Source organism: Alosa alosa, chromosome 18 (genome assembly GCF_017589495.1).
Source record: "Alosa alosa isolate M-15738 ecotype Scorff River chromosome 18, AALO_Geno_1.1, whole genome shotgun sequence".
NCBI lineage: Eukaryota > Metazoa > Chordata > Actinopteri > Clupeiformes > Clupeidae > Alosa > Alosa alosa.
Window position 1 is genome coordinate 8,104,750 of NC_063206.1, and position 54,579 is coordinate 8,159,328.

Here is a 54,579-nt window from a genome sequence, read left to right on the forward strand (position 1 = left end):
CATAGAATACACATTCTTGACAAATGATGGCATTGCTGGAAATGAGAAGAGCTAGCAGGAGAACATGGCTCTAAAGGGTATTAACTGATCTGACAGCTTAGTCATGGACATCGGCTCCCTTGAATCCTACATGTCAGATTAATCTGATGGGCTTCGATTGGACAGTGTGATATTTATCCCCCTGCGAGGGCATTTTCTGCCCTTCTCTTTTGTGTAATTTCTACCGTATCCATCCTCCACATCATCCCCCATCCTCATATCTTCTCATTGCCTCCCCAAAATAGGATGAGACCGGGGAGGGCTCTGCTCTCCAAAGCTATCTGCAGAGACAGCTCATAGCATATCCCCTGACACTGTGCTGGATGCACACAATTCTATATGGATTTGGACAAGGTGGATGGATTCTTTACAAATAGGTTAGGTAGCACCATAATGAGAACATGCACCTTCACATTACTGAAACCACTGGATCTGCTGACTGATGGTGGCAGAGTAATGCATAAATCATTTACATTTTTATCATATAGATATGTGCCTATGACTATCACTTGTGTATGCATTTCTACGCTGTCTGCCCCTACATCCACTAGGGGCACGTTTACAGTAAAGGCTCATCAGCTGCCTGCTATCTCCAGCGGTGACACCACACTTCCCCATTATCAGTCTTTCTGTCAGGGAGGAAACAACACTTTCCTCTCTTCCAGTTCCAAGAGGACGTTTGTCCTGACAGCAAGTAATTACTTTTCTCCATTCAAGAGAAACTGTGTGCAAGCACAAGGCCGAACTCCATGAGTTAGGAATGCAAATGAATAGAACTCTGTAAATAAATGATCACCAATTTCTTGCTGTTTGCCGAGATGGAGCTTGTTTTATGAGAAGAGGTTACATTAATATTTAATGATGCAAGTGTATAAATATTTTTAGACATTGTTTGAAATGCCTTTAAAGTCACTGAAAGAAAAACACTTTTCACAGACATTTGGTATGATGATGATGTTTCATTGTATTTGAAATGACTATTTTTAAAAACATTTGTGATAACGGTAATATGATTGTGGTCATCAGAGTTGCAAATGACGATTTAGTTGGAGAACAGAATACCACAACTCTTTAGGACATATTTCTAATAGAAAGACCAGATATACTGCTACATGAATGCCTAACCTTGAAGGCAGCTAGAGCTGTATCTGTCAGTGGCTTATTCCCATGATGTGCCCATTGTCACACTTCTTGATGTGCATTTGTAATGACTTTTTTTCTTTTTCTATCTTTTTCCTTGGTTACCAGTTCATTCTTCATTGTAAACTCAGACAGTTTACACTACTGTGATAACATGTAAATGTTTCAGACTTAAAATGACATCCGCTTATTAAATAGTTGTGAAAGATTTAAACAGAACAACCTTTTGACCTAATTGAAAATTCTCAGGTGTACATAAACATTTCCTGCCCTTCAAAGGATTGCTTTGCCTGGATGATCTCTTTGATGTCCTTATCTGGTCTTAAGAATATCTCAAGAATATTGAAATGCATGGCAGAAGACAAAAAAATATTTTCATTTCGAGGACTTTCTTGGTTCATGTCATGCATTGCTTCTGGTAGATCCATCACTACAAAATGATGTAGGCTACCTGCTAAGAGATCACAGTAATTTGCTTTCCAACATTATAAAATGATCAAGGACAATGGCAATATCTCTCTCTTACATTTATCCTTGAAAGTATTTTCACTGGTACTTAGACTGCAGAGAGCACATAAAAATATATTAGTTTTCTATTGTACCTGGGGGTTGCTGCTGACACAGCAGGTAGGTGCTTCTGTCTAGAGAACATGTTTTTATTATACATAGACATGAATGTCGAGTCATATCCGGCCCTGTACAATGAAGATGAGACCTGACACTTTTGGAAGTGATATTTTCCATCACACTGCAACATCAGCAAAATGTACAGTATAAACCAGTCAAATTTGGCTCTCCACCCATGCCTTTGGAGTGCTCTCTCTCTCTCTCTCTCACTCTCATTATATGGCTTGACTGCTGGAGAGATGGAGAGAGGTATCTGTCATTGATCAAACATGGCACACACACAGCCAGTGACGTTACAGATCTGAATACATTTGTATTCTCTTCTCCATCACAGAAACATGTGAGATATTCTACAAAAATACAATTCTAGATAAGCATATGTAGATGTCCCTTTCTGCAGATCGTTGTGTACAGTACAGTATATATTCTCAATGAACAGAAGTGTGTGGGAGCTGCTGTTGTGTAAGGCCGTGAGTAGGTCTTATCAGACTAAATATAGTCTTGCGACAGCCTGAGATAGAGAGAATGTACCAGTGATACGATAGCTGAAGGCCCAATCACTTGAAAGTGTGATTGCTAGATATGGCCAAGGTCGCAGTTTAGGCTACAGTTTCTGAGATGGTTTTAGTGAAATCACACAGAAAGGTTTCATGTTTGTCAACTGTACTGCATTTCAAGGAACTGTTTTTTTGGCTTTTTGTGGTATTGTGACTTGATCTCTTCTGCTCTAACTAGAAGAGCAAAATGTTTATTATACAAATATTTAGATTGAACTTAACAGTGAGCAATTTGTTAAAGAATGAATCATTTCATTAACATAGACATTTAATTTAAAAGATTTTGTGCACCCTCTCCACTCTGATAGAGAGGCATCTGTTTCACTAAGTTGCCTGTCGCACATGTAAAACATATCTCATCATCATCAATAATTAAAAGTGACAGAGAACATTTCAAATTCAGCTTTTCATCATCTTGATTTACATACTATTTTTTAAGAGGCAAAAATACTTTAATATCTTTAATAAAATCTACCATTTTTTTCTTTTCAGGTCAGATATTTCAAAGAGCATGTCCACTTTCATGTTTTTCCATCTCAGAAAGCCCCACTTATCCGACCACCATCAGATCTTTCCTTTTTCTCTCTTCTCTTGTCACAGCTAATCACTTCAAAACCCCCTCTGTCTCTACATGATTCAAATCCATTTCGTCAGCCCAGGCTTGCATGGAAGATCAATCAGTATTTAGAGAATGACACAGACGAGGATGCGTCGACCAGAAACGTCTCATCACACGAAAGGTGGACAGATCAGACACCTATAAATCATTGAAACCATCGGTAGGAAATATCAAGCTGACCCATCTGGTTGTTGACACATAACTGATCTACACAGCAATTGCTTTAAATTACCATTACATTATTATCTAAGCATTCAGACGTCAGCTTCTGTTATGTTTGATGGTGTTGAAACTGATAATGAATGCAAAGTGCAGTGAAAGGATTACAGACTCACCATTCATAAAACTTTAGAAGCTTTTCTAGATGTAGATCACATTTGAGAACAATAACCCACTCTGAACAACAACGTGTCCTTGTTCGATGCTATGCGGTAGGTCTACAGTAAACCTTATGAGCAAGCCCAAATATTGTGACTGTGAAAAGCTGTGGTGATTGATTGGACCTTAATGAACAGTGCAGGGCACCTTATAGTGCTCAGGCACAAGGGTGGGCCTGCTTTGTGACTGGCAGCCTTGTTTGGTCATTTCATTCTGTTGGTGTGTGGGCACAAAAGAGTGTCATTGCACTTCGGCTTTCTTTTTTCTTTTTTTCACTTTTTACTTTTATTTTTCACAAGTTTTCTGAACAACTGTACATAGCGCCACAGTGCAGCCATGTACATAAATATACAAATACACAGCACAATATACATACACAAATATCCTCTACCCACCCCCCACCCTCCCCAGTCCCCATGCATCCTCATAACCTATCCGTACAAGTTTATATTTGGAGTAAAGTGAACCTACATCTTGCCGCCCTCAATCAAAAAGAAAAAAATAGGGTATACCCCACATACATAAAAAAAAGAATGTACATAAAAAGAGGCATAAATACAAATAAATAAATAAAAAGTAACACAAATAATAATAATTAAATACAGGTAAGTCATTTAGTTGTACTCAAGGTAGCCCTACTCCTCTTCCCAGTCTACTGCAGAAACCTCATCAAAATAATCCATGAAAGACCCCCAGGTGGAATAGAATTCTCCCACGTTTCCTCTGAGAGAGTATTTTATCTTTTCTAACTTTAAATGATACATGATGTCTTTAAGCCATCTGGTGTGGGATGGAGATTTTGGGCCTTTCCAGTTCAACAGGACAAGGCGTCGGGCTAATAAGGTTGCAAATGTCACCACTGTTTGAGATCTTCCTGACCACAGGAAGTGGGAGTCATCAGGTTTGGTCCCAAATATGGCCGTGACTGGATGGATTTCAATAGCAATGCCTAAAGCGTCCCTAAGTGATGTAAATACCGCCTCCCAGAATGTTCGCAAGCAAGGGCAGGCCCAGTACATGTGTATCAAGCTAGCTGGAGCACTTTGACACTTTTGGCATAAAAGGCCTATAGAGGGGAAGAGTCTTGCCAGTTTCACCTTGGAGAAATGCAATCTGTGAACAATTTTAAATTGTAGCAAGCTGTGTCTGGAGCATGATGAAGATACATGCACCAGTCTCAAAATTTTGCTCCATTCATCCTCTGAAAAGCTGAAATCCAGGTCTTCTTCCCAAGATGTTCTTATGTTAGCTACTGTCAGTGGGTTTATGTTGCTTATGAAGGTGTAAATGAGGGGAGATGGCGCCTCTATGTGGCATTGTTATGGCTAGTAGTTCATCCAGCGGTGTTGGGGGGGCCAAATGGGGAAAAGCTTGATAATTATGTTGAACAAAATGTCTTATCTGAAGATAACGGAAATAATCAGAGTTGTTGAGGTTAAAGCAGTGGTGCCATGAATGAGATGCCATGTAAATTAAAATGTTTTCTAAACTGTACCCAAATCCTGAGAGTGTGAGTGACAACTGGATTGTTAATCTTAATCTTTGTAGACTTCAATTGAGCGGAGGCAAGGGAGAAGGCTGAAGGGAAATTGGTTTCCATCCCGACCCAACTTGGAGCCCCATCTCCCTGACTGGATGCCCTCCATCCTAACCCAACTTGGAGCCCCATCTCCCTGACTGGTGCCCTCCATCCTAACCCAACTTGGTGCCCCATCTCCCTGACTGGATGCCCTCCATCCTAACCCAACTTGGAGCCCCATCTCCCTGACTGGATGCCCTCCATCCTAACCCAACTTGGAGCCCCATCTCCCTGACTGGATGCCCTCCATCCCAACCCAACTTGGAGCCCCATCTCCCTGACTGGATGCCCTCCATCCTAACCCAACTTGGAGCCCCATCTCCCTGACTGGATGCCCTCCATCCTAACCCAACTTGGAGCCCCATCTCCATGACTGAATGCCCTCCATCCTAACCCAACTTGGAGCCCCATCTCCATGACTGAATGCCCTCCATCCTAACCCAACTTGGAGCCCCATCTCCCTGACTGAATGCCCTCCATCCTAGAACTTTCTGTATATTGCATGCCCAATAGTAATGTAGAAGGTTTGGCAAGGCCATCCACCCTCCCTTTTTGTTCAAGGGGATAAAAATTGGAATATTTTGCACTTCAGCTTTCTTTACATCGGCACCTGCTCAGACTTGCTGCCAGGCTTAGGTGCACATAGCTGCACTGCAGTTGTCCATCACAAGTGGGGACTGGTACAATACGTACCCTTTCTCCATGTAACACACCTCCTGTTTTTGTTGGACTTAATTCTTGACACAATGTTGTTGATCATGTAGTCAGTTAGATAATCAATTAGCAAGATAGACAGCTTTTAGCTCATTAGTTAATCACTGACATTTTAATTCAGTCTACCATGGCATGTTCATGACAGGTTGTGTTGTCTTGGTTAATATCACATTCTCATAGCAAAAACTTGCCAATTAATTAATTAATCAATTAACGTTGCATCAAAAATTACATTGTGACAGTGTAATGCCTTATGCACAGCCCTTCAAATAAATTGTGAGGTTGATTGAGGTGTCTTTGCAAAAAAAAGTTTTGTGTGTATTGAAAGAATATGTCATTTTACCAAAGTGTGTGCTCATTTTACAAAATTGTGTGCTCGTTTTACTAAATAGTGAGCTTATTTTAGTACATTTTGGGCTCATTCGCTAAATTGTGCACTAATTTGACTAAATTGTGCTCTTCTTTACATTTTTGTCAAATGAGCGCAGTTTACTAAAACGAGCACACCTTCTGTCAATACACTCAGTACCTGGGGCACAAAAAAAATAAATAAAAGAAAAAACAAGACATGTTTCACTTTCACTAAAAACTTGAAGGATGTTTTTAAGGAGCAGGCACTGCCAGAGTCATTGACCCATCTGCCAGGGAAGCATCAAAATCTCTGACTCTTCTCTGGATCATCTAATATTTACTAGGCAATATATTAATAATGAAATATTCTGATGACTGTAATATTTTCCAGTTACTCATGGCTTATTTTTTATTTAGCGAGCTCGAACAGCTTCGGGAAAGAAAAAAAATAAAATGAAAGAGAAAACTTAAAATGCGCAATCTAAGCCTCTGTTCTAACTGAGATCAATAGAGAAATGTTTGTCTTGTTGCTTATAGCCTGAGGATTGTACTGTGTTACTGAAACATCAGCATGCCCAGGTGGCCAATCTACACTTGATCAATGGAGACCCCATATCATTCATTTCACAAAGCTCCCGCTCATTTCAAGGGCTCGTGACTAGTTCTGATGCAGGCTGTGCACTCAGACCTGCAGCTAGGAGCGGTTTGGGACCTGCAGGAGGAAGCGATCCACGATGCCCCCAAAGCAGCGTAGATGGCACTGGCAGGGGACAGGGATGCTAAAGAACAAATACACCTCACTGTCACTCACTCTTTGAGCCTTGCTCACGGTACTCCTCCCCCCTGAAGGATGGCACCAATTGAAGGATACTTGTCTCTGTCCCTGAAGAAGTGAAGAAGAGGAACATGACTTAGATAAGAGTCTGCACTCGTTTGGCTCTGTAGGTTTCCCATTTATCAGTTTTCCTCTACCCCTCCCAGAATGCCACTGACCCTATACTAGTGCTGGCCCTCAGCTTGCATTGAGTCAGCTGATATCTTGCTCATGTTCTATTTCAGTTTTATCTCAACCCTTTGAAAAAAAAATGTGAAAAAAAGTAAAAACAGTGTAATTTTTAGCACACTGCTGCATTGACATACTTCACAGAGATGCCTAAGACCTTTTTGAGGATATGACCAAATTGATCCGTTATAGGAGTCTTACAGCTCCAGATGAGTTTATGGCAGCACAGGGTCTCCCCCCTCCCACCACAGACTATGGGAAGATTGTAGCATCTAATCAAACCTATCAGTCTCTGCCCAGACCTTAATAAAGAGTAATGGATAGGTCATCGTCACAGCAACAGCCTGCATTCACTCTAACCGTCAGGCTTCAGGGGACAGAGCTCCACACACAATGAATGATAGACGTCAACGTCGACCTTTCACTGCCATTCTCTCTGTTTCATTCTTTCAGTTAGACACAACTGATCTCTCTGTTTCACTCTCACTCACTCACTCACTCACTCACTCACTCACTCACTCAGACAACATGCACATGTACTGTATATTCAAACTCATAAATCCATATTAGGTTTGTTTGCGCTCTTACGTCAATAACAAACCCAAAAAGAAGACTCAAAAAAGGAAAAGGCACAAATGCATTATTGTTGTTATAGAGGTGAATCCTTAGAATGAATCGATTGATGGAGAAATTTCAAGTGGCACAGTATTTACATAGAATACCAACAACCACAATCTCACCACTACCATAAATCAGAGTCAGACACATGTATTGATGTTCTCGTATACCCTCTTCTCTCCTCTCTAATGATGGAATGCCACACTGATAATAAATGACATGTAATATACTGATTAACCAACTCTTATAAAGTATTTCAAACACAGAAACAAAACATAATCTATGGAACTCACAGACTATTAAAACAGGGCCTATTATAAAAAGTAAGTTAATACTCCAGAACTGATGGGATTGTCATGGTAATGGCAATGTTTTAGCAGTGTGTTAACAACATTTTGTATTTATGTAGTCAAAAGAGACAGAGGTAAAAAATTCTGTCATGTGAAGCGAAAAGTTGATTTATATTCTTGCAAGAATACAGCGAACCACCGAGTCAAACTAGGCATCACATTTTGAACACAGTGCATTAATCATAAGGGAGTTCACACATCAGTCATGAAGGATCAAATACACATGTTCTGGACATATTCAGAATACATAAATGCATGTTAATTTCCTTCTGTTCTTAAAGTAAGAATGCAATTAACCTTATTATGATAAAATGCCTGTGGAGTAGTCTTCACATACTATGCATGCACATAATTGAGCCTCCAAGTATAACCACTCTCAACCCAAAGAAAAGATGAAACTCTGTACCGTACATCATGTTTATTGGAAACTTCCCACATTTAAGTGCAGCTTGATGCTTAACGACACAACACACACCTTTACTGTGAACACAGAATAACACATTAGGTTGCTTTCCAGACCCAAATCCCAAGGAACATTTATCATGATTTGTGAGGAATAAGGTCACAGGTCATGTACATATCTATTTGAATTCATAAACCATTTTTACAATCTTGGGCAAGCCATTAGGAGTTTATTTTTTATGTTAGTGGAGCATCAAGAGTCACATCAGAATGTGAAATATATTCCCACGAGTTTTCATAGGTTGAAACTTTCTCATCTTCTAGCAGCTTCAACATATCAGTAGTGCAAATGTCCTTTTCATGATACAACATACGTCCACTTAACCACCCATTATTTTCATTGATAGACTATGCTCATGCGTTTAAACATCATCGTACTTTCTACATAGACAGTATAAACAACAAAACATGATTCAAAATACTCTCAAGGCCAGACATGCTAGTCCATACAAAAAAAGGTTTCTTTTCACAAATGGAAACTGGCATGCCATGTTTGATGATGCTGAGCTAATGCTATCATAATTCTGATCCAAGGAGAGCCGTCGCATTTATTTGGTAGCTTTTGTTATGAAAGTCATTTACTATGACAGTTGGAGAGATAACACGGTCCCCATGTGTGCAGTTTGAAATAAACCAATAAAGCATCAATATCATACATTGTCACACTGATCAATCAACAATCAACAGAAACAAACCACATCCAGCACATTAATGTATTTATTTTATAGTTACTCTTGAATATATAAATAGCATATATCTAATGAAAATCGGGATAATGAAAATGCATCTTAATGGGAAATGGAAAGCACTTTGAGAACAATGCTGGAGGAGGAACCAAACCTTAGGGAAAGGAAAGCTGGTAGAGGGAATAGACCAGAATCAGGCTGTAAAACCAACTACAGAATCTTTCACGTCTTTAGATCTTTTAGACTACAGTTACAGTTGTACTGCAGGTTCCTAAAGTGGGGCTGCTGAGAGCTCGGAAAAAAGGTGTGCAATATAAGGGTCTGAATCGGAACATCTCTGCAGGAGGCTGTGCTGCTTCCAGGCACACTGCTTAGCAACCAAACCATGACACTCACATCCATCACAGAGGAAGAGTCTGAACAGCTGAAGTTTCCTCCATTTCATGTTTAAAACAGAATGCTCGCTCAAATACAACCCCCACTTCTCTCTCCCCCCCTCTAGTGTACACACTTTTTTTATCGCTTTCCACTCTCTGTAGGAGAAGATGCTCCCTGCTACTCATCTATACATATCGTAAGTGCTATAAGCCATATCTAAAAATACTCTCAAATGTTACACAACTGTATGGAACATAGGTGCAGGGCACACTTGACAGTACAGAATATCTGCTCAAGCACCATGGCTCTCACTCGATGCTATCTGTTTTAAAGAAATGATCTGACCGTCGAGGGATTTCCACACCATGGGGACTCAATGGAGCTCTCAGGATCTCCTCTCCCCCATCTGTCAGATAGAAAGAGGCAATTCCAGCCTACCCATTTTACTCTGTCCTTATACTATTAGAATATCTGTGTCACTTTAATGGTCTCCATATCTCTCCATATAGAAAATAATGGATTATACCTTAGCATTTACACATTTGTCAGACAGTTATAACAGTAAAACAAAATATAAGTGAAGGCCATCAGTTATAGGCCACCAGGACTGAGAGTAGATAATCAGTGCACTTTAATAAAGGCACGCCAATCCTTCACTATAAACCCCCATTACTTCGCTTATTCTTCAAATACATGATGGGCTTTCTTTCTTAACTGGGGGTGCGAGTAGAGTTTGTGGATGTTCAGTACTTTCTCAAATCCAAAGGATTTCTCCTGGGCTTAATTGCTACTTTTGGCTGGAGAAAAAAGGCAAGGATTTCTGTATTAAGTCGGAGAGACACCCCTCCTACAACATCTTATTGTACTTTCCTGTGAACAGGTCTGTAATTACAGGTGGTTACAGAGTAATACCAAGGATATTTCTACGAGAGTTTTGTATACAGAACAATAATGGACTTCAGCAGATAAAAACCTACAGCATATGCCTCGTAAATCAGCCATATGAATAAGCTTGCCCTGGATGGTAATTCTTTCAATACAACCTACATGTACCAATGTCTCTTCAAGTGCTCCTTGTGAAGGCTCTGACCTTCCTTGAGGGACACAACCCATTTGCCTGTCGGTGGTGAAATATCAAATTCTCCTCATCCCCTATGCTCAAATGGTCTTTGGACTGCAACATTTTTTATAGACCTCCAAGGCCATACTGGCCCTCTTCAGATTTATGAGGATTAATTGCAGATCTGATTGGGGTTTGTGCCCCCCTCTGCCCAAGCCCTCTACGCTGGCTGCACCAGCTTATTATTGATTGGCCCCATTTAACTTTAATCTGCATTTAAATTTGAGAGCTAAAATGTTCCAGTGAGTGTCCAACGTAAAACATTTGGAGCACATTGGTGGAGAGCTACAGTAAGAACGATGGCGAGAAGTGCATAAAAGAGAAGGTAAATGATAAATGACCTTATTAGGTAGGAGGAAGTCTACATAACAATAGAAATGGCGCAGAGGGTCCACTGATGAGGGGTGGTCAGGGAAGAAAGTGGGAGAAAGCAGAAGCAAGTGCATCCAATAGAAACAGAGGTGGGAAACAAAAGAGGCAATCTCCAGGACATGGTCCAACGTGTTGCAGACAAAATGCATCAGATCTATATTTATCATTATGTTGCTACAGACAACAAGTGGCTCCACCAAGAGAATGTGGGAATGCGCTGGCTGTCCCCAGTGGCTGAGATGGTTATCAGAAAAAGAGCTTTTCAAAAAATTCAGATGACTTAGACCAGACATCGCACACTATTACTGCAGAGACACCAAAATCTATTATGTCTAAAATGAAAAAGAAATGTCTTTTTGGGCTTTAACTTGATTTGAATACACTAAATCAATACCAGAATTATTGAGAGAATCCATAACGACGATATTGTACAAGTTACTCAAATTTCCCCAGTCAAGCATGTCATTAGGTGTAAATGAAAATGGCTACAGCACCAATGAAAAATAATGGATATTCAAAATTAATGAGTGCAGTGAAATGTCATTTCCCAAACATGTCTTAAGTGACTTCTTAATCATGTTTTGTCTTAATTTGTTTTCTGCCTTGCCTCTCTGGAAAGTTGTCCCACATTCTCCACCAATACACAAAAACATCTAAATATAGCTCAAAGAGACAGCTGATTTAGACACCAACAGAAGAAAAGAGGAAATAAAAGATGAAGGCGAAGGATAAGGAACACAGAAAAAGAAAAAGGGAGTACTATTCATTGGAATGTTGAAGAGCAAGTCAGTTTGTCTGCATGGTCGTCACACTGCAGTGCTGGACGCTACAGGTTGATATTGGCCTTGGCTGGAGTGGAGGCTACTGGTGGTCATACGGGCCCCTCGGTGAGGCCTTCCAGAGGCAGACTGGTGGCGTTGTCGGTGGGCTGCGCGTCCTCCTGGGCAGCGGGCACCGGGTGGGCAGCGGCCAGACTGGCATAAGGCAGGTGGCAGTCTATGTGGAGGAACGGCGGGTAGTGCTGCCGGTAGCAGATGTAGGCAAAGATCAGGCCAATCACTCCTCCCACAAAGGCATCTGTGGACATTAGGACACATGCTATCATCTGTTCATTATGGAAATAGAACCAACCATCACCTCATAGACATATTTCATTTGCAAAGGTTATTGCTTAACATATTTTATTTCCACATGAAGGAATTTATGTATCTGAATGTTTTATAATTGCTTATTACACGGCTCTTCAGAGTGCTGCAGAAAGTTCCATTCACATGAATGGGCCTTCCCAACGTTCGAGCCTATGTTAAATCTACATAAATCACTGGCAAAGCATTTAATCACCGCTGTCAATGGCAACGGGTTTTGTGCTTCTGATTTATGTCTTTCATATCACTACGCAAGGACTGGAACTTCATTCAAACGTGAAAGCAGACGGTTGATCAGCTGTGTTCTAAAGAATGTTTGATTCAAGTTCAGCAGCGTGTGTTGTTGCGAACTATTTGTTTTCCAGCAAATGCCATGATGAACGGTAACAAATAGGCTAGGTTATGTAGGCTAAAGACTTATTTTCCCAGTAATGACCGGCGTTCTATACATTATCCCTTACATATACATTCTCATTCTGAAATATAAATGAACTATTGAACTATTGTTTCAAGGTGGATTGGCCACTCCATCTCATGCTGTGGTATATGGCATACTTGCCATTTATTATTATCATCTATCCAGACATTGTGTAGCCCATTACAATAATGCCACGGACATGCCTGTTCATACAAAATCCATTTATCTTTAGATTGATAGACGGGACTTTGTATTTTCTTTACAGATTAACAGAGCAATGCTGATGATGACAGCCGCATCTACAGCAAGATTCAGTCTTCCTCCAAGAGAAAATCTCCATCCACAGCTCTGACACTGGCATCCAGAGACGAAAGACACTGATTGCTAGTGCATCGACAGGTAGAAGTTGGGGCAGGCCAGTGAACTGAAGGTCTGTTCTTATTCTATTAACCATGGTTCGCTGAGCAGGCTAATGGAGGCCGCCCGCCTCTATTTATGTAGCTACAGCCAAGACTGCACCCATCACACAATTCAGTCATAATATTCAGAGATCTTCTCTGTAGCTGTATGTTTGACTCATCCACTAAGCACCTTAATTCCATCTGATAGAATTTCATTTATCACTTGCAGTCAGTATCAGATTAGACGGAGACCAATAAAACAGGCAAAGACCACATTTAAATACGGCCTTTCCCGGTTACGTTTATAATTGTTGTCATTTTCACAGTTTTCCCACAAAACTTTCACCAACTGATGCAATATTTTCACATGCACACACAATTTTGTACTTTTTGTTTGGGAGCTTAGCAATGGGCCACATAAAACAACTCAATGCCACCAGGCATCCCCGGCTGTGAGGTAATCACTTCACCTCTGCCATACGGACAGAGAGATCACTTGCCCGTATAGCCCGATGATAAGCTGCATCTTTTGCCTGCCACTTAGGGTAAGAGCAGCCCACAATGAGTTCTACTAATAATTATTTTGCTCTTCAGCCCCATTCAGAGAACATTTGTTTATCTGGCATTTGTCTATGTTTTTCTGGATGAAAACAAACATTCACATCATACACAGATCAGTCCCATCTAACCCTGTTGATGAATGTGATAATTGGCAGCCAAACAGCATTGTGCAGACAGCTGTCTGTGAGAGCTCAGCTCTGGCTGACTGCTGCCCATTGATATCCTGGGCACATGTCTCTGACATGCGCTAATTTTACACCTGACTGATACCCCTGAGTGGTCTCTTTCTCCTCCTCCTCCTCCTCTATTAGAAGAGTGCTACAGGTATAAATATTTACCAATGAACTAATGATTTCCAAGGAGGCTGTGGAGGGAGAACAGGTTCCGTTATGAAAAGCTTTCAGTGTTCTGTGGTGGGTTAGAACAGATAACAATGAGCAGGGCAATTCCACAAATGGACTTTTTGTCACATCCAAAACGCCAGTGAAATGCCTTGGCATTTGTATGATGTGAATGATAACATTCATTTTTTGTGCATTTTTCCCATGTACATTCTTCAGACAAAAATAGCAAATGCTCAAATTTCATGTAATTATTCACATACCCTACCATCACATTTTATTGGCGTTATGGATGTTACAAAAAAAGTAATTCTCCATGGAATTGCCCAGCAAAAAATTAGTTCACTGAGGACACAGAGAGACATTTGACGAGATTTTACCGTAATTTTAGACATAGATAAAATGTGCCTTATCCTTGTGACAGCATCTTAACACCTCAACCCAATTGCATCATCACCAATGAAAGACATGACTATGAGTTCAGGCATATGGTAGCTATCTAGAGAAAAAAACAGCACATATTCTGTTAAGTGTAAGGCAAACAGTCTGCATGAAATGTGTGCAGCTGTGTGGGGCATTTACCTTGCCAGTGGTGTTTGTAGTCGCAGGTGCGTGACAGTGCGATCATCATGGCACTGTAGAGGGGCAGCACCATGGCACAGAGACGCCAGCTGCGCCCGCGACCCACATCCGTGAAGCACTGCAGCTTTCCCGCCAGGTAGAAGGAGGTGAAGCCCAGGCCAGAGAACGCAACTGGACACGCACAAACACACACACATGCAGAGACGAGACAGAACGACCTAAAGCAAGGGCATCAAGGGTGGACAATACATTTCTGATTTTCAATGTATTGAAATAGTGGTAAAAATTGTGCCATTTTCGCAGTTTGCACAAGCAAGGAAAAAAAATATGCACAAGTGGCGCATATTAATTCACAAAATGTTTCTTTAAAGGAGAAGAGCAAATAGTGTGTAAATATTTCTAAGCAGGTGCTCTACAACATGAATAACTGTTTCAGAGCATTACACTAAAGCAGACATACAGGGGGAATAAAGGGAATGGGTGAGGCAGGACTTAGCTTCTGCTTCATAGCACTGCATAAAATCACCCTGCGCTCTCCTGAACGAGCCATAAGCCGTCTGCACAGATGAGAGCGCAGATATCCAGAGGTTGAAACTGCCTCCTACCGGCACATAACCTGTTGCCCTGGCAACTTGATGGTGAAACCCTAATCCAAGATAAGACTTCTAGTTCACAGTCAATCACGCCCAAACTGTAATAACACTGCAATTTAATTGGGTTCTTTTAATTGGGAACCTGACATAATGATGTTTTTCCGCTTAAATTGATTAAACAATGGAAAGTAATTGGACATTTGTCAACAAATAGGCTTCATCACATAAATACCCAACCCCTGCATGGCAATTTGAGATAGACCTCATTTATACAATTGTAGCATGTCTGTAATAGTCTGTAATTGAAACACTACATCAGATTAAAATGACAGTGTGTGGACTTTCTTTATTCTTTTATATAGCCCTATTTTCATCAAACTCCGGAATTATGCAGTACATGGAGCTGCCTCACATGAGAAGGTTGTCCTCGCATCATTTACCAGAATTGCCCATTAAAAATAAATCGCTTACTGCCATCCATTAGATTTGTACAAGATACAACAGCACTGACCATGCACTAAGAGGATCATAATGGAAAGGCCCTCTCACTGCCGAGTTACCAGTTATTCAGAGCACTGTAACTTACTAATATGTCAAGGACAAAATATAAGCAATCATATATATGGGAGTGAAAGGGTTCATGAGAGCTCTGCCCAAGGACAAAAGCAGGACAAGTGTTGTGTGTGTGTGTGTGTGTGTGTGTGTGTGTGTGTGTGTGTGTATATGCATATTTATGTGTGTGTATTGTATGGGGGTGTATTGTAATTCAATTCACTGATGAAATTCCAGGTACCTAGACAAAAAGGGGTCCCAAGTTGACAGTGCATCAGGAGCAAATGCTGACCAGGGGCAGATTAACCATTTAGCTAATAGAAGAGGGGAATCACATGGGAATCACAGGGGAATCACAGGGGAACCGCAGGGGAATCACAGGGGAATCACAAGGGAATCACAGATCTCGTCTCTGCTACTGTAGGCAAAGAGTTTATGGGCTCTTTTACAGAATACATAATGCCCCTTTGAGCTTTGGACGACAGAGATTATCAGAGCACCGGATATTGGCAATCATTCCACGAAAGAGAGCTTTTCTGAGTGCCAGTATAGTGAAGTTAATAATTCCACAGGTTGAGGGTTTCTGATCTACATGAATTTTGGTCTGCATCTCAGTGAGCTAGGGGGGAAACCTACTGTACATGTAAGACATCCAGAGCCCAACGTTTCAGTGCCAATACTGCAGAAGAGAGCACAAAAGGGTGGTGTACCTCTCAAGGTATCAGTATCCTTTAAAGGAAACCCCATATCTTGACACAGCTATTACCACTGTCTTTTATCAATAGCAACATGTTTAGGTGTGCCCAGGTGTGCTGTTTCACTGTACTCTGCACGTGCGGCTCTGTGAGACAATACAAACCTGTAAGCACTGACTTTGTTTTGTCTAACTCATCTGTAATTTTTTATGCTTAAGAGGATGTACAGTACAGTGCTATTGAGTTCACAAAGACCAAATGGAACTGTGTCATGTTCAACTGTTGTGGTGATGTCTGTAATGAGTCTCACGCTGGCTTGTTTTCGGTCTGTGTTGAGGGAGAAGAGTGTCAGCCACAGTGGAATTCCTCTGCTCTGCCAATGATGTCCAGCCAAGAATGCTTAATGTGCCAAGGGCTGGCCAAATGTCTGCCAATAGCACCATTGGCAACAGATTTAAACGCAGGGAGGTTGCTAACGCACAATTTTTTCGTAAAAAGCAGGCTAAGAAAGTGGCAACCAGTAGAGTTGTACCTTTTTATGTCAATGTCTTCTAAAACCTCTGTGTGACTTCTACATGAGTCATTTCTCATAAAGAAGACTATGTGACAAATGTGCAAATCCAAAAACTGCAGAATAACCCCTCGTGTATTTATCCTTCTGCCTCTATTTAGATGCATTAGAGACCATTTCACACATATGAAGAAGGGCACTTCAGATGATTAAGTTGTATGTTACCATATGGAAATCATCCTGGTTAACACAATGTTGCCTCCATCTTAAAGCCCTTTTATCATCTGATTATACACCATTGCAGAACTCACTTTGGACATAAAAGTAATTTATATACATGACAAGTTAATGCATCAGATTCAGATAAAGATAAAACATCAGATTCTCAAGTCACTTAAGTCTAAACCAAGACAGAAAATGCTCCATCAACATTACAATACTTTTGAAAAACAATAGCAAAGTGTTTGATTTGAAAGGCTAGTCTGTGATTCAGGCGAAAAGGTTGATATTTGAGCAATAAATGGAATTACAGCCTTTCCCCTTCCATGTTCCATGAAAGCAACATGTTGATTTGGTTGGAATGTTTAAGACTCAGTGTAAGACTGTACGTTTTTGAGCACACATACAGAGAATGGACAGCTATAAAGAACAATTTGCAGATGTTGACAAGTGTATGATTAGAATGGCATATGCTCCTTTGATACTTATTGATATGAACTGATAACTATTTTTGGAAATTGCATAATAAGCAATATAAGCAAGTAAGTACTGGACTATGAGGTTGCAGTTATATCTTCTAGGATTATAAACATCAGGACAAAGGGAAATTATATTTAAGACATGTTTTAATTTGACAATTTTAGTGGTTTATCTTATCCCCATGAATAAGAATATGCAAAATGGAACAGTAAATCCAAAAGACATTACTTTTAAAGAAAGGAAGAGAAGCACCTAATAAATGCTGAAAATATCTAACTTTTAGATTATGGTTGATTAGCTTATGTGCTTCTTTGAACAAAGTCAGCTTTTATCTTTAGGCATTTCAGTTGTGCCACTATGAATTTATTCCTCACACATAAATATCAGAATACCGCGATGTGTGTTTATGATGACTCCAAGAGCAAGAGGTCTTCCTCGCTCCAAGGGGTGACACAACGGGAGCACTGAAGAGTACTATTCTATTCTTTCTGTACTTGTCACCACTGACTTCTCAATAAAGAAATCTCCTACCAGACATGTCTAGCACTGTCGGATGATATCTGTCAATGTCACACAATTCTGAATGACGCAATAACATTTACAATTCCTAAGACATTAAAATCCCACACTGATGCGTATTCACTTCTCCTTTATATTGTCAAATTCATCCCAGCATGCTCTGGTGCTCTAATGAATCCCAGTCCCACAGGGCTGCTCCCACAGAAAGCTCAAACGCACGCCATCACACATATACTGTACACAGTGGACTTCTACTCTCTTGGACAATTGGTGCTTTTGAAGATCAGAGTTGCAAATCTCTGAAAGAACAGCCCTGCCCTGACCCATCTGTAGTTCCTGTGGAGTCCCAGAATTAGCGAGTAGTTATGTATTTTCCATAACCCTCCCTACTTTTGTCGCCAGGGGACGGGAACTTTGCCTGGAAGTGTACTCTCTCTCTCTCTGCATATCAAACGGCACAGTGGAGCCATGCTGGTGTTTGCTCTGTGAAACGCGGCAGTCTTCTGAGGCTCAGCCACACAGCGGCTGCAACCAGGGAGCAACAATCTCAGCTGTGCCATGCTTCAAATACACCAGCAAGTGTGACGCAAAGACATGTAATGCAAAATTGAAAACTTACCCCTAATGATAAAACCCAGAGAGATTCTGTGGGCTAGCATCAACTAGACTACTTGCACATGGATTGTAGGACGTTTTAAAAAAATCCCCTAGCCTATTTAAGGTTTTGACAGATTTAACAAGTTCAGTTTTTGGGGCGGAAAAAATCTCTTCCTCTCAGAAGTTGTTGATGACACTGATAGAGAACTGAGCAGTTAAACCCCAAAGGTGATTTCATTTATTCATAACCATCTCACAGTGAGAGGATGGAGATGGGAACATATCAAGGCAATCTGGCTGCGCTCAGGCACACCTGAGACCCAGGGTTCTCCCCCCACTGGGCTCAGCGGCCAAGGAGAAACTCCTCCGTCCACTCGGGACGGCAGGCCAGTCAGGTTACATTTACCTCCATTTGTTTCCCTCTAAAGCCCAAAGAAAAATATGCCAGTCAAAGCAAGTCCGGCTGACAGGTTCCCCCATCTGAACTATTTCCTCAAGGGTGTTTCAAAGGCACTAGTTGTTCACTCGAAGACACAACCATGCAGTAAAAGAGAGAGACATATTTTGACTTCAAGAGATTCTCATGTCTGAAGTGTAGTCGCAATACTTTCCAAGTATTTTCGTTGATTTACTGACCTCATTAAGAGAGTGTGCCATCTAAAAACGATTCACTAAATTTATGCAAATGACACTTGCAGTATCGGTCCCCTCATAAGATAATTTATTCACACTCTCAGCCACACACAGTCAAACTTCTCACCATCTGTCACCTACAGAGCAGTGGTGGGAAGACCCTTTCAAGAGAGTTCCATTATCAGCATCATAGTTGGCCCCACAAAGCTTCCGTTTTAACATTCCATATGTTATCTTAATGCAGAGGAAGTAGATTGGCTACACCATTAGGCCATCTTGAGAATAAAATACTTCACAGTTGCTAACGATCATCCTCCACAACCACGAGGATAGGTAGGCTAAACGGTCGTTCGTTGCCTTTTTGCTTGGTCGGCATCCCGGTCAATATTTGATATTAAAATTTCAATTTTGAAGCTATTTGTAACCATGTGTAGCCTATGCAACCCGACTGTTGTAGGCTTGCCTACCACTCTGCAGTGCCTTGCCTACCATTCTTGCCTACCACTCTAGTTGTAAACAAACGGTCACATGACATGATGACGTAGGTGCAAAACCTTAATAGAACGTTTAAGCATTGGTTTTGTTTTATTGTTGAAAGGGTCTATAGCCATAATGCTAAGTTCACCCAGATACAATCCAGAAACAATCCAACAATACAAAACCAAACGATCAACAGAAACTGCTCATGCTCAAACTATTAGCCCTCAGGCTTATCTCTAAAATATGCACTGTTATTTCTTAAACTTCAACACATAAACTCCTTGGCAATATGGCAACCAACCATGAAATAACCTCAATTTAACTTTAGGGAATGCTGTCACACCTTTCAAGCAGATGTCTCAGGTATTGCTTCATGATTAAACTTTCCACCAAGGGGCATAGCACTTGTTGATTTGATATCTTTCCATCCCAGGTTTCATTAAGGATGCAGACAAGCCAGAACCCCCATGACATGTGGTGCAATGCTGCTGCCTCTGAACTAGTAAAATGACCAAAAGAGTTTGATATACCAGCAGTTCAAATGCCCAACTTTTCATTCCAAACAAATTATTCATTGTTCATCAGTAACCAAAATATCATTTAGTTAATAATGATAATAATAATAACTGCATACAGTATGTTGACTTATAGAAATATAGAAAAATTAACTCTCTGATATCAACTAAGACATTAACATGCACTATCAATGAGTATAAGAGAAATACTGACACAACCTCAGATTCATTTAATTCTAGTGGGCAGCTCATAAGTTCAAGGACAAATTTAATGGTCTGGTCTATCCTCACTAAAAAATGTAAAAATATAAAACATACAATTGAGTGGATAAAACAAAAACTACTTTGCTGAACACCCAAAGAGTCCCTATTTAACTAGTCAGAGTCAGGTCAACTGTTTCTTTCCTACAATTGCACCAAGTTGCCCCCAGGTGATTGCTGGGAGCAACAGAAGTCTTAAGGGTTCTGCAATGAAATCTCACCACACAAACAAGCACCATAAGGCTATGAAGTGTAGTCCTCTTAATAGCACTATGCATTTCCAATCAATCCCAGGAGGTCTCATCAAGATGAAAGAGAGAAGGGGGGGGGGTGTCTTCTCATAGAGATCCTGAAATGTCTTTGCAAATGAATCTTAAACCAGACTAACTCAGCCTGGCATGCCCCTATTGTCACAATCCATTCTGTTGAAAATCTCCGAAAAACAACAAATCTATCAAAATGCATTTAAATTGACAAATTAAATTTGAATAGTTTTGGCAAGACCTGTTATCTAACAAAATCCCAATTTTCATGGACATTTGTCACTGTCTATGCTGTTTAACAATTTGTCTGTTTTTCAGCATTTCAGCAATTACTAGGAAACCAATGGGAGCTCACTTAGAAAATAAAATAGGAATTAATGTACAACCCAAACACATACTATATGTCATATGTACTCTGTTGTTATGATTTCACACTATTAAATTACACTATAAGCTTGGAGCAAGATTTCTACATTTAGAGCATGCCTGCCTTAATCTAGATCTTGCTCTTAATTTAGATTCTTTGATGTGCAAATATATATTTGCCTTTTAATATTCCAACATTTCAGATGTGTAAAGATAGTCATCTTTCTTTCATGACAGTCTCTATGTTGTATGAATATATTTATCCCTTTCCTAATTTAGACTTCTGTTATCACAAGCACAAGCTCACAAGCGCCCACATGCCACAATGAAAACTGACTCACGGCTAAAATATTTGATATTTATATTAAGAAACTATCTGGACCAAAAGTAGTCCAGGGAGCCCTGCAGATGATTATTTGAACAGTTTGACAAGACATCTCTCTCCTGCAAGCCAGACATTGGCATAAATAGCCTGCCTTACTCTCTATTCTCTAAGAAACAAAAGATTCCAGTGCCACTCACGTCATAGTACAGAAAGTATCTCAAGACAAACAAGAAATGACCTCCAGGAACTTCTGTCTCTGACTTCAGTTTAGTTCCAGAGCTGGAGGTTTAGTTACGTTTGTAGCGCTGTTCCAAAGGAAGGCCTGAGTCCTGCTCCCTGGCTCTTATCGGTCACTTACATGACGAATGGCTACTGGGAAAGCTCTTGCGGCCCTCGGCCACCAGGTCCGGCTGTCCAGTGCACAGCATCTTGGAATTCTCCTGTCCGTCAGGGAAACAGCGGTGGAAGTAGTCGGGTCTGGGCCTGCATGAACAGACATAAACCATTCATAGTTTTTGAACATGAAGAGAGCAGTCTAACCCTTGAATATGTATATTATACATTACCTGCCTACGATCAGCTTGATTGTGTTAGTGAAGACTCCATTCAAAGCCAGTGCAAGAGATACTGCTGCAAAGTTGAAATAAAAACATTATTGATCTGATTACATTTTGCAGTGTCTCACAGTAATCTCTGTATCTCTATCAATTTTTAATGTGACCAAGTTAAGTGACTCCTGGATGTATCAGGTAAATGTATGAACAGGATCTTGAGAAAGCTCATCAACCTCCCCTCGCTTCACTTAGCATCTATTCTCCAGGTGGAGGAGAATTATCTGCAAACCCCGTCTGAGTTAAAGTGGAACAGCAAGCAGTTATTAAGCAGCTTGTTAATTTGGACAAGCTCTGTGCACTGCTGAAAGGTGAAATGAGACGTGTTCCATCTGATCAATTCAATTTGCTCATGAGCAGAGGTAAAAATAGCAGATTAATTGCAATGTGTTTTCTCTCCGTACTACTGCAAGGAACCAAGTAGAGGAGGCATTGTGGTGGCTGCGGAGAGCAAATTGCAACCTGCCTCACCCTGCAGTCATTAGAGGCTCTCTCTCTCTCTCTCTCTCTCTCTCTCTCTTTCTCTCTCCTTGTCATCTTTTCTTTATTCCACCCACACAAGGCCAAAGTTACATATCAGCTTCAGTGATGTACTACAGCAGTTGTCATGGCTCTTATTTCCTGCTCTGAGCGCTAACACAGTAAAGCTACATGTCCCAGATTTACGTGTTGTGCTCATCGTTTTGAAGTTTTAGTCGCACCTTTTCAAGCAACACAATGATTTACAGATATTGATTGCCTAATTATAGGGTGATATTTTGGGCCAGTCGGCTATCACAGTCTAATCAGTGTACACGTCAGACATACACATCTAATTTGTCAAATTAGGAACCTTCACTGGAGTTTGTCTCAGCCAAAAGGGCAAGCTTCAAGACACAGCAGTAATTCTAACTTATTAATGTGAGTCTGTGTGTTCTCTACTTGATTATCTGTTTCCATCTTCCATTAGTGAAATGTATGACTAGTTTTCAAAATAGATGCACGTGTATGTAAGAGAACAATACTTCCCACTTCTATGTACTTTGGATCATCTTGTACATTGTGTTACCACTGTAAATATTTGTCTTGTAAGATGCTTTAAATATACTAATGTAGATCAGCTGCATTGTCGTGTCATGTGATAGTAAGTATAAGTATATATACTCTTTTGATCCCGTGAGGGAAATTTGGTCTCTGCATTTATCCCAATCCGTGAATTAGTGAAACACACACAGCACACAGTGTACACACAGTGAGGTGAAGCACACACTAATCCCGGCACAGTGAGCTGCCTGCATCAGCGGCTCGGGAGCAGTGAGGGGTTAGGTGCCTTGCTCAAGGGCACTTCAGCCGTGCCTACTGGTCGGGGTTCGAACCGGCAACCCTCCAGTTACAGGTCCGAAGTGCTAACCAGTAGGCCACGGCTGCCCACTGATATGTGTTTAAGATTGAGCAACATTTTTTGTATTAGTGAAAGCAATCTGAAGAAGAGCAGTTTGCTCACACTAAAATGTTGCACACACTAAAGGTATAAACAAGAGCTGTTTCTGGTGTGCAAGTTTTAATTTTTTCTCAAACACTTGCTCTGCAACCAACAAGTGTTTAGGGATATGCGTGCCCTCCCTTCATTTTTCATCAATCAACCAACCACTCACCAACAAATCAAGCAATCAATCAACTACTCAACTGATCAATCAACCCTTCAACTCTTCATCTCTTTCCCCCACTCTCTTTGAAGATCTATTCCAACATAGTTAAATGGCATTACAGACAATATGGAGACTTTAGGAATGAGGAACAGGCCGACAATAGGCTGCTTCAGCAAATCTGACTGAAGAATACAAAACAGTACAACCAATGTGAGAAGTTTAAGCATACACCAACGTGTATCAGCTCACCGGCCAGGGTATGATGAAGGTCCACACCCTGATGAAGGCCCGTGAGCCAATACGCATGGTGTATGCTTAAACTTTAGCCTTAGAAAATAAAGGCTTTTTAGTATTTACAATCCTACCGAGTGGCTGGATATGGAATTTCCCCCTTTTTCTTCTCAATGAACATGTAACCCTTCCAAGAGCACCAGGGACACAAGGGGCACCAGCAGCGCTCCAGTTCTCCTGTGTCTAATGTGAGACAGTGTTGGAGACGCATGGGGATGACATACCAAGACAGGCCTCTTTGATCTCTGTTCTGTCTGTCCTCTGAATAATCTTCACCACAAAAATGACTGCCAAAGGTGTGAGGAATGAAATTGCCTGAAAACAAAGAAATGCTGTTTAAGTTACAAACCATAGAGCTGGGTGTCAATATTTGACTGTCACATTGGTGTGCCCATAATCATTATCATAAATTAGAGTTATTGAGGTAAATCCATCTCCAGGCAGCAGCTTTGTTTTTAGCTGAAAAACAAGTTGTGGCTTATAGAGAACGATTTGATTTACACCTCATGCAACACCTCAAATACCCAAACATATGCATCAATCTAATTCCAATTTGTTCTGTACCTCCTAAATAAAATGAAGTAGCAGAATATATTTTTGGACACGAACAAGGTGAGATTGAGATGAATTTTGTGTCTTTGACTTTCTCATTATGACTGCTACAGAATTGCCCTGAAATCCATTAGGGAAAATGTGACAGCACTTTCCTCCATCATTTAGGCCCAACCAGTCAGGGCCCTGCCTGGCACAAAGACATCCCTGACGCTCACCTGCTCACCCTTGAGGCAATTGTGCCCATGACTGCAGGATTTATTGCTATGGGAATAACAGAGCCAAAGTTTTGTGGTCTTTTTAGTACTGGGGTGTAGCCAAGGGTGGACATCCCTTAAATTATCTCCTGTAATAGGGTGGAATACACAACGGGGCTTTGTTGAAAAAACTTAGTCAGGAGTACATAGTGCAGCTCTGGAAAAAAGTTAAGAGACCACTGCACATTTTCTGATGTCATCCCATGGTTTCTAATTTACATTTTAATGAGTTGACAGTCATATTCAAAATTCTTAATTTTGAATATGACCGTCAGCTCATTCGAATGACACTCAGCAACCGTAGGATGACATCAGAAAAGTGTGCAGTGGTCTCTTCATTTTCTCCAGAGCTATATACAGTAGGTATGGTATTATAAAGCTCTGCTTGAGATGGTATTAAAATCAATGGGTCTCATCGTGACTACTTTGTAGTGCTCACGATTTAGGGCACACTCTCTGGAGAGCTCCCAATTATCGTCCATGAATGATGTTAACCAAAGCTGAGAAATACCACCACAGAGAAATGCAAATTGAAAGACAAAAGGAAAGACAAAGTACTGCTAATTGTTAAGATGAAACATCAAAAAGAATTTACTCAGTCAGACAAGGTCCTCATTTAATTTAAACATGAAAATGGATACAGGAAAATGTGGCATGACATTGTCAGTGAGTCAGTAATCCTTTAATCTGTGAATTTGTAAATCATACACTTTAACATTAGCCTACTATAAGAATGTTGATCTTTCCAATTTGGGATTTGGTGTCACTTTGATGATCAGATGCAAACTTTAAGTCTTGGAGAAAAGTTCATGTGCTTTCAGCCCAGGCTGTTGACACTTATGCTAAATCACTCCACTGAAAGTGTTGACTACTTGGCAAACTATGCTTTACTGGAGAAATTATAGGCTGCAAAGGTAATCTAAATCCCTGTATCAGAGACAGCAGAAAATTACAGGCAATTTCCTTCACTCGAAGACCACTGAATTAAGGCAAAAGCGTATCGACTGTGCCCAAAATGAGCTGCCACAATCAAGCCATTTATTGTACACCGGAGTCCATTCTATTAGAGTTGGAGTCTTGGTGGCACTTTGGGCTTGGTGGCACTCACTTGATGGAAAGTGTCTGGGCTGGGGCTTTCTAGACTCCCAGGTAATCACCGGCATCCAAAGAAGTGTTAATTACTTTTAACCTCCTATTCAGCCGCAGAGCTCAGTATGCCGGCTTTGATGTGTATAAAGAATACCACTTTCAGTTTGTGTCTGTCAGATAGAGTGTTCTGTGCTCATTGTGAGAGACTACACAATCCATCCATTAAGGCCCATGTAAGGTTGTGAATGAATGGCGTAACCTAAAAGCTCTGGGCCAAACGCAGCTGTTTCTCCTTTCCTTGCAGGCATGCGATTCATTATGCTGACTGCCTTCATCTGGCCCCAGGAGACATGTTCAGAAGTGGCTTTGGAGAATTCTGGATGTGGCATAATCAGCGAGTGCAGTATTCATTTCACAACTCCGCTCAGTGACACCGCTGCCACATGCTAGACGGCACAAATACAATACACTCGCTGTCTCAGACATAAGTGTTTGCATTCATGTATCCCCATACTGTGGACATCTAAATCCGCGCTTATTGCTTATGCTCTTAAAACCCTTGGCCTGGCAGTGGAGGGGTGAATGTCTGGGGAGGGAGATGACAAGGGCTTAGTGATCAGATAGCGGAGTTGCACTCCTCGTCCACAATGCCAAGCGAGCTGTGAAGGGTGCAGCAGGTGATTGAGCTGCAGGCCGACGGGAGACAATGTCTGCCCACGGGTGCTCGGCTGCCTCGTCAACTCTGGCCATTTCAGCCTCTCCTCAGGCCCTCCACTTTGCAATATTGCCATTTTATGTGTTCAGATTTCACCTTTATAAACTACACCGATGCATGAATTGTATTACGTAGTGTATGTTACATTGAATGTCTTGTATTCCCCTAAAAGACGAAGCTCATCGTAACAAACAGCAGTGCTTAACCAGGCCCATTTATTCTTACCCTTAATGTTTTAAATAGATCAACTTTGATAAAAAAGCTGTAATTAAAAATAATGGCCCATCTTCACCGACTCTCCCCTACCATTCCAGTGCTTATTCTGATGATCACATTTTCTAATGTTGACTGAAGCTGTGCACAGGGACATTATATAAAGCATGAACTCTTTACACCAAATGAATGCTAGGCTAATACATTTCCTTTGTGTAAAAGGCCGTTCAGTAGATCTCTTAAGAAAAAGCACACAATTTGAACCCCAAGGCATTGCTGTAAGATGCACTGCCCACCACATATGTTCTGGCCTCATGGCTATACTTTAGTGGTCGCTCGTTTAGACAGTGATCCATTGGCAGAGGGAGCACTGACACCTGCCTAAGTTTTATGAGGCACTCTGAGAGAGGAACCCATAAACTGTAGCTTATGGTCCACCACGGATGTATCCACTTTCTCTGGGAGAGCATTATGGGCCCAAGGTGATTGCCGCTATAGTGGTGAAATATATGAGCGAGTCTTCCCGTGGACACCAGATACTGAGCCAATGCAATAGCTAAGGCCAGACACTGTCCTTTACTGTCAAGGAACACCTTCACTTTTAGATGCAGCGAATGGAAAAGGGAGTTTTGGCCAACACTAGGTCAATAAATGGGCCAAAATTAGTCAAGCTATTAACCTATAACCTGTAATGGCTTTAACTGCAATGAGCCCTTCTGGAGAAAAAGCTTCATTATGCTAATCCTCACATGCAGAGTTATGGCAGCTGGACCGGAGAGTGAGTCTCCTAATCCTCTCTGCGATCATTCTATTGATTCCTTCAATTTGATTATGTTTAATGTGTTTTCAACACTCCAGTGAACATGTCCATTGGTGAAAAATATCCAAGTCTACCATTCTCCAGATGACACATAGCAGAATATCTCCAGAGAAAATTGATCATGTACTTTTGAATAACTATTGATAAACACTTATCCTTCTCTCTCTGCTCCACTGTCCAACAGCAGAGGCACAGTGGAGGATCTCATCACATTCCACACTGAACTGAAGAGCAGTGGTACACAAATCTTCCTTAAGTGTTGTTGTCATAGAGAATGCATATTGTAATCCATTGTGCAAGGCAAGGGGCTGTATGAAAATGTCCACATTGGAATAATGAAATAGTGCCATCTTGACTAAGACCTTTTTCATTAACGTAGAAGAAGCTAGTAGGCATTAGTTCCATATTGAAACCATTGAGGTATAATTTTTTTGGGTGAGTATATGTCATTTATCAAAATTAACAATAGCATGACATGGTGAATCTTCATTACGTTGTAAGTTTTTGTGTGTGTGTGTGTACTTTCACTTTATGTCAGTAGATGCAGAAAAATTTCACAGCAAATCTGGAGTTCCCTTATTAGTTTACATGGCCACCTAATGAAGCCTAACTATGAACTGATGAATGGGCTTTATTATCAACAGCACATTTATTCATGAGGAACTTATGCCCCTAAATGCGAATGGGTGATAAAACTATTGGACACTTGTTGTCCCTCAGCTCTTACCAGTGATAAGACACACTGTATGGGACTCTGGTGCAGTTCCCTGTTATCTCAGGATGAAGAGCTTTGCAGTAGCTCATACTTACAAACATCACCCTCTTCGGGATGTGGTCTGATTCCACCAGAGGGTTCTTATAGAGCCACAGCTCCTCCGGCTGGATCACTCTCTCAAAGGGCTCCAGGAACTCTGTGAAGCTGTGAAGGAAGACAGACAGAGAGAATGACAGAAAGAGCTGTCAATCACCAAGCAGTCTGAAAAACTTACTATGAAACTGTATGACAAAGGAAGTTAGAGAGGATTTGAATATCAAGGGTTCTAGTTCAATTCTACCACTGCTGAGATGGTCAGATTGATGATGTTGGCTCTCTGCTGCAGAGATCACCAAATGTACAGAAAACCTGCCAATAAAATGGGAATAGCATAGGGAAGAGTTTATGGTTTATGGATGGTTTATGAATGTTACGATAAAACATAAAGCTCTAACAAAGCACTGTATTGCATCTTAAGCAATCAATTTGGCAACCTCATTTGTATTCATAGACTGGGCTATTTGTGTGGTTGTGCAGCATTGTAATGCACAGTCGTAAATGAAGAATAAGGGACAGTTGCAATAAAAGTTATTGGCTTGTCAGGATAATCTAATGTGACATGGCACCATACCCAATAATAACAAAAAAACATCTTAAGGAACAGAACATTGAATAATGCTCACACTGATTGACAGACCTGTCCATTTGTGACCTTAGTGGAGTTTGTTAAATACTCCCTCTTGGAAGCTACAGGATTGGTTCGTTTGCATTGGCTTCCTTCAGCAATCTGCTGCTGCCAAGCAGATTTCCCTCCAATAAGACCTTGTTCTCCTGGATCAACATAGAGTCTTTCTTTCAATCCGAACTGAGCAGCTTCAATCTTCCAGGGAAAGACCTCAAACTATATCCCTGCAGTATGGCACATGTTCATAAATTCTATTTAATAAAGTGAATTTTACGTTAAGGAGAGAAACAAAAAACATGGGGACTATCTCAAGATCCATCTGTGGAAGTGTTAGAGTAATGCATTTTCAACTACTCCTTGACATTTCTTATTTAATACTTATGATAGCTATGTCTCTGATTTAACAAGAAAATATGCTGCTATGTAGGCTACAGGGAATCAATGTAGGAAAACCTACAGCTAGACACCGTAGACCAATAAACACAAAAGTGAGATAACAAGTCATCATTTGATTTGCAAAAGTTTTTTTTTCCCCTTTCAGTATGAAGCTTGCATCGTTGCTGCCCCGCCTTTTTCATTGCTGGCGTGGTAATTACTCTTTCCCTGGCAGCATTATTGCAGATCGCCGTGATTAAGAGCTCTGCTGCTGGTGCACAGCACTGATTGAGAAAGGAGAGGAAAACTGATTTAATATAGGACCCACTCCTCCTCCTCCTCCTCTGCTCCTCCTCCTCCTCCCGCCTTTCTTTCATTCATTTACCATAAGAAAACAACCGCCAGGGTGCCCGTCACTCACTGATATCTCTGTCCAGATTGAAATGGTCCTTGTAATAGGTTTTTTTACAGTGTACCAAACAGTACTGTGTTGAAAATCAATACATCTGAGTGCCCACCAGGAGGTCTTATATTTCCTCTTTTGGGATTGCTGTTAAAAATTTCAATTTCAAACTTTTACATTCTATTCTTTCCCTCACACAACATAGATATCGGAACTCCCCCTATTACCGTCGGTCCCGTATTTCCACCGTCTTGCGTGTATGTGTCACTTAATATCAATTTCTATACAAACCAAGACAGCAGACTCCTAAAGAAACGCAACCACCCACACCATAGGTGTATCTAAATTAGCTATGTACCAAAAATGACATTTTACCGTGACTCAAAGAGCTGTAGACCGTGTTGTAAGGCTGCGTGTACACAACCGCTTGGAGCTCCAGTGGAATTTTAATTTCACGACGAGAATTCTCGGTCTAACCGTCCATGTACTGTTGAAACGGTGTAAATAGGCGACCCATCAGGCCAGCACTATAACTCCGAGCGTGGTAAACAAAATCGGATATTTCAGGCAGTAAATGCTCCCGTTAACAAACAAACCAGATTTTGTTCAAATCTACACACCTATGGCTACTGAAAAATGTCAGGTTAATTTAGCAAATGTTATTTTGAAGTGTTGAAAAACGTCGTTGTTTTAGAATTTCTGAAACAAAAAGTGGTGATAATTGGCGGTGTTACGATACTGAGCATGGAACATTGTTATCAGCCCAACAGCAGGCCAAATTAGATTACACCTACCTGTCTTTTGAGACCACAATTGGTGTAAAACGATGGGCTTTGTCTTTTAAAGGATGGGCTCTACTGTCTTTTGTCTATCTATCTTTACAAGAAAAGGTGAAAGCTCTCACAAAAGGTTGTGCACTTGATTTCAGAAATCACTGGCACATAACATACATGTCAAAAACAGAGCATGTCCACTCTATGCATATAATGTCCATATGTTATATTGTAATTGAAGAGAACATTGCTATTGTAAAAGTGTACCAGACTTATGTGTACCAGTCTCTTGGCTCTGGTTCCCGATGATGTTTAACATTATTGTGATAATGTCGAATATGCATTTCCCATCCATCCATAATGGATAATGTATCATTCAACCCTGGGCTGAAATGGCTCACTTGCACGAAATGATGACATGCTGTTCAATAAGGCAGCAATCATTGAAATGACTACCAAAGACCTGCACTGACAATAAATCTGTCACGGGGAATAGTGGCAATTATCATAACTGTATTAGTCAAGTTAATGTCAGCAGCAAGAGCAGTCATGATTGGCCCAGCAGGTAGCCCTAAAAAATATTGTTTTCTCTCTCTCTCCCTCTCTCTCTCTCTCTCTGTCTCTCTCTCTATCTCTCTCTCAACTAGCTTTTAAAAGGTGCAGTTGGTAGTGAATGCCATATAGCCACTAGATTACTTTTGTTTGGACTAACTGTATCATATCCACTAGCTGTTAACAAAAGAGCAAAATGCCCACTCCTGATTCAACTTATTCATAAGAAATATTAAGTGATTTTAATGTATGCAAAAAAATGTGTTAATTAAAATAAAGTTTTAGTTTACATTAAAGTTTTGACACTAAATCTCTGAGACAAGATGTAAAGAGGAAATACTGTCATACAAACAAAACTTAGCTTTGATTAAGACATATACTTTATGCTAAGTATTTCCCTTAAGTTCAGTCCACTTTTGATTTAATGAGTCTAGGGAGGCATTTGAATGGATGAGCTAGAAAAAGAGCCTCCTGAAGAGTCTCCTGTTTTAGAGAGTGTATAAATGAGAAACTAAAAAACAAGCATTCTCACTTATTCATCCCTGAATGATGAATGTGCTCACAACCCACAGATTTCTCTAATTCTTCAGACACAACTAAGAGACAAACATCCTTATTTCTTTCCTTTAGTCTGTGGCCTATGAATAGTATGTCCTCCAGAGAGATCTGAGCTTGCCATTGCAACCTCTAAAGTGCACAGAGTACGTACACACTCATTGCTGGCACTGATTGTTGTTGTTTTACGCAGGTGATACTGAACGATTACATGATCCAGCAACATAAGCTCAGTCATCCACATAACAGAATATGCAAAACAATAATAGAAGAGAAATGCTATATGCTATTTTATGTTTCTGGTCTGGGAATCTGAATGGTCCTCTAAATGTGAGCATGTGACAGTCAGGATTGATCACAGGACAGAGAGTAAGTATGCGCTGTGTTTTTAATGAGATCTGGCAGCTCCTCCAGACCCTTTTACTTATCTTCCTCCATCTACCTTCCATGGCTCCCCTCCTGGGGGTATCACCATGATTCATCACCAGCTCTACACATGAGTCACAGACTGGCTCACAAACAAAGTCCCACAACAAAACAGCAAAAGCGAAGAGACAAAACTGAGTTATGCCATTTCTTCATATTGCTACATCTCTAAACGCATGCAGCGAAATGAGAAATGCCACACAATGACTCGGTCTAAGGCAGGGATTTATGAGGTACTTATAGAGCTTGTGCCTTGCGAAGAAAAGTCAAAGTAAGAATGTATGTAAGTGCTACCATAACAATGTAATTCAATATCTCTCACAAAATCAGAGACCCTGTAGATTGACAGGACACCAGAATCCCATGCACTGTTAACTGTGTCAAAGACAAGAACAGTAAGATCACAGCTCACTGCTCAAAACACAAAACTGTTTCAGATGTGAGCACTTAAGAGAGAAGACAATAGAAGAGCATGGGAGGAAGTCCAAAAAAGGAGTGTGTGAGGGCGTGAAAACAGAGGGGGTTCTGCCTCTGAACGTGTTTGCTTCCTGACAGGATGAGATCCCTACGGAAGCTGACACACAGCCAGTCACACCAGAATATCGGCTGTCTGGGAAGTGTGTCTGCTGATGAGAGCACAGACGCGCTAACAAACACATGGCTTCAAAATAGCTTCCAAACTGGGAAGTGCCAATATATGCCAGATTTATTCCGGGTATAGCGATGAGGTATCGCCAACATCGCCCACTGTTTGTTTACAGTCCCACATGCTGGAGATCTCTCTCTCAATATGCCCTGCACCTCCAATGAAAACAACAGTATATGCCTTGGAATCAACCATACTGTGTTTTGCCACATTAAATAAAACAGTTTCTCTAGCAAAAACAATGGTGCTGTGAACATTATCACTTTGTAAAGCTCTGGCATGCATGTACTGTCTCCTGATTTACAATTTGATGGATTCGCCGGAAGATACAAATCTCTGCTTTATGTGAAAAATCACAATGCTGAACTCTCAGCCTCACTGGCAGCTTGGACACCCATCTCTTCTGTGGGTGCATGATTTAATAAAATGCGGCATCTTAATTTGATTTGAGTGTCTGCAGGGTCACCGCAGACGGAAACAGTGCAGGGACGGATGTGGCATGATTTAATAACTGCCTTTATTTATTTCTTTACCCAGCAGTCACCAAGAGGGCTTCACACCTTTCTCCTGCTTGGTGAATCGATGTGTGTCTACATAGAGCCTGTTGATTAAGTGCCTAGCTTTGGGTGAGGGGATAAGCTGTGGAGGATTATGGCTATCAAATAGCAGGCTCCCTGGGCTAGCCCTGGCCATTATTACACAGTAATAGAGATCATATGGCCCACTAGAAAACCAGACAGCTACACGGCCCAGGAGAGGTGGCGTAGACTTGAGGAATACCTCTGCGGCGGCAGTAAAACGGCACTGTTAATGTGGCCGGATCTGCAGGAGGTGAATCATTCCCACGGCAGGGGTAGGGGAGGTCCTTGAGCAGTCTCTGGATATTGATGGGCTACACTGTGGGGCCGGCTCTCCCTTTTATGTCCCAATAGTCTGTGGGCCTCTGCCCACCTCCTGGCATTGCCACTGCAGTTGGCCATTAACATAATAGATTAGACAAGACATCAGACCAGACCAGAGATGTTACTCTCCCCAACAGCCTTTAATGATCACCTCCCTATGGGGCTCCCAATGCCAACTTCATGCATGGACTCTCACAGGAGGGAAGCCTGAAGATATTCGGGTGTGACGTGTGGAGATCAATGGGAGCGACAGCCCAATAGTTTCTAGGGAAAGACCCGAAGTGTCAACCACGTGGTGGATGAGTTATGGCAAAAGCCCCTGCAGCCAGAGACGAAATACCGTGCTATAGCGTTGCGCCTTCCCAACCGTACTGACAGGTCCTAGAGCTAAGACAGGGGAACAGGGGGCAGGACTCGAGTGATACTTTGGCAGGTGTGAAGCTTGTGGCAGCCCCCCAGGGATCTCTCCTCAGAGGTGAAGGACAGCCAGGATGCAAAGGAGGAGGGGGGATATTGGCATCAGCCCCATGTTTCTCTCAGCACTTAAGGGGCTGTGAAGCTGCATGTAGAATCAATTCTCATCACATTTCGCAATTACGTGGCACGTTGCAGCCAGGCATGTATTCAGCCAGTCAGTAAATTGAAGAATGGAACGGCATGCCATGGTTTTTACTGCGAAGCCCTAATTGCCCTGCCTGACTGCCTCTGTCACGTGAGCGAGTGTTGAGGGGGAGCGCGGACCTGCGCAGTGTGATGTCTGCTATTCTGAACAGCTGAGTGAGTCAGAGGATTCCACCTTTGTCTCTTCTCACAAAACATCACTCCATTCAATATTTCCATGGTTATCGTGTTGTGCTAGTGTAGGTCATTGCTTATCACAGTCAGGCACATTTTGGTTCTAATACACTGAGTCAAATGGTACGTGTCAGGACATTCAGACAATGATCTACATCAGTCTACATCCTCTCTGTCATTTCATAAATACTGAGAATATATTATGGTACATCTCCTAACAGAGAAAGCATTACCACACATCTAACGTAAATGCTGAAACTGTTTCTGTTTTCCACAAGAACATTCTGATGTTTTGACCACACATGGCACTGAAAAATTCTCTCATTCTCTTTTCCCAGCGCCTCCAGCGCTGCCATATGAGGTGAACCTGGGCCACACTGCCAAAGACAAATGAGACGAGGAGAGAGGAGGATGCTGGGAGGGCACGCGGCTCTAAGAATAGCCAGGCAGGGAAGCCAGGCCAGCAGCAGTGCAGGAGGGTCCCAGTGGGCTCAACACACGGTCCAAAGGCCCCAGCTGCAGCCCAAGGCATGCTGGGTAATTACATGATCCGCACGGCCTCACCACTCCCCCTGCTCCTGTCATCACCATTATCCTATTTATGAAACGTCTGTTTATCGAAGGCCAGGTCACTCACATGCAACAGAGGCTTTATTAGCGCTCTACTCAGCACTACTCTACTCGCTCTACTGTTACACCCAGCAGGAAACTAGAAGGTTCTAAATACCAAATGAATGAGCTGTTGAAGAAGACACGAGTGCATCCTTTATAAACAGTTGAGGAAAGTGGCATATGGACCACTTGTATAGAGGGGCCAGATTACATTATAACTTAACTGCTTGTGCTTACTATGCGAGGGCATATCATGCACATACATGCAAACAGACAGGAATAGCTAGACCATGTAGGTTTCTGTTTTGATATTCTTCTTATTGTACATGTTTTTGTGCCCTTGATCACTGACCCTGTGCTCAGGATTTCTTAAACATGGTGAAAAATCCTTTATAAACGAGGAAAGTGATACATGTACCACTAGTACAGAGGGGCCACGTTACATTATGATATAATGACTTAAGGTTATCTGGGGTTTGGGTTAAATGTGGGACTTTTGGATCAGTCCAATGCCTTGTGAAAGCAGAGCTTACAGCAGAAGTGATGATTCAAACTTCTATTTGTACAATCAATAACAGTGCTTTTATGAGATTTATGAGATTGAAGGCAGGTTTTCAAAGAGAAATCTGTAGGATGTCACAGCAATACTCTAACCAAATTACAACAAATGATCCCCGGGTGTGCGCTGCAAGGTCAATGTGACAAGGTCATCTCTAGTCCTGCACAAAAAAAACTGTCCCACTAGTTCTCATAGAGCAGAGCGTCTTATCTGCTCATTTGCTTGGCTCTCCTGATGATCTGAAAGGTCCCTGGGGGCTCCTGTGGAAGACAGTGAACTCTGAGCTCTAATGACAGGTAGGCAGAGAGAGAGAGAGAGAGAGAGAGAGAGAGGAGAGAGAGAGAGAGAGAGAGAGAGAGAGAGAGACAGAGAGAGAGAGGAGAGAGAGAGAGAGAGGAGAGAGACAGAGAGAGAGAAAGAGAGAGAGAGAGAGACGGTGAGAGAAAACTCACAGCACGGCGCTTTTTAAGGGTGAGAACTGTCATTGGAATTTAGTCTGTTTTTGGTATGGTTAAACATTTCTTAGAGTTTGAGAAACCTCTTATGAGATAATTCTTGCAGTCATACCATTTTCCATGGTGGCATAGGTGTCGGGTTGGGAACCAATTTATTCCCAAATGCATTCTCAGCTGGTTATTTTCACATTTACACATTATTTGATTTCTCCCCGATTCTATGCTGCTGGAGTTGGATATAAATTGAGTGGGATGCATAAGTCCTCAATAATATCTAACACACACACTTCATTGATAGTCCTCACATGGCTTAAACCTCCAGTCGAGTGTTATTCCTGCACTCATTGCATTTTTGACTGCCTTCCACACACCTCAGCCAGGTTCGGTGTGCTCTGCCTGACATTTATCACACCTGACATCCTCATTTTTCATCAAGCTAAATTTCAGTGAGGACAGACCCAAACCACAGGCAGCAACAACCACGTCTCCCACACAAGCACTTTGTTTGGACCAATGGATTCTCTGCCACCTTAAATCAGTTTGGCAGGACATTCGGTGAAGCTGTAGAATTTATAACCAGGCAGGGAGTGTGCCCCCTTTGATAAACTTTGCAAATGTCACATTTTCTTAGCTGTGGATATGTACATACATAAAGATACATGGATGTGTGGATGCATACATAAATGCAGGCAAAAACCCAAAGGCCTATATGCAATGAATGACTACCTGAGCTGCCATGCATAAATTCACCTACTCGCTCACTATGAGAGGGCAAATCATACACAGACATGCATTTACAGACAGGATTGCAAACCACTGGAAATAACTAGACCATGTGAGTTTCTGTTTTGATATTTTTTTCTTGTTTACACGTTTCCTGTGCCCTTGATCAGTGACCCTGCACTGACCCAGAGGATTTCTTTAACACGGCGAAAAAGGTAATTATGCATGAGGAGATGTGGGCTTTCCACTGGATGAGTCCTCTCCACACTGACATCATCCCTATTATGTATGCATGTTGGAAAGTCAAATCACACCATGTCTTTTTGCTACCTTTGCACTTGGGAATACTTTATGTGGACAGGGTCACTGGCACTCCTACCTGAGTTAAGTGGTTTTAATCAAATGCGTTCAGATCAGATATCCTTAGAGAGTACGGGATGCCGAAGTGATTACATTCGTTAAAGTAAATATTCTGTGCGTTTATAGCATAATGGCAAAAATGTGTCAACTCCCCCGCCAAATTACCAATAATTCATTTTGTGAAAAAGGTATCACTACTCTGATTGCACAAGCTAATGCTGAATGCATAGTGTGGAAAAGGTCTGTAACAGAATTGGCTATACAAGTGGAATGTGAAATGAAATTAGAGGAATTCCAACTCTCTTAAACGAACGACCTAGGTCTCCTTATTCTTGTCATGAGGCAGATGACCTTCAATGTGGCACTGAAAATAAGTTATAGAATTAATTGAAAACAGCAAGTACTAGAATCCATGGCCACATTAGTCTCTGGATACTAATTCTGAATCGATATATTTTCATAGTATAAAGAATGAAAAGACCCCTGATACACTGACCACTTCTCCATGAGAGCCTGTGCCCTGTCCGTCTGATGAATGCAGACGTGCATTCTGAGTCGCTGAGGCTTTTGTATGCGGGTTGATGCAGGTCTGGAGCCATAGATGAGAAGCAGTGTCCTTCTCCATCTCTATCTCTCACTCCCCCCACCCCCCAACCCTGTGCCCCCCCTGCCTCTGACAAACAGACCCCCTCAGAAGCCTCCCTCTCTTCTGCACTCCAACTGATAAGGCCATGGAAACAGACAGCACCACACCCATAAGAGCCACAGTAAAAGAAATAGAGAAAAATGAAATGGAAGACAAACTGCCACATGGAGCAAAAGAGAGAAATTGAGAACAGTGGGGGTGCAGCAGCATGTGTATGAGAGTGAGAGGGGGAGAGGAGAAAGAAGGGTAAAGGAGTGAGAGTGTAAGTAAGGTTGGGAAGAGGGAGGGAGCTAATAAATTAGCGTAGCGCTGCTGAGGAGCTGCCCTGGTTCCCCTGGAAAGGCCTGTCACCCACTGGCACATCCACTGGCACTGATCTGACGGCTCTTTGGAGAGCTTCCAGAGCGCCGCTTCATCCGCCTCACATCATAATTCAGAGGTGCATGATTAATGGTGGGCTTGCCACAGCACTGACACCGGCAGTACCTTCACGATTAAAATGAAAGGAAGCCTTCAGTCTGGAGTTTGCAACATTAGAATATGAACATCAAGCCAACTGATCTTGCAGCTTTGTAATATCCAGACCTTTCCTTGTGAATTCTGATTTATTCATAATTTCATGGAGGCGTTTAGTTTATGAAGGCAGCTTTCGATCTATCTTTGTATCTCCATGTCAAGGATGCAGTAAAAACACAGTGATGTTGCCCCTACACAAATAATATAGTTAATATGAGTATGGCATTTAAATGAATGAATCAAGGCATCTGAGAAATTTTCTTTATAATAAGGCAACTAGGTCAGCACCAGATGAGATTATGCATATCTAACACTCTGACATTTAATTACATCTGCTCAAGTAATTAAGGAATAGCCATCAAAGGAAATATGAACCTGTAGCAGTGCCTGCTCAAATTGTGATTACTACCTTAATTAACAATGCGTTGCATTGGATCCCATCACCATTAGCTTCAGCAGCAGACATGCTGAGTGCAAAACTACACAAACAGGCAGGCACGTTTTACAACATTTCAAAGATCATTAACAGTTTCAACCACATTTTTTAAAAAGTCCCAAAAGAATAAATGCATTTTAACCTGCAATGGACTATCAGGGATTTTTCATATCCCCAAGGCACCTTCAATAGAAAACCTAAAAAAAAGAACATATGAAAGCCAGAAGTGCTAAGAACTGCTGCTGCTGTTGAGTTCAGTGAGTCTATTTCTACCTTTGGATTGTGTGGGCAATGGCAGGACACAGAGAATAAAGAGTGTCTGTCTGCCTATACTCTGCTGTGGCCGTATTCCAGCTTAAGCACAACAATGTGAACACAATGTGTGGAGCCAGCAGGAGATGCAGGCGTGCTGATAAGCAGGCAGACTGAGTAGAAGACGGAGGGGTGTGTGTGTGTGTGTGTGTGTGTGTGGAGGGGGTGGCGAAAGGGAGGAGATGAGAAGGACCCGTCTCGCCCTGACGTGTGTGATCCTGCTCCTGAGCCCCAGGCCTCACCCGGCCTCTCCGCACACACGCGCCTTCTCCTCCAACTCTGCCGTAATTGGTCTCCCGCCTGCCACTGGCCACAGAAGGATCTACCCACTTCCATTCTTTCCCCCTCTCTGTCAATTGTGTGTGTGTGTGTGTGTGTGTGTGTGTGTGTGTGTGTGTGTGTATGTGTGTGTGTGTGTGTGTGTGTGTGTGTGTGTGTGTGTGTGTGTGTGTGTGTGTGTGTGTATGTGTGTGTGTGTGTGTGTGTATGTGTGTGTGTATGTGTGTGTGTATGTGTGTGTGTATGTGTGTGTGTGTATGTGTGTGTGTGTGTGTGTGTGTATGTGTGTGTGTGTATGTGTGTGTGTGTGTGTGTGTGTATGTGTGTGTGTGTATGCATGTATAAACCTATCACTTGTTTCTGCACACTGTTTTTCACTTGTCATCTGAAATGTAAAAGCTGTTGTTGTTGTTGTGGTATTTGTGGAGGGCAGGCGAGGAGCTCCGTCATAAATCACTAGCCGGCCTATTGTCATGTGTCCTGTGTGACTCCGAGGCTCAGGGAAACTTGTGCCTGTGCCATTTACCCCACCAGCAGCTTCGCGTAGCCAGCTTCGCCAACACCAGCTGAATGTGAGCTCACAGCGCAGAAGCATCATGCCAGGCGACAGTGTCATTTGTGCAAAACAGTTGGCATACGGAGGCAGTTGCCCTGACAGACGCCACTCCCTGAGGCTACATGGTGCCAGCGCAATCTGCGATGTGGAGCATTTTAAAATAATGGGCAGAGTGCCACTGTGCATCTCTGTTACAGATAAGCGTCGTGAACAAGCCGGGGAAACAGACAGACTTTTATCCATGTTAGTCAAGACAACGAGATCAAGAAGATGCTTGTAAAGGTAACGAGAGAGCCACATTCAAGGTCACCTTTGGCTTTGATCATAGCTCTACTCCATGTATAAATAATTCAGAATGTGCACGTGTTCACCAGCACTCTCACATCATGTCGTGGTGTCCCTGACTAGCAAACACCACCCACCACGAATTCTGTTATGCATGTTTGTGTACTGACAACAGTTTGCAACTGAGTAAACCTGAGATTTTTTTTCAAGATAATTGTGTATTAAGATTTGGAGTTTAAATGTGTATAGACAGACCAATGAATTCAGTTTATCGCACTCTAGACAAGACAAGTTTTCATTCAAAATGATTTCAAATGAGCAGATAAAAGATAAAAGCAATTAAAGGACTAAAAAATAATGTGTAATGTGTAAAGGTAGTGTGCATTTGTATAGCCTACTGGAAGAATATGCACGTATTATGTCCTGACCAAGATTTCAGACAGCAGTATGGCAGCTAAATCTATGTTTTCAGTGGCAGAGGATGTTTTACTTTTGGCCTAGAAGATGTCAGAATCATCAGAGAAATCAAAGCTTCACAGCTTCTTCAACTGAGTGAAATCAGTAACGCCAAATGAGGCCATTTTACCTCCGAGCTTCCAGAGAGATGAGAGGAATGTTCACAGGAGGCATGGAAATGTGCTCTTGATGACACCACTCGCGGCCTCGTTTCAAACAGAGTTTTCCAGAAGTGGAACACAAGAGACTGCATTATTCACAGCGTCAGCAAGACAAACAGCATCCACTCAAAAAACTCTAAGACCCTGTTCCCATTCACCTCGCCACATTAACCATTTGTCACAGAACACTCTCTCTTTTCAAATCTGTCTTTTTTATTATTAAAACATGCTAAAAATTATTTATGACATCAAACTGGAAATATACCTAAATAAACAACCATAAAAATACTGATCCTGATGAAATCTTCCAGGATTTATTTCTCACTTTCTTAATACCTGCAGTGATAGCACCTTTTTAGTTGATACATTCTGGTGCAGTACAGCATCTGCACAGCAGATAAAAACCCATTAGGCACCAGATTTTATAAAATGAAATGGCTTTGGCTGACGTCCTCCAACAACTAGCTGGCAGCATCAGAGCTGCAGAGTCAGTGAGTCTAGAGCATTGCCTGGTGCATATGATTCTTTGGGACTCCAGTTGTGTAGTCACTCCCTACAGTTTTCCAAGCCAAATGGGTCAGCATGGACTTCCATGCCTGATCAATCTCATTCTCAATCTCTGGCCTCAATCTCGCTCATGCGTGATTTCTGACATCTTGATTGTGGGTCCTGGGCCCCGCTGGGATGGCCAATCACTCCAGACTCGTTTTCTGCCTTTCCTTTCAACTGGAATAAATGTGTCAGTCCTGGGCTGGCGTTGGTGGTTCCCTCCCTCCCTCCATCCCTCCCTCCCCACTCTCCTCCCTCTCTGTTAGTCTTCCATCATTTACTGGGCCTGCTCCACCCCCTGACAGCAGCGGGGTCAGTATGAGAGTGATGTGAACACTTGTCAGGTACAGATTACTTTCCCATCAATAAGAGTGATCCAGGGGTATGTGGGTGCTTGGCCTACAGTACGACTGTGGCAGTTCATCAGCACGTTTTGCAGGCTTCCTTTCTAAGACTGATAAAAGAGTCATAGGCCAGGTGTGAGTTTCAGAAGCTGCTGGGTAAGAGAATGGAAGCAGTTGGAAGGAGAGTACACATATTTGACTGGATCCGCCTGATGCCGAGAGAACAAAACTCATGTGTCTTATTAGAGCCGGAACACGAAGGGGTCTTTGTAACTTTTTTTTTCAGCTAGCACTCTTCAACTCTCCATTCTATATAGATGCTTACTAAAGAACCTTTTAAAGTTCAAGTGTTTCTCGCAGGGCTTTTACATTTTAAAGGCAAGACAGCCTATTCACCACAGCCACAAATTCACTAATGCCGTATAGTAGCAGTGTTTTCACATGAGATCATGTTTGTATAAAATGGTGAAGAAATGGTCCATGACCTTATTATCGTCTCCAAGTGCCACCAAACAGATCACACCATTTATTAAGCCGCTCCATTTGTCCCTGTTTTATTGGTTTGTTTTCTGCTTGTCTTTAAATGTCAACCAAGCGTTTACATTTAGATGGAATTGTGGGCATGTTGTTAGAGTTGGAGTCTAAATGCCGCTCTTCAGGCCCATGCTTTAGCTCCTTGCCCGCCATCTCAACATGCTGTCACATCGAGTGCCTGCAGCTAGACTTGACACCACAACCCCAGAGAGCTTCCTGGGACTTCAGAGATTTGACAGGCGCACGCTCCTCTGTGATTGATGTGCTTTCATTAGCGATGCTCTAATCAGTGTGTATGGATTTAGCCTAATAAACAGCAAATTATGAATGCAGTATGTGCTCATCGACACTTACAGAGACTGCAGCCTCAACATACTTTCAGGAGCAAATGTTAGTCATGGAACACTTTCAATAGATCAGTGTTAGTGCAGCCCGCATATGTTTTTATGATATATAAATATGTTCTCAAATTCTTCCAGATAAAGTTTCATTTTGTGTCCACATCCCCTCGTCACTAGACGGGGTGATTTCCATGAACAGCTGTGTTCCAGCTTCCTTTCAGGTTTTTCTACAGGGATTTTTATAGACCAATAATTCTCATGTAGCGGTGGATCATTTTTTAGAACTGAATTGATTGATTATTGATTATTTCATTTCAATTTGGGTTAAGTTGTATGGATGTCTCTCTTCATCTACATATTTTCATATTTTCTATTGCCATGCCAACCCTATTTAGAGTTTTGCCATTTTAACTTTGTAAGTTTTTTTTTTTTTTTATATATATATGATTTCAAAAGTCCACTTTATGGACAGTCTCCTTGATATTTACCATTAGATGTTATCATTGTTATCGTTGTATTATTTTTTTATATGCGGTTCATGTAGCAGTAGCTAAAGCTGATTTCAGTACAGTATATCTGTGTTTCACCCTATATATCCCCATGGACTCCATTGTGGGACATCTGTAACTGGATGTAGAAGTTAAGATAGTAGCAGTGTGGTGAAGTATAGTTCTGTCTGTAGATCCAGCCAATCATTTTTTCCCCTGCACAATTTGTGTTGATTTACGCTCACAGAATGGCATCAAACAAACAAATGGACATGCACTAAAGCAGGGAAGCAAAACAGGCAGTCAACAATGACTGGCAAAACATCAATATGTTTTTCATCCTTTCTCATGTTAGGACTCTCCCAGCAGGGCAGTTTGATATTTCAAATTGGGGAAAACCTACAAAATCTCAACTTATCTTTCCACTTGAACTTTTTCTTTGTAACATGATGACCTCACATGGACAAAAGAGCTAGTGTGTACTCTCTGAACTGAAGTGTACTCTCTGAAATGAAGTACTCTCTGAACTGAAGTGTAGGCTACTCTCTGAACTGTATAAATTGTTTATGATTTTGAAGGTTTTACAAGGATTTACAAGGAAGGAAGAATTACAAGGTCTCAAATCACATTTCACTACAATAACACGTCCTCTATGTCAAAACGCAAATGCTGACATCGAGCCCACACACTATCTAACTATGTGGAAGCATGCGGCATGTGACATTTAACTCACTGGTACAGCATAGGCAGCCATTCCACTATGATGGAAGGAGCACAGCATATTCCACTTCAAACAGAACATTTCTGAGCCCTTCCACTACATTAAACCACACCCATTCTGTTTCACTACATCGATTATAATCCCCACCCCAAGATGAGTGTGTGTCTGTGTGTGTGTGTGTCTGGGTGAGTGTGCGTGTTTGTGTGCTGGTTTGGAGAATAGACTGAATGAGCCAGGTAACTGAGCATTAGCCTACACCTAATATTTTGTAATCAGAGAACAAAACGGTTATAGATTGAGATTCTTCTCTCCTTGACCAGAGGGTTATTACGGTGTCTTGCCTCAAATTAAATGACAGAATGCGTGAGGTCCCTTATGGGACTGAGCTGAGAATTGCGATGAATGGAGCTTATTGAACAGTTGTGTAGTGTTGCCGTGTACTAATTACAACCTGCCCCTGGACAGCTACCCTTAGACTGCAGCTCATAGGTGATACAGATCAAATTAGAATGAGATTAAAGATAGGAGGAATTAGAGCACAGGTCTATGAAAAGTACCGTTAAATCTGCAGACTCATCCACTTATTTATCTCCTGACCTTCTGGGACTAATCATTCTCTCCAGAGATTTATGTGCTTTCTATCGTTTCAGGGTTGCCACCTCACACTGCTCAATGAATACCCTCAGCAAATTGCAGAAACTTCACAGAATTTAAAAAGTACATTTATCATTTAGAACGCACATTCAGACTAACAAAAGCACAGGTTTTTTTTTTGTGTAAACTAGTCTCTTTTCGCAACGGCTTGTGACATTCACTTTCCTCAGCGATGATTGTGGTGCCCTTTAATCAGCCTCACTCCTACCACTCATGGACATTCAGCATTCAGAGCGCAAAGCGTTCTCATGTGACTGCCATCTCCATCAGAGGAGAGTTGGGAGCTGGGAAAGACAGAGGCTGGCAACATGTGGAGCTTTCTACAGCAGCACAGAGGCATTACACATGGAAGGAGAGCATTGGGGTCTCTTTTGGCCTTTTATTAACCAAAGGCTCTAGATGATTTGTGTGCCAGATTACTAGTGTGAGGGGGGGAGAGAGAGAGAAAGAGAGAGAAAGAGAGAGAGAGAGAGAGAGATAGTGAGATGGAAGAGAGAAATACTTAATGGTAAATTAGTGAATTATAATTTCCACTTTATTAATATACACCAACATCCATAGGAAAATCTTAGTCTATAATGATCTCAGTATAATAAACAGCATACCAACTGAGTACAATAATTCACACGTTTAGGACAGCTACATTTTGACTAATGGGGATATTGAATGGCCTGTATAGTGCTTGTATTGCCACTGATTAAAGGCTTCCATTGTAAAGTTGACTATCCATTTGGTTGTGAAGTCTCCATCAGTGTCACCATTAGTCACGTAGGAATTATTGTTTTGAGTTTTGAGCAAGAATTTATTTTCACTAGGCTACTTGTAGCATTAAGCCTGATGACTTGTAACAAAACAAGCATGTTTCCCAGATAATATGACATGAACATATAATTAATTAAGAAGTTAGGGAATGGCCATCTTATTTGTGGGCAAGGTCCCTTGTTAACATACATAATGGTAATCTCATAGGAACATAAATCCTCATGGACACAAGCAGACACTGTCTTGGACGCTAAATGATCTCCCTGTTGGTCCAGCGCAGGTTTCCCATGCCCATTTACATATAAATCTTGGGGCCCCAGCACTGTAATCATATATTTCCCACTACAGGTGTTTCAAAGGATTTAGAAATTACACTAAAAAGAATGAAAGAAAGAGTATAGAGGTTAAGATACGCACTTGAATACTAATAAAAAAAAAGCATTTAAATACCCACCCGGGTGACAACGCAATCTGCCTGTAGCCTACATGAGGGTACTACATTAAAATCTAAAATGATGAGAAAGCACTGCTTTCCGAATTCCACTGCACAAGAGGAACAGTTGTATCAGATGACATAGTGACTGGCTTGCATTGAGTCTGAAAGGCATTTAAACGGCTCATGTAAGCTACACATTTATGTGCCCGCATCGGAGGATGAAATCTGGATACAGCACTCGAGCATAAATGCGTGCGGTTCCTTTTTAATGGTTGTCACCTAGAAGAACTAGTGTTGTCCTCTATTAAAAATGTATGAATGAACTTGTTGATGCAACCTGTTTGAGTTAGGCGAGAGCTGCCATTAACAGGATATGTGGGGACAAATTCGTATGGCCAATGCTGTCCTTTCAGCACCACGCATCGAAAACATTTGAAACACAGCACAGACTGTAACAATAATAACGATAAAGCCAGGTACATTCCAGGTACAGCTACGTCCTGTTATTAGCTTGCATACAACCTCCATAATATCCGCTGAAAAGCGCAAACAGACAGTAACAGAATCGTGCATATTTTAAACGGTTTGGAGAGCAAGAGGTAAGTACCCCCAGCCTGTGGTTCCAGAAGCATGGAGATTTGATTTTAGAAAAGAAAGCCCAATGCATTTAACGCGAAACTAGAGACAGAGCAATGGTTTGAACGAGATGAATAGTAATTTCACAAATAGCATAGCCTACTTACACGAAAACTCCAAAGAGCAAAACTCGTATTCCAATCTCCAATGCCAGAGCGCGCATATTTTTCCTTCGATCCGGGGGTGACATTTTCATATTTTAGGGCAATCTGAATGTAGTCCAAACAACAGTTCAACTGTCAAATAAGACAGTATAGCTCTGCTCTCCCACTTTTAATCCGACTCGATAATCACTTCGGTGCAGATACCACGGGGAACATTCCTTTTCACCGCCCGAGTATACCCAGCCTGGCTAGTGTCAGAGCAATTTCAAACATTGTTTCAATTGGGTTCACTCAGGTACTCTATCCTACACTTAGGTCTCCTCTTACCAGCAAATATATTTCTTCGATGAAAATGCGTTGGAGGAAAGCAAACGACCAAAATATATCTGAGCGGCAGTCCCAAAGCGTTCGCAGTAAGTCAAAGAGAGAGGATGCAGTCAAGCTCAAAGTAAATGTGGAGTTTTGCCTGAACGTGCTGTTCTGCTGCTTCTTCTTCCTCTCTCTCTGTCTCTCTCTCAGGTGGAATGCAGAGAGAGACTGAGAGAGACACATATGCAACAGATGTAGAAATTCGAGATATTTATCAATCTTTACAGAATTCTTAATTATCCAAAGGGACCTTTTAACCTTCTTCATTATAAGTAGCATACTTGGTATATATTCTTCACAGGACTCCGGACGTTTTACCACCAAAATGCAAATGTATTGTTTTAATTTCCAAATTACTCTCTAGCCTACTATAGGTTTGATGAAGATTTAAATGAAATGTTAGATTGACACCTGTATTTTACTGAAACAATAGGCCTATCAACAAACTAAGTCTTGACTTGATGTCATACATGCTCTTTTAATTCCTTTCAGAACAATGAACCATAACATACAGGCTATCATGGTGAAAGCATTAGTGTATTGTTTGAGTGCACTTTGAGCGGTATCATGCCCTGTCATCACCCCCTCGTCCTGTGCTGTGTATTATATTATTAGCCTGGCAGGCAGCACCTGCCCCCCACACGACCACAATCCACAACCCACAACCTCTTCATTATGTAATCAAGAGGCCATTCACTGCAGTGAAACCTATGGGTACAGTCTTCCAACATGTAACTATAACTCAGTTACTGCTCCGGACTCTCTCTTGTGAGTTACTTCTACTGTCTTGTCTTGTGGAAGTAGTTTGTCTTGCCATATGACAGGGGAAAGAGAGGAAGTTGGCAGACAGATTATAGGCTATTTCCAGTTTATGGTGGAGCTAGACATAGCTAATAGCACAGGTCCCTTAATAACTCTGGCTGTTGGTCATAGATGATCAGGCATGAGTGTGGCAAAGTTGTAAGGCAGCAGTTCTCCCATAAATCAGACAGCCTTCTGAATATTTCAGACCTAAAGCCCATTAAAGAACCAGCCTGCTCACCGCTTGCTTTCACTAGGTGATGGGAGGCCTGAGCAGAATATGAGAAGAGCCCTCAGGGGTTCAGTTTAAGACACACACACATACACGTACACACACACACACACACATACACACACACACACACACACACACACACACACACACACACACACACACACACGCACACGGACACACACACATACACGTAGACACACATACACACATACACACACACACACACACACACACACACACACGCACATGGACACACACACACATACACACACGCACGCACACATGCACCGTGAAAGTGCAGATTTATCGTGATGTTAATTCTGTTTGTGTCTGGAGCATAATTGGTGTTGGGTGTTTCAGTTGTGTCTATGTGAATCTGTATGCACATTCAGGTGTATATTTGTTACGTCTTTGGTGTCATTGGTGGAACACACTGCCAGTTCCTGCAAAGGCAGGGACATTCCTCTCCATTTTCAAAAACCTCCTGAAGACCCAACTCTTTAGAGAACATCTCCTCTCATAGCACCACTTACAACAAGTCTTGCTGATCCTAGCACTTACCAGCCGTCTTGAACTGACACTCAACTGTTTAAAAACAGCAATCACTGCACTTATTCTTACAGTACTCTACCGTTTTTAAATTGTCCTAAAATTGTTGAGAGAATTGTTTTAAAACTTAACTGTTACCATGTTGTTAGTCGCTTTGGTTAAAAATGCGTCAGCCAAATGTAATGTAATGTAATGTAATGTAATGTAATGTAATGAATGTGCATACAGCTGAAATGCATTAACACATCTGCACACATATGCCCACATCATTGTACATTTGTACACACACACACACACACACACACACACACACACACACGCACACACACACATGCACACACTTGTCTTATCTTTTCCAGCTCACTAATGAGGATAAAACAACTGTGAATTCACATCAAATGCATCTGCAGGAAAGGGAAACATCACATCAAAGTGTAGCAGCTCCAGAACTCATGGCTTCTAAACAAAGTGGAAAAAGCACGATTTGCAGAAAGACTGTTAGTCACTGTTTTCCCTTTATAATAATGCATTCGTCTCTCTGATCCTATCTATATCTCTCTCCTTATCAAAATAAGGATCATGTAAATAACATAGAACATACCTCCCCAGAGCCAGTAATTTGGACCATTCAATGCTTCTTCCATATAAAATCTTTCTTCTCGTCCTTCTTTCTAATTATCACACTTTGTCTGCAGTCAGAACTCACTGACAAAAAAAAATGTTTCTGAGGATCAGCATGGCAACATCTTAACCCTAAAAGTTCTTAGTAAAAATCTTGCCATTTTCTTGGATTGTATTTGAATTTTAATAAACAAGTTACTGTAGTGTAGAAGGGTAACTTCTTCAGCTCAATTAAAAGCCTTTCTATCTTATAAGGATACCTGGAGACACCCATCCATGCCTTCATCAGCTGGATGAATTACTGTAACTCCCTATATTTTGGTTTGACCCACTCTACTCTTGCAAGACTACAACTGGTTCAAAATGCAGCAGCCAGATTACTAATTGGAACTCAACTTCATTGGTTACCTGTGGAATACCAAATAGACAAAATATTACTATTTGTCTTCAAAGCCCTCAATGGATTAGCACCACAATATACTGTATCTGTGATCTCTTCAGTCCTTAGTACTGCACCAGCTTTTAACGCTGATCTCCTCCCATGGTTTTATTTCTTAAATCCATCATAAGTGAGTCAATCATCAATTTGTTAAGTCTTCATATGTAGTCATACTGTATTGTATTTTATTATTTGTAAAGCACTTTGGGTCAACCCTGTTGCATTAAATGTGCTATAAAAATGTAGCTCGTATGACTCGTCTTGACGAGGTTCCTATCACTGGTTAGGGAATCAAACTTACTTTAAAATGGCTTCACTAAGTCTGAAGTCTAGACATTCTATCTCATTCTAGATTCCTAAAACAACACCTACTTAGGTCTTTGTTAGGCTAAGCTCCATTAAAGCATCTAATTTATTTATGTCCAGAGCTACTCCATATCAAACTGGTGTATCCTGATTTATTCTGCACTAACCAAACTACTGTTATGTATAATTCACTTAGCTTGTACAAACACAGAGGAGAGAGAAAGCCTGAATGTCAACTTGCATACTATGAGATACATGTGCATGCCTGCCAAGAAAGGTCTAAGCTGACAGGCCAGTCAACGTTCTAAAAGACAAAGAAACACTTTCTAAATCACACCTGCCAATCTGCAGACCTGGAATTATAGAAGCACTCGCACTCTTTTCATGCAATTAAAAAGGAATAGGTGGTGCTATAGCCAATTTGGCCAAAAAATAATTGGAAAAACCTTGGAGTTAACAGAAAATGAATCAATGCTAAATCTCTGGCAAAGGGCTAGGTAATTCTCACATTCCCATTCCAGACATGACATTCCATATATCTCTGCAGGAAGGACATGAGCATCTGAAAAATATGTTTTTATGTATTTTTAAATCCTGAGTTTATATCCAAGCCTTACAAATGGGCAACTTTAAGGAATGAGAACACAAAATGTCCGGTCAACTCAACCTCAAGGAATGGGGCATTAATGTCATGGCCAGTAGGATAATAACTCTGTGCCAGTACTGAACTTTGATGTCATTCACTTAGACAGGTACCTCAACTGATCACAACTGTCTGCATTACATCCCCATCTGCTACGGTGGGAAGACTTTCTTCCTTGTTCACATTATGAGATTACAACTGTCTTGATTGTATTATGATGATAACACATGCTGTACAGTACCTAAAATATTCTGAGAGGAAGTGGTGTTTTGAGAGCAAGGGAGTAATCTTGTTTGAGGAGAGGAAGTGGTGTTTTGAGAGCAAGGGAGTATTCTTGTTTGAGGAGAGGAAGTGGTGTTTCGAGAGCAAGGGAGTATTCTTGTTTGAGGAGAGGAAGTGGAGTTTCGAGTGCAAGTGAGCATTCTTGTTTGAGGAGTGTGATACTATCAGCTATGTCAGCCCACATACCTTTGTGTTGAACCTGGTGTGATTATGTCCACAAAAGTTCTGGCACTAAGTATGACATTGAATTGAAATCTCAACACCTCTACTGATCTCTAGTTTTGCAACATGTCATTGTGACTGCCCCTTAATTCAATCAGCTTTAGTTTGAAGTTCTTCTGACAACCACTTGTAAGTAATATACCATTGCGTTTGAGGCATGTCAACAGGATGATCTAAATAAGGAGGGAAATCTGAAAATTTGTTAGATGACGGATGACTCAAGCATTTAGCTTCACAAATGTCCCCCAAAAAGACACCAATCATCATGCGCTACTATAGTCTGATTTAACAGAGGAGCTGTAAAAAAGTACCAGTGCACCACCTGCAGAAAATATTGTGCCACTACAAGCACCTCTAACACCACAGGTCCTTGGAGTTGTTTGACTCAGTCATACAGTACAGGACAGCCTTGGATACTGTATGTGTGTATAAACTCAAGTGACTAAAAATATGCCTCAGAATGTGCGTTTGATTTTAACATGATTATGAAAGAAGCTTTTTCATCTTTTTATGTTTATCAATTATGTTTCATCTTTTATAAACATTCTACTGACATCTTTCTGCATTGATGCAATTTCAGACATCTGTATCTTCACATTTATTTGATTTGCATGATACAGTGTCCAAACCATGCGATGAACCAACCACAATGGAAGAGTCCAGATTGAGACTTCTTTACAATTTAACAATTTAATTGAAGTTAAGCAAGCTCAACGCGAAGGCCGATGTGCTCTGTTTTGAAATAGAAAACACTATAACGAGGTAAGTTTGTTAGAAACCACATAATTAGTTTTACAGGAAAAAAGTAAACAATTGGATTGACGTTTCGGGCCTAGTCTTAAAACTGAAATGAAATTAACCTACATATTTTCCAGGCCTACTGCGGGTATTTTAATTAGACCTAATGTAAAATGTTCTTAAACATTGTGGTCACAAGTGAAAGTAGGCTAGGGAGTATATATTATAGCCTAATACATTATTTGTTTGTTTGTTCTTGTTTGGTGTACACAGATGTCAATGAATGAAAGAAATAATCTTCAATTATCGTCAAGAGACCATAATACACATGGTCATGCAGCTTATTGAAACTGAATTTGATGGGTTGAAAGTAACATCTACCGAAGTCAAATTAGAAGAGGACTGGCTTGGAAACATTATCTGCTCTACACCTTCTTCAAACACTGAAGACACATTGATGGACTTAAAGTGTGCGATTTTTAAATCAGAGGCTGATGTGTTTGAAAATGATATTGATAAAATGGAAGCTGTCCCACCAGAGAGTGGTGAAAAAGTAGATTGTGTGCCAGACACTAGCCACAAAAGGAGCAAGAAAGCATACAAAGCAAGAGTAAAGGCCAGAAAAATATTTGAATGTGATCAATGTGGTCTTTGCTTTGGGAGAAAGGATCAATTCAGAGTCCACACATACTTTCATACAGGTGAAAAGCCGTACAGCTGTTCAGTTTGTCAGAAAAGTTTCTCGCGGGCTGATAGTCTGACTGCACATATGAGGATCCACACAGGGCAAAGGCCATATAAATGTGACCAGTGTGACAAGACCTTCACAACAAGTGGATACCGAAGAGAACATCAGTTCATTCATGCAGGGATCAAGCCATATGCCTGCAGCTACTGTGACCGGAGTTTTGTTCATGCCAATGATCTTGCCAAACACCAGAGGATGCACACAGGGGAGCGGCCGTATCCCTGTTCAAAATGTGGGATGGCCTTCCGGCGTCTAGAGACCTTACAGAAACATTTTTTCAGAAAACATGAAGGTGAAGTATCACTGACTTGTTCAAATTGTGCTAAGGTCTTCAAGAGTAAAGGGCATTTGGAAAAGCACATTAGGTCTCACTGCAAGAAACAATGCTGAAGGAAGCAGCCTGCATACATGTATGTTCAGTAGAACATTCTCCTTAATTAATTTAAATAATTGTGTAGCAACTTTTCATATGTATTTCTTTAAATAGCAGATCAGTGGTTTGGAGATTAAGTCATTTTCTGAAACCATATCTAGTAGTCTAAAATACTGAAAGTACGTTTCACAAGCACAATATTCTCCATGGTCTATTTAAATGTGGCTTATTATGCGACACTTTCCTGAAGAGTCAATGTGCACACAATCTTGGAAGTTTAACAATAAGTTGAACTGTGTGGTTCTGCCTTTATTTACTAGCTGATACTGATAAGTGTGAATGTATAGCAGTTGTCAAAGACATTCTGACTGATTGAGCTATCTAAGTGAAATGAAAAGATTGTCTGGCCCGTTATCGCCAAACAATCACAGCTATTATCACTTGTAAACCTAGGCTACCTATCTCTTTCCATTCAATGTGTATCCACTATTGAATATGAGGTAGCCTACAGTAGGCCTGTGTGTGGAATAAGTCACTTAGGCAACAGCCTTCTCTTTGAGGGGAACAAAACTTCTTAAAATAAAATCTCATGATGCAATCATGTAATGTTATGTGGTCTTTGAAATACAAAGTCAGGGGGCATTCAGTGGATATGCCTGTAGGTTATAGGTTTCGACAAACTTTTGGATAAGTTCGGTACTAAAGAGAAGATATTGTGTGATGGCATCTCCTATATTGTCAGAGTGTCGTAGAAAACCTAATTGACTTATTCTAAACTCAGATAGGCTGGAGATACTGTAGATTGGAAGCTTTATTCACAGTCTGAAAAAGGAAAGGGCGGAAAGGTAATTTCCTTGTCCACACATACATTCAAACAGGTAAAAAGCCGCACAGTTGTTCAGTTTGTAAGAAAAGCTTCTCACAAGCTGATGGTCTAGCTGTGAGGCTGCATACAGCAGAAAGGCCTTATATTATAAATGTGATCAGTGTGGTAAGGACTTCACTACTACGGGACACCCGTACATCGGTTCAGCCATTCAGAGACTAAACCTTATGCTTGTCAACATTGTGATAAAAGCTTTGTGAATCCCAAAGATCTTGCCAAACACAAGAGAATACATACAGGGGAGAGGCCATACATAGCCTACGTACGGAGCCCGGGAGGTGACATGGAAAAAAAAAACGTAGAAAAGGTATGTACTTGCACGGAACCCCCCAAGGGACATGTATTATTGATGCTGGAATTGATTTATTTAAGCCCCATCGCAATAGTTTTGCATTCCTTTGCCATTTTGTTGCATTCCCTCGCGTGAAGTGAAAAGTATTGCGAGGGAACTCAGAATTATTGCGAAGAAACGCTAAAGAATCTCTAAAAATAAACTTCCACCTGTAAAACATAATTCCCACCATGACCCTTTGTGGGCTCCAAACCGTACCCCACTGGAGAGTTTAGGCTACAAAAAACGTAAGACGTTGCGTCAGTTTAAAACAAGTTGTTGGAGAGGCATATGCAATCCCAGAATTAAAACTGAAAGACCAAAATAATCAATGATGATTTGGCTGTGTACATGCTGGTTGGCTTTATTATGGGTAGAAGAATATAGAACCAGATGCAATATGGTCTGATTCAAACATAGCATTATAAAGAATATACATTCAGAATCAGGTAAGGTGTGTATGATAGTGCACTTGGCAAGTAGGTTACACAATTCAGGAGTCAGAATCTTTTTTGGGTGGGTCCTAGTAAGGGGGAATGAAGTTGCAGACAAGTATGCCAAACAGGCAATAAAACAAGACAATATGGCTATCATGTACAATATGGCCAAGCAGAAATGA

The 54,579-nt window shown here is 41.2% G+C and overlaps 1 protein-coding gene across 1 annotated transcript; it reads right to left on the reverse strand.

Annotated features, from left to right (window-relative positions):
• Nucleotides 1-8,160: 8,160 nt before the first annotated feature.
• Nucleotides 8,161-46,924, reverse strand: plpp4 (phospholipid phosphatase 4). The gene is made up of 7 exons (XM_048270488.1): nt 46,421-46,924; nt 28,437-28,545; nt 24,205-24,295; nt 22,017-22,080; nt 21,809-21,933; nt 14,442-14,612; nt 8,161-12,070 (listed from the first exon to the last, which is right to left on the reverse strand). Exons 1-7 carry the CDS (start codon nt 46,507-46,509, stop codon nt 11,865-11,867), a joined length of 855 nt encoding a protein of 284 aa, XP_048126445.1. The 5' UTR covers nt 46,510-46,924; the 3' UTR covers nt 8,161-11,864.
• Nucleotides 46,925-54,579: the final 7,655 nt, after the last annotated feature.

Coding starts and splice junctions, on each gene's coding strand:
- plpp4 (XM_048270488.1), bottom strand. CDS start 46,509: ATGAAAATGTCACCCCCGGATCGAAGGAAAAATATGCGCGCTCTGGCA. Junction 28,546..46,420: donor TTGCTCTTTGGAGTTTTCGT/GTAAGTAGGCTA, acceptor CTTCCTTCACAG/CTTCACAGAGTTCCTGGAGC. Junction 12,071..14,441: donor CTACAAACACCACTGGCAAG/GTAAATGCCCCA, acceptor TAATGTCCACAG/ATGCCTTTGTGGGAGGAGTG.